This window comes from Cupressus sempervirens, chromosome 4, assembly GCF_028749045.1.
Source record: "Cupressus sempervirens isolate cs-2001-9-10 chromosome 4, ASM2874904v1, whole genome shotgun sequence".
Lineage (NCBI taxonomy): Eukaryota > Viridiplantae > Streptophyta > Pinopsida > Cupressales > Cupressaceae > Cupressus > Cupressus sempervirens.
In genome coordinates, this window is record NC_143121.1 from 215379344 (window position 1) to 215451432 (window position 72089).

The following is a 72089-nucleotide window of genomic DNA, read 5'->3' on the forward strand; positions in this document are numbered from 1 at the left end:
ATCAATCACTTGATTTTCAATAATCTTCCCAAGTTTGAAGACTTCCATCTTTAGATCTTTTTCTCCAAGTTGTTAGACTTCTTCTTGTGAGAACCTTGCTCTGATACCAATTGTTGGAATATTCAAATAGGAAGAATGCTTTTGAGAGGGGGGGGTGGTGAATCAAAAGTATTGTATTTTAACCATTAAAACTTTTTAACTAAAAGTAGATTGTATGCATATGAACATATCAGACAGTTATGAAAAACACATAAGCATCACCACATAACACTTGAGATTTTGGTAACCTAGAAACCCTCTAGAAATAAGAAGGTAAAACTAGGATGGGGATGATATCTACAAAATCACTGCAGTAATAATATTTAACCACTTCTAACGGTCTGCCTTGTTAAAGGCTTTACACTGCATCAATAGTGACCTGATTAAAAGATTTACAAACACTTTACATGAAGTGTCACCCTGTTAAAGGATTTAATCACCTATTTAAAGAATCTACAAAATCATTGTTAAGCTAACCTATCACCATAGTATTTTTCATTCTAATACAATTTCTAGAGAGTATTAGGTACAATAAACCTGATAGCTTGCAATCCTTCATTTGCTGATCTACTTTCTCTAATCTTGATCCTCTGAGATCTGATACTCTTTACTCTAAAATAGTGTTCCTTCCACACCCTTGTACATTCCACTTCACTTCCTAATGAGATTCCATCTTACTTATAAAGACATTCAAAGACTTGGGGTTAGGTATGGATCTACGATCCATATTGAATCTTTGCTTCCCGCTCATTCCTTCAACTTTTCTTATTGGTTGCATGCCTTCTCCATTTTTCTTATTGGCTACATGTAGATTGCATAGAAAATACAAAATATTTGATCTTATTATTTAATCCTTCAAGATCCGTCATATGTCACCCATGAAAATTCTTTACATATGAATCAATGAAGTCACAAACTCATATGTACATTCTGTGTTACTCGGCACTTGCTGATTTCAAATGCTTGGCACTAATAACAAACTAGCTTACTCGGCTCCTGTTGCATTTCTGTATTGTTTGGCATCATTTGTAAGTTGGAACTTAAATATTACTCAGCACTTGTATCATGCTCGATACCTAAAGTCATTCGACACTTGAACTTCACTCGGCACCTAATCTTCACTCAGCACCTGAAGGCTACTCGGCACCTAAAGATCACTCAGCACCTAAAGTCTTTCTTGACTTGACTCATGTTGTGGCTCGATAGACATGGTGTACTCGGCTCCAATATAGAAAGTGGTTAAGTGTATTGGCACTCAATTGTCAAAAACCATTATGAGGTTAACACTTTCTTGAAGTTCAAAGTTTTGATTCACATTTATCTTAGATAAAATGGAAACTAGATTTGCTAGGTTTGACAAACTTAATGGGATCAAATCCACATTGTAGAGTTTCACAGATACGTCACTCCATTTCTATGACATGCAAGATTTTCAAAGGACTCTAAGGTTGGAGCCAATACACCCTATAACTAAGAAGCTCTGAGGAAGTGGGTTAGTGTAAAGAAATTTGGTTTCCCATGGCAATTCAAGCTCCTCAATTAATTATTGAATTCATAAATCACTACAAAGCAGATACCAGAGAAATTTTGCTTCTTGATCATATAGTTCTAATCTCTATTGATAGGTAAACTATGGTATATTGCCTCTGACTTCCAAAATAAGAAGAGTTCTCTGAGTTGATAGTAAGAGGGGCAATGTCTAAGTTCTCCTTGAAGAAAATAGTGTGGAGAAAAGAAATTATGAGGTCCTAGTTCCAAAAGCTGCTAGGCACCAAGAGTAAGGTTCCTAAACTCTATTCAACATTAATCTCAAGCCTGAGATTGTAGACATTCTGGTTCACTTGCACAAATTGAAAGGTGAGGTATAAGCACTTAATTTTGTTGAATAGTATTTCTTTCTCATACAAATTATCTGTTTAGACACATAGTATGTTGTTTGGGCCTATGAGGTAAGAGAGCATCTATCCAGAGCCCTTAGTGCTGCAAAGTTTTACAACACCTTTTACATGTCTTCTTTCCTAATTTATATGTTAGCTTCTCTACAATTTTAGCTAGGCCTTCCTAGAATAGAGAACTTCCCTGATGATGTGAAAAGCTATGAATTCTATCCTTCCTTACAATTGTAGAATAGCTATGCAGAATATGTCAAAGTTAATGATGCAATTACAATGAGAATTTGTAGGGAACTTAAAGGATGCCTAGAGAGGAGGTTTAGCCTAGAGGAAATGGCAGCCATTAGTTAGTTTGGTAGCTATTTTATCCAGTTCTCATCTTTTTCATATTTGCATCTTGCAGCTTTTGATGGATTTCCTTTGAGGCTACCCAAGTATGCGAGCGATATGATCATGCTGATAGAGATCATGAGGCAGGTGATCTAGGTGAATGTGCTAAGTGTAATCTTGAAGAAGAAAGGGTATGAATTCCCTATGAAGGTTTGCACTTATAGTTGTGAGTCTCGCTTTGATGCAAAAAATGTGCTCAAAGCATTTGAGACTAAATATCAATTAGAAGCATATGAGATTGTAAGACGTATGTTCAACCCAAATAGGTATGCAAGAGATGTGTTGTAGATTGGAAGCATAATCAAACATGTTACTACTATTGAAGATTACTGTAGAGATGAGCTATAAAGTAGAGATCGTGCTTTTGCTAGGCTCACGGTGGACCAAATCAAAACATATGGTATCAACTTTGATGTAGAAGGCTTGGAGGATAATGGCCAAAATATGTATAGTGATACATATTTAACTATGTTAAGGGGGATTCCTCTCAATTCTAAGCTGTATGTAGATGTTGAGGAAAATTTGTATATCTTGATGGCCAGGATCATCAAGATAATAGGGAAATGGGTTGAATGGACAACCAAGAGGAGTCAAAGTAAAGGTACAGCCACTCAAGCTTCTCCAGTAGTTGCAACATCTTTTTTTATCTTAGAGTGGTACCCTAGGCATAACAATAGCTGCTACTTAAGGGCCAGCTCAGCCATCAAGTGGAGGTGATCAACCACGAGACAAGAGTGTCTCCATTGCCAAGACTTGTAACGATGGTTCCCTCGTACTCATTGGAACCTATATTGGCACTGAAGAAAAAAAGATGGGAGAGTCGAAGGATAGCATAGCCACCTCAACTCCATTTCCCCATTTTACACCACTTTCATCACCTCATGTTTCTCCAATCCCTTCTCCCCATACTACTCTAGTTCCACTCCTCATCATAGTCTAGTTCCACTAGCAAGTGCTACATTTTTGCAACCAAGTGGCTCTTCAATATATATAGTAGAAATAGGGGATGGAAAAAGAAATAGTAGTGAGTCTACTAAGTCTAATGAAGCAAAAAGATAACTCTAGAAGTGGATAAAGTTCAGAGTTCTTCTAAACTCATGTCCCAGGATCTGAAGAATCCTTTCTCTTCGACTAATGTGATAGCTACTCTAGCTAAGAGAAAGATTTTTAGTATAGAATCACTTGGGACAACCTCCAAGGTGATAGGCACTGACTCTTGGTTGGAAGATACTCTAGAGAGAAAAAGAAACAGGAAAGATGAAGGTACTTCCGCTAAAGATATTGTATCTCTTGCAATCTGCTTTGGATCTACATTGACAAGAGTAAAGAAGCGAAAAACCTTGTCCATACTTGGGCAAGATCTAGAAATAGGTCACTTGATAATGGAGATTTCCAAGCCCAACAAAGGAGAGTAGATTAATGACATGATGACCAAAGATTTTACTCTGCACTTTGTGGATCTTGGAGAAGCAAGGTATGAAACCAAAGTAGTCTTATGGAAGTCAACCAATTAGGTGACTGAGGGGTAGCTAGAAAGTCTAAAGTTATCTAAGGCCAAAATGAAGGCTAAGATAGAAGAATTAAATAAGTTCATTAGATAGCTAGTCACTCCATTAGCAACCATCTCTGGAGTAGCAGTGACTAAAAATTTTACTGTTGCTGAAGTTCAAGCCCTCATCTCTCAACTCCATGAACATAGGCATTTTGGCTAGATCAGTAAAGAATGGATTGAGAAGCTCAAATTAGAAGGAGTTGCTAATGTGGAGTAGATTGGTAATGTTATCTTAATTTTGGAAATAGAAAAAGATAACATCATATCAAATAGCAATACTCTAGCTAGAGAAATGGTAAAGTGTGATGATTGCATCTCCTTCTTAAAGATGATCATCCAAATGAAGGCCAAGGAAGTGGTTGAAGCCAAAATCTTGCCAAAGGAAGATGAACCTCTATTTGAGTGGCTTCAAAGCATATAGTTTAAGATTGAGATGATCCAGTCTGTAGTGAAAGGGCTCAAAGAAATAGAGGATAAAGTGAAGAAGATGCAAGACAAAGGATTTGAACCTATGAAGGGACTACATACAGATTCTCAGACTAGTGTCTAGTGAAAAGAACTTATTGGAATCAATGTCATGAAGGAAAAATTTTCCAAATTTCTAGATAATTTTTTTGATATATCTTCCCGTGGTTAAGACAGGGTTGCTGAACTATAGGCACTTGGCAGATGCATACACATGGCCAAAGAGGAACTGCCAAATCAATTAAATGTTGTGATGGAGTTGGCTAGAGAGAATTCTATATGGCTCTTAAGGTATACCAATATCCACATCCCTAAGCATGAAGAGCTCATCCCAATCATAGTTGCTACCAAGGCCTACAAAGCAAAAGCAAAAAAGGGAAAGAGGTCAAAGTGATTCATATTCTTCCTTTTCTTTTATTTTCTTTTGTAATTATTGAAATGTGGCAAATTTTTCCATTTGTCAATCTTGAAAAGATGAACCGATTAAACTTCCATTATAATGGTCATCTTGAAACTGTATATGTATGAGATTGAAAGATTAATGAAAGGTCATCAAATTTTTGGTGTGAAGTACTTTTTGTTGCAGAGACAATTGAATGCTATTTTATATCAATTATTTTCTATTCTAGTTCTATTAGATTTAGTGTTATATTTTCTCTTTTGTTTGAATTGAAGAGAGGAAAGAACAAGGTTTCATTCCCATGTTTCAAAACAACAGATGAATGTGATAAGTAGTGTTATTGTTCATTCAAAGAGAGATTCGTTCAACACTCTTCATTTGTTAACTACATTTCAAATTCATATTAACTTAGCTCTAACTTAGCTCCATACTAGTTATTACTCAGTTAAGCTTTGGGAATTCATAAGATGTGTGGATTCGTAAACTTGTTTAGAAATTCAAAAATTTAGATTTGCCTAAGTTAGATTCTATTTAGGTCTAGCTTGGTTCTACCTTTTCTATTCTCAGGTCAAGAATATACCCCAAATTAGTTTAGAAGAAAAACATAATTCATTGCAAATCTATTCTTGGGAGCTATACCTACCAATTCAAAGAGAAGCCAATTTATCCACAAGTGGATTTTCAATTGTTTGTAACCAGATATTGTTCTAAGTTTGGGCACTCAAGAGTTATAATTTAAAAGAACAAATCTGTTTACCAAAACTATCCATAATTTCCTTTCATCTTAATGATGGATCACAGAGTGTGAACTGATATGTTAATGATGAAAAGCATGCACAATCGAATCAAGAAACAAAAAGCTTGATTTAGAAATGAATTATTAGAATATAGTAATATTAAGCTATCACTAATTATATCTTCTCAAACACAAACAAAAGATCTCTACAAACATTATTAGTCAAGAGTTCATAATATGATATAAAGCCACCCTAGGGAAACCACCATAATGAAAATGATAACGATACCTACTTGTAAAATTTATAAATTCTAACTCAGAAAGTAAATAGAGCTGATGCTATAAAGATCTATAATTAAATAGTGCAAATTAAACTTTGACTATTACAATTCAGTCAATCATTTATATTTATTTCGTATAAATAAGACATAAATTTTGACAATATCATCCCCAACGAAACTGCGAGGTTAACGTTTACCATGTGAAAATCTGGTACCATGGAAGAACGGAACTTGCGCGGTAACTGCAACCTAGACAAAAGGAAAGCGGCTAAAAGTCTCAATTGAACGCGAAAGAATTAGGAAATTTGAATTTTTCCTCCACAACGAAAGTTGCGCGAACGTAGAGTTCCACACTTGTCAAAGATTGTGCGAATGATATTTGCCGGCCAGCATTTATAAATAGTCGATTCCAACTCATATAGAATTTTAAAAGGAGGAGTTGTTTAATTTTTCTGTCCACTTCCAGAAATGAGCACGTTATGTTGTTTCCTGACCACTTCCATGAAACAAATATGAATTGTTCATTTGTCGCTCTGTTTGGCCAGCCAACTATCATAATAGTCCACGAGGAAGAAATATCCAAATGTCGTGAATAAGTTAAAGTTTTCGCGAGAAAAGTAAACATATCATCTTCCATGAAACTAATATGAACATGGTATGTTCTTTCGTTCCGACTTCCATGAAACTTGGAAATATTGCTCTCTTTTTTAGCCAAATACTAGACTAAATGTCCTCCAGAACGAATGCCCAACTTTCAATAACAACTTTTAAGTTTCAAAAGAAACATACGCTCTGCAGAGGATAGAAAAAAAAAACGTGAAGAAGTTTTATTGCAGAATCAGGCTATGGAGATATTCAACTGCAAGCCAATGTGCGTTAGAGTACATTCTCTGCTAAAGACTCTAAGCCCAGCTATTCAAGAAATTTGTCTGCAGGATTTGCAGTTACCCACAGATAAACAAAATGTAATCCTTCAGAAGTTTTACAAGGCACTGATAATGGGAGCTTCGTGGATAAAAGAATGTGAGAATATCAGCCCATTTAACCTGCCTCTGAATTATAGGTACGCATCTCGTATCATGAAGCTCGAAAAGGAGATCAATGTGTTTATGGGGACAATGCCTGCTCACGTATTACTCCATGTGAGAAGGCTCAAGGGAGATCTTGAAAGTGTTTACCATAAAAGTAATATCCACCGTGCATATACACCTATCATTCTGAAGGATTCGATCTCCAAAGAAGTTTCTATGAATTCAGCAAATGATCTCATTGACTGCACAGAAATGGTGAAGCCCACCTACGCTTCTCATGATGATGTTTCTCATACATCTCAGTTTTACGTGGGATTGAAAAAAACTCTAGTAGATTTGAAGGATATTTTGTTTCAGAAAGAGGTATCTATCGTTGGCTTGCACTGTATTGGGGGAGGTGGCAAAACTACTTTGGCGTTGGCTCTCTCCAATGATCTCCAAGTCAGAGGTAAGTTTCCAATTCTACAACCTCTGGCCAATAATTTTCTTTGCTTTATAAAGAGTTCGAGCGCTTCCTTCTAAAACATTTTAGATATGATTTTAGAGAGATAACATATATTACGGGTGCCTAGATTGATATTTATTTAGAATAAATTTTATGAGACTACCTGATCTTATGATGTGGTGTATAAGTTGAATAATTCTTTTATGTAAGGATTGGAATTACTGAAAACTAGGGTCAACGTATGCCATTTTTTGTAACATAAATGAAAATCAGTCCCCGCCTACAGTACACACTATGCCCCCATCAGAATTTCTGTGCAGCTGGTTGTACAAGATTATTTTCTTCTTTTATTCTTTTTCAAATGCTAATTGCTTAGAATAAATTCGTGCTTAGGGGAGAAAATTCTAATAACAATGTCATCCACTGTAATAGTATTGGTTGATTGGTCATTGATCCTTCTATTTATGAAATTAAGCACATAGTTCTGAATCATTTGGAAAATTATTATTGAAAGGACAAAGAACATGTCTAATACAACATAAAGGATTAAAAACGGTACTGATGTGGGACTTGTTATTGATAGAATACTTTGAAATGGGGTGATAACAATGGATGATCCCATTTCTATTGCTTTACCTTTGAGGATAGGGGTACAATTGTTGATAGTTTATTTTTATTTATTTATTCAAGAAAAAGTGGACTTGCTACTTGATAGTTTTTTTTTTCCAAAAGGATATGGAATGTCTAGGAGTGACAATATTAGTAGAGATATGTTAAAACCATTTTAAAATTACTAAGTTAATGTGATCAAGCATCTATTTTTTAATATTTTGTAAAGGTCATAGTAGAAAATATATAATTTATTATCTATGTTACCTCGAGTTTCCAAGATGGGGGAACAGGGGGATGAGGAAACAAGTTTCTAAGACGGTTTTTTAAAAGCTAAAATAGGGGATGGTAGGGGATGGATATATATAGATAGATAAATAGATAGATAGATAGATATAGATATAGATATAGATATAGATATAGATTTCAAAGTTACATAACATTGTCACATTCATCATAGAAAAATAGTTTAAAATTGTCAATGTCATTCATCAAATCAGCATAGAACTTAGCATCAAATTGAACCATCATTTAAAAATTGGAACATAGGATGACATCAAATAAGAGAATCAATTTGCCATAGATTAGACTTTAGAACCCTTTCTTGTGGGTTTTGGAGGAAAACCAAATTTCTTGCACCAAATCTTCCTAGATGGGTAGCAACCATCTTGTTTGGGTAGTAATCAACTACAATAATTTATTTCTGGGCAATTATTGCTGCTATTAGAGCATTATCAAAGGTGAAAACAATTTGAGTATTTCTCAACCCAGCAGTAATCATTTCCAAATCTCCAATACGAATAACAAAAAGAAGTCTAATTTGCTATCATTTTTAGATATGGTTTGTTGAACAAAAGTTGAAGTTTTAATTTTCAGTCATGGATGCTAAGTTTGTAATCGCTTCCAAAAAAAATCTTTCAACATGGGTTATATTAACATATTTTATTATTTTAATGTGGGGCTAGTGAATGGGTAGAAAATCTCTATTTATTAATTTTTTTAAAAGTTGAATCTTATTTTAAAATCATAAACTTCAAGTAGTCCCCAAGATGGATGGGAAATGGCTACAGAGTCCTTAGGATAGTCAACGCCCTCTAGAAACATGTTGACCATTTTTGAAGTTTGAGGGACAAGTTTCCAATTTTCCTGCTTGGGTGGCGACTACTTGGAAATGCTTCAAGCCATCCCCAAGTCCCCGAAATAGGGACATTTCCAAAACTCAAGGCTTTGGGCTGGAAATGCGTCCCAAAGTAACATTGTTTATTATTTACTTGGGAATAACTACAAGCAAATATGCATCACATAAATAGATAATTGTAATTATTGTAAATAGAATGTTGTAAAAAAATTATCATTTTATTATTTTTAAGATGGTTAGACATATGCCTACTTTTAAATATTTTTGTTAAAAAGGATCTAATGCATTGATATTTGATTTTTTTTTTTTTGGCAAAAGTGAACAATCGACTAAATATATTTATAAATAAAACTAATTCAAGAGATGAACTAGGAAAGAATCAAAAAGAAAACTCAAAATCTTCACTAAATACAAAAGATTAAATCATTGATATATACAAAAATCCTATATCAATGGGATAAAAGTTCTCTATTTACAAGTTGGAGTAGATACTTCCTTTAAGACCAAGATCAAGAAAGATTGAAAGTTATCAAAATTACAAAAAAATTGATAAACTATAAGGATCTCAATCTCACTCCTCAATTGATATATATTTAGAGTTAGCACATGGGGCTGAAGCATCCGCATCATGAACATCATAGCCCTAATCAGAGTTGGTATGGGTTAAGGAGAGAATTCCCAACTAGACCCATGAGTCACACCCAAAGCAGAAGAATATCTAGTAGTATTTTCCACATTCTACCCCAAATCTAGAGCATCATAAGTAGATTGTAGCTAATTCAAACATAGAAGATCATTGGAGAAACAACCCCCTATCACACCATAGACCAAGTGCTAATCCTACAAACTAGTAGCATTCACCTCCTAAGAGCCATCAAACTAATGCTGAGAGTTAGGGGTCAACCGAGATGGACACTAGGAACTCAGTGATGGCAAGAAAAATTTATTTGGAAGCTCCATCAAGTCCAAAACAACATGCCCTTTTTGCTTAACACACTCTTCCAGTTGGAAGCCCAATGCCCTCGTAGCGAGTTGCAGATTGTTCTTCATAAACTAGGGACTCTAGCTTTCAAAACATTTTTTAAGGGCCTCATTAATTGCTATAAAATCATGCATCTGCATGATCTAGGATTGTGAAAATAAACCACCCACTAGAGCATTACCTACCTAGAAGTCATAATGTTTCATTTTAATTGTTAGTTTATGATCTCCTAGGAATTTGTGGTGAACCACCTTGGCAACAAGCATCTCCAAAAGAGAGATAGATTGCAATAAGTCCATTGCACTAGGCAAGAAGACTAACACCATGTTGGATGCGAAGAGGAAATTTCTAGAGGAAGGGGAAAGGATGTCATCCCCAATTAAACGTTTTATCGCACATCAAATAGAAAGAGAATAAACACTAAATGTGACATCCATAAGAATCAATGATGTGCAAAGGAACAACTTGTTCATCCATGTTTGGTGGAACTAGATTTGATAGTTTTTGGGTAGAATTTCTCTATGAAAATGAGAGCACGAATCACATTTGACACAAACCTCCATGAAAGAAAACAACTCCAAGCCACCAACAAAGAAATGTGCTAAAACTAGAGGATTGAAAGGAATAAATAGGATGGGTTAAAAAGGGACTACAAAACTCTATGTGAATGAATTTCCATCAGAAACTAGCATGCACAAAGGATATGGAGGACAAAAAGCCATGTGAAATAAAATATAATTAGATGCCAAAATGACTTCAAGGCCAATGAAATAAATCACACATTCATCCAAAGAACATGAATTATGATTAGAGATCTTGGTGGCTATAACTAAATGAACTCAATTATGGGAGAGCCAAAATAATCATGACACGTGAGCCCGATTAAAGATAATTGGTAATACCATCTATCATTAATTTCAGCTCCTCATATTGATCAATGAATGAGGTTAGTTGAAAAGTGGAGATCATGATGCCATCACACCCAAGATTTGAAAGGTAATCTACAACTTTGTTTCCATCTCGTAGAGCATGCGAAATGCATATGTCTTCAAATTGATATAAAAAAATTCAAATTTGAAGGAGGATATACTTAAGTTTCTAGGAGAATGTCTAGCTTTTAATAAAAGCATTAATTATTGCTTGAGATTCACCTTCAATGTATAGATGTTGAAAATTACCTTTCTTGGCAGGAACTAAACTAGCAAACAAGGCATGAGCTTTTGCTGAATTGTTGGTACCATCGGGTAAAGGGGTAGTTGTAAATGCTAACACTTTCCCATTATAGTCTCAAATAAATTCCCCTAACTTTAATTTACCTAGGTTTCTTCTAGAAGCACCATCAAAGTTGATCTTCACATACCCCAAATTGGGAGGATGCCAATGCACATCAAATAAATTTTATTTATGTTGTGATTTGTTGGTTAGTCCCCATCCCATGGGAATAAAAAGTGTTTTCCAAGAATGAAGGATATTAGCATCCCAAGAAGTAATAATAGGATTAATCATACATTTTCTCAGACTTGCATTAGTTACTTTCACAGTTAAATTTTCAATACCTTTAAGGACCTTAAAGATAGAAGAAAGATCTTTCCTAAATATCTACTTATTTCTTTCCCACTAGATAGCCCATATAACCAATGTTGGGGTACACTTCCATAAAGCTACAAACAAGCCATGAGGATGAATGATCAGTCATGCTTGGAAAATATCCCAAATATTGTTTTAAAGAGGGGCAAAGAAGCTTACTTTGTAAAGAACAAAGGTCAGAAGTAATAGGTGAAAAGACAATGCACAAAAAGATGATCACTTGTTTCAAATTCATCATTGTAGAACACACATTTGAAAGCTATAGAAATATTTAATCTTACTAGTCTATCACTTATAAGAATCCTATGCTTAAAAGAAAGCCATGCAAAACAACCATCTTTTGGAAGTACTACATTATTTCAGCAAAACAACTATGCTCTAGAAGGACTCTTTGCTCAATCAATCCTCTGAATTAGTTTATATCATTCTTTAATAGAATAGTTACCATCCTTGGTAGGGGCCCATAGAAAATTGTCTTCATAATTTGATAGTAAGGCACGTTTCTATTCTAATATAGTACAAAAATAATCTTAGTCTTGATTGGGGTGAGGAAGAAGATCTAGATCCTTCGAAATGACTTTCCTTGACAGGAGACTGATTGCAGAAATAAAGTGATGCACTTGACTTTCCTATAGAGATTCTGAGATTAAAATAAGATTTTGTGTATTGGGCAGTGTGACCAAAGGAAGTTGACCATTCTAGGAATCTCTCCAAAAGCTAACTTTGTCTCCATTATTCACTTCCCAAGTAACATACTTAAGAACAATGTCTCTTGAAGAAACCATAAAATTTCAAACCATAGACCACTTTGGAGGATCAAGCATTTAGAATATTCTTGATGGATCATTATTATCGAAATACTTTTGTTGCATAATTTGACACCAGGTAGTGTGAGACTTAATATACATTTGCTAGAATAGTTTACAACCAAATGAAATGTTCCCTTTTAATAAATTATGAACTCACACACCCCGATAAGGAGGAATATGTGTCATGTATTGTAAAGAAATGAGAAGTATTTTCTTGTCTTCTAACATATTACTTGTCCAAAGAAATCCTCTAATTAATTTTTGAATTTGTAAAATGACTGAGGGTGGAGCTTTAAGAATAGTAATATAGTAATTTTGAATAGCTCCAAGTACTAATTTAATGAGAAGAATTATGCTTGATAGAGATAGCCATCAAGCTTTCCATGCCACAACTCTACTTTTAATTCTTTCAAGGAAAAAAGTCCAATAACTCATCTTATTTGATCCCATGAAGAAAGGTATTCCTTGGTAATTAGAAGGTGAAAAGTCCTTTGAAAATCCCATAATCTGCATAGTTCTATCTAAAATAACTTTGTTAGTATTGAATAGGAAATTTTTTGATTTTTGATAATTAATTTTTTTGCCTAGAAACATCAAAGTATAACTACAAGACGTACTTGATCTACCTAGCCTTTGAAACTTGAGAGCTACCAAATAGTAGTTTATCATCAGTGAATAATGAGTGAGCAATGGATAGAGAAGTTATATTTGAAATTTTGCCCGTATAATTTTTTTTTTCAATAAAGGGATAGTATCTTAAAAATTAAATTAAATCTGATATAGGTTTTGTTCTTACAATTGTTCAATATGATACTAATGACTTGTTCAATTTTTTTATCAACTTGCCTAATCATAATATTCTAAATTTCCATTTTCAGTTAAGGGCCTAATTTTTTGATGCCATGATCTTACACATACTAATGGAATTTTAAAATGTCAATGATAAGCTATAATAGAAAAATTAATCTACATGGCTTTAGAACACCAAAACTTGGAGATACTCATTCCAAGTAATGGGGGGGGGGGGGGGGGGGGGGCAAGAGGAAAAAGATAATAGGACGTTGGAGACATAAATGCATAATAGATTAGTTATCGCTAAATATTATTTGAAAATAACCCTTCCAATCTATAAGTCAAGGAGATTCTTAATCATGAAGGGGTCTAAATAAAAACACAAAATATAAAAAGCCAAGGTGTAATGGTAGAGAAAAGTTTATTTGGTTTAAATAGGGTACAAGGGTTCTACATTTATATTTAGAACTCATAAGAGGAAAACATCTAATGAAATAATTGATCACCTATGTGAATATGAGAATAGTATTATTTATTACGTTGACATTTTAAAGAAATTTCGTTAGTTTTATAAATACATATTTACGTTAGAGATGATGATTTAAACAAGGAGAGTAGTTGAATTAGAATCATAAGTATTATTCTCAAAAAAGTTATGGATGATTTTGAGATGTTGAATGGATAAATTATTGTGGAAAAAATAAATAGAGCCATTAGTTCCTTGACAAATAGAGAATATCCAACATAAAAATTGAATGCATGGAGTAATATAAAATTAATTTTGTTTGGATTGGTGACTTGAAATCATTTATAATTATAAAGAGTCATATAATATAGATCAGTGGAAAATAATATCAATAGTACTAGTGTAGTACTTAGTGTAACCAAGCTCATCCCTAATGATAGTAATACATCTCTTATCAAGAACTAAAGACCTATCAGATCTCTTAATATTTATTATACGATTTTAGCATAGGTACTCACAAAAATATTGGAAGCTACTCTCCCCAAAGTTATTAAGCTCACTTAGACTAGCTTATTGAAAGGTAGACACATATTGGAAAGCCTCTTAACCAACTAGAAATTTGTGCATTAGGAAAAATACTCCACCCAAAAATTTAGTATAGTATTGATTTCCTTTGAGAAAGCATTAGTAACAATAAAATGAAATTTAATATTTATGATACTGTAGAGACTAGAATTTGAAACAATGCTCTATTACATGATGAAAATAATGAAATAAGGTATAAAATGGGTTGAAGTAAATAAATGTAGATCCAATTTTTTTGATCTCTCTATATCTATTAGAAAAAAATGTCCACATGTCTCCACATTGTTGGTTAGTATAGTAGATTTATCATATTTTTTAGAGATGAATCCTTATCCCCCAAAATAAAATGAACTAAAAATAACTAATTTAATGGAAGTTATAAAAATTTATTTTTAAGATGATACAAGTATATTGATTTAATCTTTAGTAAAAGGGTGCAAAATTCACTAATGAGTAAGATGAACTTATTTTGTGAGACATCTAGGAATAAAGTACCTTGCACAAAATATATAATAGTGGGATGAGAGGAAATCCTTCTTTTATTTTATTAAAAAATCTTTATATTGGAGTGAGAAATTTTAAGATAACTTGGAATCATATTTTCAACCTATATTTAATGGAAAAGAAGGAAGAGATTCAACAGATATCGATAGTAAATATGAAAAGTGGAATAATTAGTTTGTAATTTTGATTGGTAGTTTGTAGGTGTGTCAAGAGATTGTATCATCACACACTACATATTATATGTATTTTTATATTTTTAACTTTTATTAGTTTAGCTATATCTTGAAATAGGTTAGAGACTATCTCTAGTATCAAGATAAGGAGAAAAATGAAGAAGCATATTGCTAATTGGCATTTCCACACCATGAGAAAAAATAAAGGTGGTATACATATAAAAGAGATAATAACCCATGAAATAGCATTATCTTCTAAGTAATTTGTTAATGTAATACATGGGGAGGAGACCTATAAAATTCTTGTTGTACATAGTATTAATAGATAACAAAAGTGAAAAGTTTCTTCATTTAGAGGGTTTCATTTGTGTGATCTCATGACTAATTTTTTCCTAATAAAGATTTTAGGGTATAGTATATTTAAGTAATATGGAAATGATGATAAAATAAGAGTAAAATAATTATAAATTATTTGATATAACATGTAAAAAATATATGTGGTGAGATATCAATGTTTTAAATCTATAACATTGGGATGATCCACAAGCTTCATTACAAATACTCTCAACAAGGACTTAGACATTTAGGGGCAGTAATTATTTTTAAGATATTATCAAATATGGAAAGCTAATGGATTGGTAGGAGATCATTTAAAATAAGTTTATTATTAAACTTTTATCTTTCTAGATATTTTGACTTCATGATATTTGATGGAATTGAGAAATTAAGCAGATGGTTGAGATGGCTAGAACTTGTATATGACTATCAAATGGTTGTCATTGATAAAAAAAATAGTATACCTTTGATTCACGAGAGCTATGTTTATAATGGGTTACTAAGCCTCTTGTAGACACTTCTCATAAGTAGTGATAGCAATGGTCACTAAGTAACAAGTGGTGATTACATCACAAAGTGTGGACAATCGGTTTTTTTTTAAAAAAACAATATTTACATCAAATAATGTGAAGCCAATGGTAGATTAAGAAAATAAATATGAATTACCTTGGGATACATAACAATTTAAAATACATATGTTATATGTTTGGACTCTATATGTAATACATTTTAACAAGTCCAATAGATCTATAGGAAAAAAAGAAAAAAAAGATACCCATTATGAATCTAATCCTTGAAATTCATAAACTATTTGAGAAAATAGAAAGGGAAATATTTTTTTGAATGAAGGGTTAGGATTAAGAGGAAAAATATTAAATGAAAACATAAACGGTCTATAAAAGACATATTGAAACAGGATGTTGAAAGGATAAGAAAAACCTAGTGAGGAATATATGTGTAATATAGAAGAATAGAGATCTAGACCTAATAATTACAACCAATAAATCATAGGTCATGTAAACCCTAATAGGCTAGAAGTTGTAAATTGTCTAATAGGGTAGACTCTTAAGAGCATTTTGTAAATCCTTTAACAAGGTAGATCTTAGTAGATTTGATATTGCTTCTCGAAAGGTACAAGATCACTCATAACATGGTGAATCACTAGAAATGGTAATTATATTCTATTAATTTGGAAAACTTATTTAATAGACTAGTGAACATTTGGGGTTACCAACTATATCATGATTTTACCTTCTAAGAAAGCATTTTAGTGAAACTAAAATAACAATGTTAAGTATCCCATGTATATGGTGGATGTTTTGTTGTTATGGTTTATTTTTAATTGCCAATTATATGTTTAATTAGTAGTAAATAGTAGAGAATATTTGTAGAATTTTGCATATATTGTTTCATTACCACGCCCCCACACCCCCCCACCCCCCCCCCCCCCACCCCCACCCCCAACCCCACTCTCCCAATACTTGTGAATCATAACAATTTGTATTAGAGTACTAATACTCTTATAAATAAACCAGCTACCCTTAGGGAAACATCCACATTCCTGGATAGGTGCCAAGTAATAAGAAGATCTTATGGATAATGTTAATATGATTCATGAGCTATAAAGAAAACTTAGAAAATCTATTGTAATGAGAGAAGAGCTTAATATGCAACTAAGCACAAGTTCTCACTACATCAAAAATATGGAGAAATTGTCAAAAGATGTTATTCTATAAGTGTTGATCCCAACCAGTACTAAGAGGGGGTTTAATTTAGTATCAAAAGTTAAACCAATTTCCTTTATAAACATTATAATAAAAATAATAAAAAACACTTAAGCATTAGAGTAATAAAAAATACAATAAAATAAAATCATATAAAGCTATACAAAAAATAATTCATCAAGTGACACATGGATTTTTACATAGAAACCTTTTATGGCTAGTTAAAACCCATGGTGTGAGTAATATGCCCACTAGCCCTTATAATGTATGTAAATTGTTGTCTCATTAAGAGATACAACTCTTTCTTCTAGAAACACATCCTATTAGGAATGTACATATTCTACTATAAGTAAGAACTCTTATGAAGGCTACCCAATTAGATGATTTACAAATTTCACTCTGAGAGCTATATTTTTAAAATATTTACAAAAGCTTAGTAATGAAACTTTTCCTATTAGGAGCTACAACTAGATACAATGTTGAGAAATAAATACAATGTATGATCTAAAGATAGAACTATTAGAAATATTATGAAAAGCTACATAACTAAGAGGGGAGGGGTGAATCAGTAACTTCTAAAACTTTATCCTTGATTAGCAATTAATCCTTATGTATATTCTGATTGCATCCATGGGAAACTAAAAACATGAAAGCATACACAACAGTTTAACACACAATATTTGGTGACCCAGAAACCATCCAAATAGAAAGTAAAACTTGGGTATGGATGATACCCACAAGTTTTAGTACTATAGTATAAAGTTGGCTTGTTAAGGCCTACAATAATCACTTTTGATGATCTACCTTATTAGGAGTAAGAAGGACTGCTAGGTCCACCTTGCAAAAGAATTTACAAACATATAATGAAATATGCACTCGATAATGAAATTTGCATAAGACCATTAGGTCTACCTTCCTAAGGATTTGACTGATCCACCTGTTAGGTTGAAGAAGCAGTTGATCTCTGATCTACAACTTGGTTTATTGAATGAGATTCCTTTGAGTTACAAATCACCTTTCTGTGATAAATAAATCTTTTCTAATCCTTAAAATATTGTAGCCTTTGTAATTCACCCTTCTTCTCTTCTCTAATTATTACATTACTTCTCTCTCTTTTTTTTGGATATATTGGATGTTGATACAATACATTATATATATACCAATTCAATTACATAATTACAAAGTCAGCTACAGTACAAGTTTACACAAATTTTACAAAGTTGGCCAAAGTGTACAAATTCAGGCTTTGGAGACTGACTTAGTGAGGTTCTGATACTTAGCATCTAATGTCAATGCTCAGCATCATCATGCTCTTGGTATATATAGGAACTCGATTCATACTGATCACTTCCAAGTAGTCTTGAAACTTGGTTTACATTGGTGACTCAGCAAATACTGTGAAACTCGGCATATAAAATGGATCACTCAATTCTTACTACATAGCTTGGTTAATGTTATCACCTTGAGCTTGATATAAACTAAGTCACTTGGCTAACACTGAGTAACTTAGTTAGCACTAGACTCACATCATATCAACTATGAACTTGATAAACACTACACAACTCAGTTTAAACTAGTAAACCTGGCATTCATAGAGATGCTTAGTTTACACTATTAATAATCACCTTAGTAGTAACTACTCAGTGCAAACTAAAATCTGTTCAAAGGACTCAATAGCAACTATAGAACTTGGTAACAATTGAAATGCTTAGTTAACACTATTAACTGTATAATATTCTCGATATAAGCTTACAATCTCAATAAGTGTATATCACTAATAACAAACATGACTAGAGTGTCAATAATCTCCCCATTTGGCATTAGTGACAAAAACACTTATTAGTCAAAATTGAATTCAAGAATATCTTTATTCATTACCTTATGTCTCCAACTCGGTAGAGTATACTATTTTTAAGATTTTTCAAAATTAGTTTTGTAAGAAATATATTTCTATTCATAGTAATGCTCCCCCATGCATAATTTATAGTATACTATACATATAATATACAATATATTCTCCAATATTTTTTATTTTTATTTTCTTCCCTTTTCTCTTTTTACATCTTATCCAATCTTCTCCCATTTTATATCTGATATATCTTCTCCCCCTTTTTTACTATAATGCTAAAGATTTATGCTATATGTATTTACAATGCCAAAATGAGACAAGAAATTTGAGTGTACATTTAGGATAAGTGCCAAAGTCTTGTTCCAATTATCTTGCAAGACCTTGCATGTGTGCAATGCAATCTACATTTCTTCTTATAGTTCAATCATGTGGTTTTCAATTGAGAAATTATTGTCATGGATGAGAAATTTTGAATGAGCAATATGCTTTTGCAATGCATCCATGTTAGGTAGAATCATATTCTAAATATGTATGAAATTTGATCTAATTCTTACTTCTTTATGAGTAGTTCTACCTGCATATCTATTAGAAATCTGATCTTTTTGAAGTGAGCAAAGCTAGAACTTAGGTCAAGCTACAATTGATGTGCACTTGCCTTGAGATATTTGTCAATTTTAGACAATCTATCTCTTATTTATTTTGTGAAAATTGATGTATCACATAATTTACCAAAAAGTAAAGATACATTAATGCAAGAGATTTCTAGAGAGCTTAAAATAGTAGATAGCTCTACTTGATAAATGAAAATTTGTTGAGCAATAAGTTCTCAAACTTTTTCTCATTTTTTTGCAATATTTTATCCTGTCCATCCAAATCTTCATTATATTCTAGACTGCCTCCACCAACTAATACAAAATTGGTTGAGAAGTATCAACCTCTATAATTAGAGCCTCTGCTAGAATGTTCTTAGCATCTTCAATGATCTTAAAATCTTTATTTCTTTCTTCTCTTAGCCTTTTCTACTTGGCTTTCTTCTGAAGAAGTTTACCAAAAGTTTGCATCTGATCAGGATTTAGATTTGAGACATCTCATTTAGGAATGAAAATCTCCTAATCAAGATCTATATCCTCCTCCTTTCCTCTACCTTTACCCAAAAATGTTGTCCTCAGTTAAGGCTTGGTCTCAACTATCCTTGCACTTATTACTTTCACACTCACAATGAAAAATATTGTTGAAATAGTAAGACTTATTGCAAAAATGGATATTGCACTCATTGAAATATTGGTGGTAGGAATACCTGTTATGGCCAAAATTGATGTAGAGGGTAGAACTTGCAGCTCGGTAGATGAAGTTCTTGGCACTTTAGTTAATGATGTGCTAAGCAAGACCCTTGCAAAGAGTGATTGAGTGCTTGTGCTTGCAGTGTTGGTCGCAATCAATTCTACTGAGGTTGTCTTTAGGCTTGATGTTATCAATTTTTTGCTAGGAGAATGAGGAAGTGAGGCTATGACCACTACAACAATCTTAACTAGGTTGGTATCCTCAGTATCTTGTGTATCTTCCTTGATAGCCTACTACTCTTGTTCCTCTTCATCATCTATATTATCAAAATGAGTTACCCATTCATCATCTTTCTCTTCATCTTTCTCCTCTTGATCATGATCATCCTCATCACTTACAAAAAAATCACTCAGTTTGTGAAGAATATAGACATTGTTCCATGTGCTTGTAGTTTTCTTCATTTTTTCTTCAAATGTGGGTAGACCTCCTTCTTTATTGGCTTTCTTCTTGGAGGATCTCCTTGTGACATTGCAGTGGATGTCTTGGCAGGATTGGTAATGATTACCTCACCCTTTTTATTCAGTGGCTCCTCTTCCTCTAATTTTTCTTCATCCTCTTCTTTGTCATCCTCATCTTTTCCTTCAGTTAATAGAAGAGTAGCACTAGTTTTTAGTTTGGCAATCCTCTGCTTGCCCTTGTTAACTACCTAAGGAATCATTATCTTCAATTCTATCCTAGCCTTTGCTTCATCATAGGTGCCAAAGTAAGTAACCTTCGGATCAACTAGCTCATTTATCAATGCTTCAATTATATCTTTTGTTTCAACAATATTCACCTGATATCCTAGAAGTTTTACCCATGTAGCTCTTGGGCTTACTACATGAATATACATCTTGACACTATCTACCATGAAAAAAACATCATCTTTATAATCCTCAACTTGTTTCTTAGAGATTTAGAATCTGTCATTCATTTTCTACTTGAATGTATCAAAGTAGTTGTCCATGATATTTGTATAATTCTCTCCCATTTCAAAAATATATTCATTAATTTGATAAAAGACTGGCACATCTTTCCTCCAAACAACAGTACCTTTTGATGGAAAGAATTTCTAAACATAGAAAAATAAACATGTCAAGAGTGAGCCAAAATTACATGGATTTTTCTTTGAAGTCTTGATGCTCTCCATGTTTTTTTTAAATCGGTTCAACAATAACTTGGCAAGGTCAAAAGAAAGGTTATTCTTGACTACCTTGTAAGCCAAGTCGACAGCTTCACATGACACACTTTTCAACTTGCTAGAGTTGTATATCTTGTGTATAATGATGTGAAAGATTAACTTTAGTTCCATGTCAATCATACTGCTTATTTTTATTCCCCTTCCATCCCACTCGACTAGGGCTTTTTTTCCATTTCAATCTGACTTAGGGTTTTGGTCATTTTGGCTTTTGATAAGATGAGGAGGCTAGTGATCTTGTGGGTCATCTTCTTTGTGATCAAAATTGGTTGCTCCAACCACAACTGACCATTATGCACATGACTAAGGATGTATCTTATCCACTTATTTTGAAAATCTTGGCATATGTGGAATATGTGTTAAACCTTTAGCTTCTAGATGTTGGTGTTTAGGTTTCAACACACCATCAACACATAATTCCTTCAAACATTCATCCATCTCTAATGTACCCATATCCTAAATTGCACATTTGAAATGAAAGTGGATGTCATTGATTAAGAGTACCTTAGGAGGGATTTGAGACTCCACTCAAATCTAGGGTTTCCACAATAGTAGGAGTAAGCTTGACATCTAATGCCTTCCATTCCACACCTTGAACCAATATGTCTGAACTTCTTTTTTCCTTGTTGTTGGTAGCTACCATCTTAGCTTAGTAGGGTTTGAGAGAATTCAAAAACTTTTGGTAACAATTTTCTCAAATCTCTTGAATGCTATTGAAGATTGTTCCATGTAAATAGCTCTCAAAAATTAATAGTGAAAATTGACTTCAATTTTACTCCTTTTATCAAATTTCTCCATAAATGTCTGGTATGAATTTTAGATCAAATTGATAGACTATCATCCACTTCACTTACATTGAATACTTGGTGGAGTCTTTCATGACTTGGTAACCACATAAGATTTAGTTACTCCAAACCTTTCTCTGTGGAGTCTATAACCCAACCTTGCTTGGTAAGGAAATTAACTCAATAGTAAATGGTACCTCTTAGTCAATGATCCCTTTCTATCTTCAATGTTGATATGGATCTTTTGTCCCTTCAACTATAACTGATTTAGATGTCTTCTTTAGTAGCCTAGTTTCAATTCTCCTTTAAGAAATCAAGTGGAAATGGTGGAGTCACCCAATTTTTGAATGAATTGATCATCATTGCTCAAACTTTCATTCTTAGTAGACTTTAGAACCCATTTTTGTCTCATTTGTTTTCTAATATTATCAACTTTTGCTTTCTTTTCATCTTCTATTCTTCTAGTATTCATAGAGTTCTTGGCAAGTTCACCAAGTTCTGTATAGATGAAACATATTTTGGTAGTATCTCTTTTCCTAATGTGATTCATTACACAATTCATTCCAATGTGTCAAAATTCTCCATAGTAATGACATCTGCACCAAGTGTTATAGTCCCAACCAAATATAGCTTTCATAATTTGTTCTACTGGATTCAATATCTTAGTTTTGCAGTCTGATGACTTGTGTCCATGCTGTTACATTTGTGACATTTTCCTTCAAATGTTGGTTTTTCTTTGCATTCATTTTCTCTATGACCATGCTAATTACTGTTGGTGTAAATAAGTATTTACTATTTACACTTACTTAAGTTTACTTAAGTTAATGCATATTTTTATTATTTATTTATTAGCCACCTAGGAGTATGTGTACTCTTGTGAGTTGCCATATTGACAACACATGAGTTAGCACACTAATTAAGCACATGGTGTCTACAATGTTGTCATTCTTATCCACTCATCTAGAATATTGGATAAGGCATGTGCTTAGTTGTCATGATGCTTATCTTATCTCCTAGTTCTTTCTAGAGATATTCTAGGTGCTTCTTGAGAGGCCTTTATATATAGGCACTCCTAGTGTGTTTGATCATTCATCATATACTAAACAGAGAAATGTATTAGGACATACTTTGATTAATTTATCATATCCATTTTTGGTCTATAGTTATGCTTGTGTTTGAGTTCTTAGTTCCTAGGTGAATTTTTCCCTAAGGAAAATTCTTACATGGTATCAAAGCTATACTAGATTCTTACATGGTATCAGAGCTCTGGGAGATTCCTCTTCACAAAGCCGTTTGAGACCACAATCTTGCTTCATCACTGCAGCTCGACTCTGGAATATAATAGAAATTGAGAGTGTCCAATGCTAGATCTAACCTCACCATTATGTCTGAAACACTAATTTGGTAAAAATTGGCTATAAACTCGGCTATGTTGGACCAAAGTTAATTGTGAGGCATTTTTTTTGCAAACCGCCACCCAAAGGACTGATTTGCAGAGTTGGTGTGATTATTTTAGATCTCTACATTTAATTTTTAGATCTACATTTTTTTCATATACATCTTTGCTTTTTTTTTTTTAGGATCTACATTATTTTTTGGAAATTTTTTTGGCCATAGGGCCATAGGAGAGATTTTTTGCAAGTAAATATTGAAGCTTGTTGGTGCAAATCAAATATTTGCATCACATTCAAAAGGTTCAAAAACTCCCAAATCAAATTTTGTTTCATCCAAATCAGACATCTAAGGCAAAATCTAGAGCCATTTGATTTTTGGAGGTGCGATGATGATTCAGAAAAAATAACAACATCGATTTTCAAATAGCAATATCTCCCTCATATGGACTCCCTTTTGCGAGCAATTTTTCTATTCTTGGGGTAGAAATTTTTGATCTACACATTGGTGTAGGTGGTTTGACATCTCTATTTCTAAATTTTTCTGCAACTTGCAAATCTCAAATTTGGCCACTTAAAATGCTTAGTATAGGCTCATCTAAACTCCAAATCAAGTTCTATTTCTTTTTTAAGTGTATATTTTTTTGTCTACTTTCCAGATATGAAATTAGATTATAGGTTCTATAGATAGAAATATTTCTTTCAAAAATAGGCCCTAAATTAGGAAGTGGCTACCAAGTGCCTAAATCATTTATTAGGGGGGGTTCTTTGATTTATCTTGATTTTTGGAGGTTCATTGATTGATCTCATGGAGTTTTGTTAGATTTTTCAGTTTGGTATTAGACCATAGTTGACAATAAGGAACTATCACAAATGGAGTACTTTGATAGTTGATCATCTAAGAGAACATCCATAATTGCTTCCTTATCTCTATACATTGCCACCACATTTTAATTGGACATATGTTGTCAACCTTTGTCACTTTCTATCTAAAAGTATGAGTAAGGAATCTTTTGCTCCTCTTAGATTGGTACATTTTCCTTATGATATTTTTTTGTCTATTTGGGAAGCATATGGAGATCCTTGTGATCCTCCACCTCTGGAGGACATTCTACATCCAGTCACTCCAGCTATGGTTTCTTCAACTCAAGATGAGATCACATCTCCAGCTCCTGTTGCTCCTACTGATCCTGTTCTAGACAAAGATGCTTTGAATTCAGTGCAGTAAGACCCTTTATCATCTCCAACTTTTGTTGCTCCTACTAATTATATTTCAGCCATAGATGCTTTAGATTCAGTGCAATAGGACCCTTTATGTCTTCCTACTCTAACTTTAGGCAAAGATTTCTTTCCCACCATTGCAAGTCTATTCATGGAGCCTCACATTGAAGATGTGGGAGACATTCTTGATGACATTCATTTTATTTTTGAGGTGAATACTTCCTCCTTTACCATAGTGACAAATTCATGTACTTCAGCATTGTAGGGTACACATGGTCTTCTAGGTTATGATTTCTTGCCAGAATTTTTAGCTCTATTCTTAAAGTCACACACAACAGATATGGGAGACTTTTATGATGATCTATCACTTCTCTTTGCTAAGTATTCTTCTATAGTTATTGTAAGAGCCCACTCTAACCCTCAAGTCCATTCTCTACATGATCAATCTTTCTAGGTTGGCATGATTGTGGATTCTTCTTTACAACATCTATAGGAGGTCTCTTTCATATTTGAGAAGATAGTTGCTTTTTTGAGATAGGTTCTATGATGTTCCTTGTTCGATCTACACTTCTCTTTAGTATTTTTAGAGGAAGCCATCATTAGCATCAACACAAGAACTTTTGAATGGGTTTTAGAGACACCAGTCATCATAGAGATTTCATCTCCATATAAGGGATGCATCTTCTTTGTACCCTTGCCTTTGTTTCTTCCAAAGGGGAGGAACATCATTCAAAGGTCATGGATCAACTTCTACATTAGAGAATTACTTACTAATTGACACACTACTTTTAAAGGTTGGGGGGGGGACTACCTCATCTCCTTCTTCTCCTTTTTGGGGGGATTTTTTCCTGTTAAGGGAGTTTGGTCCTTCTCCATTTTTTTCTCTTGTACATACTCGATTTATGTCATAATGGGGGGGTCTTGATTACTCCATCCATCCATGCATTCATTTTCATCTCTCTTTTTGGGAGAGGGTTTTTCTTGTGAGGTTTTCCCTCTTTCCCCACTTAATGAGAGATTTTCATTTGCATTTTCATTATGTACATGGATACATAACATGGCCTACTAGTTGGGACTCATTATGCATTTCATCCTAGTTTTCGTAACCTTAAGGGCATTCCTCTAAGTTGCCCTTAAGGGAAGGTGTTGGTGAAAATAAGTATTTACTATTTACACTTACTTAATTTTACTTAGGTTAATGCATATTTTTATTATTTATTTATTCGCCACCTAGGAGTATGTGTACTCTTGTGAGTTGTCATGTTGACAACACAAGAGTCTACACCTCTTTATGCACATGTTGTCTACAACACAAGAGTTAGCACACTAATTAAGCACATGGTGTCTACAACCTTGTCATTCTTATCCACTCATCTAGAATGTTGGATAAGGCATGTGCTTAGTTTTCATGATGCTTATCTTATCTCCTGGTTCTTCCTAGAGATATTCTAGGTGCTTTCTGAGAGGCCTTTATATATAGGTACTCCTAGTGTGTTTGATTATACATCATATAGAAAAAAGAGCAATGTATTAAGACATACTCTAATTAATTGGTCATATCCATTTTTTCTCTACAGTTGTTCTTGTGTTTGAGTTCTTAGTTCCTAGGTGAATTTTTCCCTTACGAAAATTCTTACATGGTATCAGAGCTACACTAGATTCTTACAATTACAATAGTAGCATTTTCCATTAAATTTTGCTTTCCCATTGTTCCAACATTTGTTTAAAGCATGACCTATCTTACCACAGTGACTGCAAGTAGGTTTTTTATTACTTTGAGCTCCTTGCTTGGATGATTCACCTTCTTTTCTATATCCAATTCTTACTTTGCCTTTTTATTTATAATCACTTTGCTCATTTAGTTGATTCATGTCTGCTTGGGATTTCATCATTCCTTCATTGATTTGTCTTTCAATGTTCAGATCATTCTACAATTTTTAATTCTCTAATCTTAGGTTCATGATTTCTTCATTTTCATTGGTGATTTGGTCAATGAAGTCTTTTTGCTAAAGGGATAGGTGTTAAATTTCATTATTCTTTGCTTCCATCTCTTTTCTTATCTTATTTTTCTCTTCTATGACTTCACACAATCTTATTGACTGAATTTCTTGCTCTCTTCTTAGTTTTCTTACTTCTTCTTGAAGAGTACTACTATTTTCCAATAGTTACTTGATTGCTTCAGTAGCTTCATCTCAATTTCTTGAATGAATGTCTTCAATTCTTTCCTCAATGTAGAGTGAATTATTCATCTAGATTGCAAGATATTTTCTTCTATTTAGGGATTGAGAGAGTTTCTCTTTAGCTTTCTTGAGTTGTCCAATAGCCAATTCCAAAGCTAGATTTTCATTGTCAATAGCCTTGTCAAGTCTGAATACCTCCATTGCCTTGGATCTTTGCTCAAGCTGTTAAAATTTTCTCTGAGAACCACAAAGCTATGATACCAATTGTTGGAAATATTATGACAAGCTAAGTTACTAAGAGGTGAGGGGTGAATTAGTAACTTATAAAACTTTATCCTTGATTAGTAAGTAATCCTTATGTATATTCTGATTGGATGCATGAGAAATTAAAAATATGAAAGCATACACAACACTTCAACACACAAAATTTGGTGAACCATAAACCTTCCAAATAGAAAGTAAAATTGGGGCAAGGATGATACCTACAAGCTTTAGTACTATTGTATAAAGTTGGCTTGTTAAGGCTTACAATGATCACTTTTGATGATCTACCCTGTTAGGAGCAATAAGGACTATAGGACCACCTTGCAAGAGGATTCACAAATATACAATGAAGTATGAACTCAATAAAGAGATCTACATAAGACTATTAGGTCTACCTTGTCAAAGGATTTGACTAATCCACCTATTAGGATGAAGTAGTAGCTAATCTTTAATCTACAACTTGGTTTGGTGAATGAGATACCTCTAAGTGTAAAAATCACCTTTCTATGATAGATGAATCTGTGTTGCTCCTTATAATGTTGTAGCCTTTGTAATTCACTCTTTTTCTATTCTCTAATGATTACATTACTTCTCTTTTATTATTATTATATATATTGGATGTGGATACAATACATTATGTATATACCAATCTAATTACATAATTACAAAGTTGACCACAATAGTAGTTTACACAAATAGTACAAAGTTAGCCAAAGTGTAGAAACTCAGGTTCTGAAGACTAACTTAGTGAGGTTCTAATACTCAACATCCACTATCAATGCTCGGCATCGTCATGCACTTGGTAGATGAAGAAGTTTAGTTCATATTGATCAGTTCCAAGTTTTCTTAAAACTTAGTCTACACTGGTGACTTGATGAATACTATGAATCTCAGCATATAAATTGAAGGACTCAATTCTCACTACATAGCTTGGTCAATGCTATCACCTCAAGCTCAGTATAAATTAAGTCACTTGGTTAACACTAAGTAACTCAATTAACACTGGACTTGCATCACATCAACTGTGAACTTGGTAAACACTACACAACTCAATTTGCACTAGTAAATTTAGCATACACTGAGATGCTTAGTTTACACTATTGATCATTACCTTAGTAGTAACTGCTTAGGGCAAACTAAAATATGTTCAAAGGACTCAGTAACAACTGAAATGTTTGGTTAACATTGTTAACTATATTATATTCTCGATATAAGCTTACAATCTAAATAAGTGTATGTCACTAATAATAAACATGACTAGAATGTGAAAAAGAACTATATTTCCTTTTAGATTTCTATTGTGTATCATCAAATATTCTTTGATCTTCCTCTTTTCTCCTTTTACCTCATTAGTATTTATGCATAACTAATGAACTTGGTTCTTTGGAATAACCTATTACTATGTTACTCCTCCCTATAACTACTTTCCTTGAAAGTGTGCATGTTGAACAATAATATTCTCTTACTCTTCTAGTAATCAATTTATCTAAACACTTGATGTTAAGTATCCCGTGTATGTGGTGGACTTTGTATTCTTCTGGTTTATTTTCAATTGCTAGTTATTTGTTTAAATAGCAGTAAATAGTAGAGAATGTTTGTAGAAGTTTTCATGTATTGATTTATCCCACATCCCCCCCACCCCCATCACCCCCCACCCAATCCCCCTCCACCCCCTCTTCTAGTACCTATGAATGATAACAATTTGGTGCTAGTACTCTTAGAAATAAACTAGCTACCCTTAGGGAAAGATCCACATTCTTGGATAGGTGCAAGTATTAGGAAGAGCTTGTGGAGAATTCTAATATGATTCATGGGTTATAAGGAACACTTAGAAAATCTCTTGTAATGAGAGAGGATCTTAATATGAAACTGAGCACAATTCGTGACTACATTGAAAATATGGAGAAATTGTCAAAAGATGTTATTCTATAAGTGTTCATCCCAACCGGTGCTAAGAGGGGGTTTAATTTAGTATCAAAACTTAAACCAATTTCCTTTGTAACCATTATAATCCAAATAAACAACACTTAACTATTAAAGTAATAACAAGTACAATAAAATAAAATTATGTAAAGCTATGCACAAAATAATTCATCAAGTGACACATAGATTTTACATGGAAACCATTTATGTTTAGTAAAAACCCATGGTGGGAGTAATATGCCCACTAGCCCTTATAATGCATGTAAAGGGTTGTCTCATTAAGAGATACAACTCTTTCTTCTAGAAACACATTCTTTTTGGAATGTAAATATTCTACTATAAGTACGAAATCTTATGAAGACTACCTAATTAGATTATTTACAAATTTCACTCTGAGAGCTATATTTTTAAAAAAATTACAAAATTTTAGTAATGAAGCTTTCCCTATTTGGATCTACAACTAGATACAATGTTGAGAAAGAAATACAATGTATGATCTAAATATAGAACTATATTTCCTTGAAGATCTCTACTCTATATCCTCAAATAGTCTTTGATCTACCTATTTTCTCCTTTTACTTCATCAGCATTTATGTGTCACTAATAAACTTGGTTCTTTGGAATAACCTATTACTTTGTTACTCCTCCCTATTACTACTTTCCTTGTGAGTGTGCACTTTGAACAAAAATCTTCTCTTACTCTTCTAGTAATCAATGTTTCTAAACACTTGTATTAGAAACAATCTCTTGTCAGTCTCCCATATCCATTTAAAAATGAAATACAAGCACCATTATGCACTCTATGGGATTAGAGTATAGTTATCCATAGAAAAAATCCTTCTCAATTTTGAATTCTGTGTCCAAGATAGTCACACAAAAAAGTTGTGAAGCCTACTCCTGGTATTGATTAGTAGCCATGCCAATCCTTCTATGAGCTCGTACATTTAGCACATGCCCTTTCTTGCTTCCACTACTTCAACCTTACCTTTTGTCACAAAAAATCACTTTTTATTCATGTCTTTCCATGTTAATGGTGACTCATATCATTATTGATCAACTTTAAAGTAACATCCACACTTTTTTTCCAATGGTGGCTTAGCATATGTGAGCATAAAGTTTTACTACTTCTATCAGTTGTAAGGTTTTATTGTAGCATCTACTTTTCTAATGACTGATTGAAAATTAATGAAAATACCATTTCACTTTACAATCTTTATGTCAATGAAACTTTTGGGGTATAAACTCTCCCCCTTTGGCATCTATGTAAAACAAAATCTTTACCATTATCTTTATGCAATATGGTTATCTTCCTTTTCTCAAAACTTCATTATGTTACTATTCATTAATCTATATTTGTAGAATACATTGCTCTAGTACATGGACTTATAATTTCTTTGTTCAATCTATCCCTTAATATTTTTTACTCTATTTATGTTATGTTTCATTTTATTCTTTGTCTCTATCTCTCTTCTTACCTTAGTTGTGTTCAAATTGTTCTTACTAGGCTTTCTTATTTATTCTCCTTCCTCAAAGTTCTTCATCTCCTCTTTTCAAATTCCTTTTCCTTTACTTCATTTAATCTTTATATTTCTTTATTCTCCTCATTTCATGTTTCTCTTTTGATTGCTTGGTTCTACTCCCCATTTGATGGAATCTCCTTCTATTCATTTCCCATCTCCCCTTTTAGACATTATCATGTTGCCACTCTATTGATTTTATCTCCCCCTTTCACTTTTCTTTTATATTTTTGTCCTCTTCTTTTTCCTTCTTGTGTTGTTGATTTTATATCCCTTTTTTTTTCATCAATGAGAAAGGTTGTTATAGATTTTCAAATACATTCTTGTATTCATTCTATGTGTTGGTAAGATGGGCATCGCATGATGCCTTTAGATTAGTAAGTGCAATTGTCTCACTTCTTATATCTTTCAAGAGTTTTTAAACCCCATTAAGTATACTAATAGGTGCTTTGGAAAATGGTTATTCTATATCAATAATGTGTCCTTGTATAATTCTTATCAGAGGTGGTAGTATGCATTGCACTTCTATCAGTCATGTGACTATGTTCTCTTACATTGTCTTGGTTTGATGAATACGAAGTAATGTTCCATATGCCTTGGAAAAATAGTCAAATACAAATTTATTCACTATATTATATGCACTCTTCAATAACTAGATCTCATGTTTATCTTTTTGTATGGTTTGATCTAATTATAGAAGTGAGATTTTCTCAGGATCTTTTTATACAATCGGTGTTGTGACCATGAGTGTTTCTATCATTTTGTCCTTACTTCCTCTAGAGTTTTATTTTTGAACTCTATCAAATTTTCTAGCTTCACTATTCTTCTTGCTTCTAGTTTCTTCTCAACTAGATCTTAGCCACTACCATGTTCTTCATTAATATTATCAATTAAGGTAGTGAGTTGATATTGATCCTGCAATTATATCTCTAGTAACTACCAATTTTTCTGTCCCTCTATTTCTTCTTTCTTATTGCATTGAACCATCCTCATCTCATTAGAAGTTGTTTATACTCATTGATCTCATCTAGATCCATGTCTTTTACGTTGGGTTACTTCTCAACAATGATAATATCTAGAGTCTTTTCTTCTTCCCTTGTATCTGCATCTTTTCCAAATAATTCTCTTTCATCTTCTAATCTTAAAGATGATGAGGATGATGATGGAGATGTCTTGATATATTTTTTTTTGGACATGTTTTTTTCACTTCTATTACTCTTTTGTCCAAGTGTTTTACTCTCTAATACTCTAGAGTTTAATGGTGTTGTCTCTAATGTCATTGTCTCTTCCTCTTCATGTTTTGGTTCTTCAATTATAGAATCATATTTATCATTCTCCAATGATGTCTTGTATACTTGCAACATTTTTTGAGACTTTTTCTCTTGGGGCTCCTTGTCCTATACCTATAAAAGTTTAGGAAAACTCTCTCTCTCTCTCTCTCTCTCTCTCTCTCTCTCTCTCTCCCCCACCCACCCCCCCCCCTCCCATAGCATTGTTAGCTGAAGATTCAATTATAATAGTTTTGACCTTGGTGGTCTTATCAAATTTTTTTTGAGTTGTATCTTCTTATGCCTTTTCATTCTCTTTAGTAGATTGTATAGGCCAGCTGTGATTAGTGTGACATCATATCGTTGTTTGATATTTAGACCTTGAGTTATAAGTATGCTTTCCTAAGTTGTAGATGTGTCCCTTTTCATGCCTTCCTTCTATGGTTCCATCTCCTTTTGAGGGCTAGGAGTTTCTTCTCTTTACTACTTATTCCTTATTGCCTATGCCAATCTCTAGTCTTTCACTTTATTCCCCAACCCTCTCTTTTGCCTTATCTTCTTCTTTACTTTGTGAACTAGATGCTTCCTGTGGATAATTCTTCTCAAGATATGTCTATCCTTCATGAGCCTCAGCAATCTAATATTTATTTATGCTTTATTTATCTTTGTTGATATGAGTAGTTTGTAATATATTGTACACTTTTTTATACAAAACCTATTCCAATATACTCCTACAAACATTCTTATCTAGGAATCTATCATATTTGGCCTTATTTTCGATAGGAATTCATATAATATTCTTCCAATGTCTTGTATACCCATATTCTTCCTTTCCTTAATTTTTTTCCTTAAACCCTTGGATAGCGAAACTCCAATATCTTCTAGTTTCTCACTAGTTTCTCTCATATTTGTGAGAACAAGACTTATGGATTTATTCTTATTCTCTTTAGAAAACATTAAGAATCTATTCATCAATGTTGAGTAATTTTTTTTTTTTTTTTTAAAGTTGTACAATTTCATTAAACTTCATTACTTATTGTGTAATGACTTTTGGGGTTACATGTCCCCTATAAAAAACTCGGTTTAACCCTTAGCTAAAAACAAAGGTCATTGGAATACAATATCAGTTTTATCTTAATCAAACTCATCTACAATGATGGTAATACATATAGATTATCTAGATCTAGAGACCTATCATATATCTCACTATTTATTACATAATTTTGGTATGGATACTCATAACTATTTTTCAAAATACCATCCCCAAAGTCATTAACCTTAGTTAGGCTAGCTCTTTCAAATGTAGATATATATTGGAAACACTATTCATTAAATAGGAAGCTATGAATTAGACAAATGATTCCAACCAAAAATTTAGTTATATAACATTTATTTTCTTTAACAATGACAAATAATGATAGGTAGGAATTTTTCTCAAATGTTCTATTACAAAAGGGTATCTAGTTGCCTCTATGTTATTTATTGTTGGGGGAAGCATTCATATCTCCAATGATAGAAGGAATTACAATAACTAATTACATGGACCTCAAAAATATTTAATTTGAGGATGATAAAACTATACTCATTAATCTTTAGGAAAAGGTGTTATTTCACTAATGACTAAGACAAATTTATTTTGTGAAGCATCTAGAAATAAATTATCTCTCACCAAAAATATAATTCTTGGATGGGGTAAAATAACCCTATTTATTTTAGTAAATAGTCATTAACATAGGGGTTGGGAAACATAAAGTAAGAGGAATTGGAATTATATTTTAGAGAAACATGGATTTAAACGAAATGTGATGGTGGACTCAGTGAAAAATAGATAATAAACAAGAGAACTATAATAATTAATGTCTCGTCTTGATTGCTAGAATTTAGTTATGTTAAGAAAATATATCTTCACATACTATATAGTAGACATCTTCTTGGATTTTTAACTTTTATCAATTTGACTATGTCCAAAAATAAATAAAAGACTATCTCTAGTATGAAGATATAGAAGAAAAAAGGAGCATGTGGTCAATTATCTTAGAATTCTTATACCATGGAAAAATAAATAAAGGATTTATAATGATAAAAGACCTATTAATTTAGAGATTGGTATTAGCTTCTAAATGATTCTTTGATGAAATAAATGCAAAGAAGACCTAGAAGATCCTTGTTATACATAACATTAGTAGATAAGTTAAGAGAAGTGGGTCTTCATGGATAAGGTTACATTTATGTGATCTCATGGATAGTTTTTCCCTAATCAAGGTTTTAGGCTCCAACATGTTTAAATAAATATGGAAAGCATGATAAAATAAGAGATAACTAATTTCAATTTTCAGGGTTATAGTAGAAGGAAAACATATATGTGGTGGGCTATCGATCTTTTAAATCTAAAACAAAGGGACAATCCACTAGCTAGTTCTTTTGAAGTATTCTTACTAAGGAGTTGGTCATCAAAGGGAATTATGCAATTTTTAAATATTATCAATGATAGAAAGCTAATGGGTGGGGAGGAGATTTCATAGAATCTAGACTAGCTAGATTTGGGATTGGATCCTGAGGGATCTTGTAGAATTGCTTATGTATATGGTTGTAACCTATAAGGCCTTATAGACGAGCATGTTGGATGTAAATATTATGATTGTATAATGAGAATTGACATTATTTTGGATTTAAATATCTGTGTTATTAATTATTCTTCTAATGTATGGTTATTTTCTAGGAACTAGGATATCTCCTTTAGGGATTCTCTCTCTCTCTCTCTCTCTCTCTCTCTCTCTCTCTCTCTCTCTCTCTCTGTCAAAATATATATACAAGAATTATTCATATTGTGTTTGGTTATATGTAGTGCCTAACAAATATTTTTAGCTTTTTATTTATTTTTATTGTTGAGATATTATAGATAATTTGGAAATTTAGAAAGGACAACTTATTTAGTTGTAGATATAGACATCTTACTAAATCTCTATGGATATTCATTATGATAAAATTATCTTGCAAATTTTAGTTATAATGGAGATAAATATGAAAAAATATTGATGACGTCTTATACGATAATATAGTTGGAGTTATGATTTCCATAAGAACCTCTTCTTTATACAACCCATAATTGTGTAATTTGTCCTTCCTAACTTGATCCTTTATACCTCTACCCCTCAAAAATCTAGTGAGGTTATGTCCACTATGGAAAATAAAAGCCTAAATTCCACCATCCTTAAACAAATCAAAATGAAAAAAAATTATCCAAATTTTAGACTTGGATGTTGAAATAAAATGTGGAAGAAGGTCCATGAGGAATAAGAAGAAGATTAAAATTTGGACCCCAAATGTAAGATTGAAATTTCCCCTAGTTTGGACTCCACTGCTAGTGGAAAATGCAAACCACCTCAAATAAATAGAAGAAACAAAGCTCCTGGAGGAAATATGTGAGAGATGAGGAGAAGAAAATTATTAGTGAGGGAAAGGGTGAGGATAGTAGCCACTTAAGCCTCCTTCCTTCTCATGTCTCTGATACTCAAAAAAAAATACCATTGATATGCTAGGTGGTGAGAAGGGGAAGACCCTCACCTCCTCCAAACATGTTATTGAGAAAGGTGGTCATATTCCTTAGAAGAACATCCCTTGGTCCGTATCTACTATTGTTTATAACGATGATCTAGGGTTCATTTATAGGAACCTAAAGAAGATGGAAGAAAGGTAGGAGATCCTGGCATAGAGGTTAGATGAGATCACTAAGTCTTCTATGTGGGGGATGAACTAGGAGATCCTGGCATAGAGCTTAGATGAGATCACTAAGTTTTCTATGTGGGGGATGAACTTAATAACCTCCACCCTTCACTTGGTGCACACAGATAAGGAAGGCCTTACTTTTTTGGTGGGTTGGACACCATAGGCTCACTTTATAGATTCCTATTTTATAATTATCTCAAACTACTAATTGACAAGCTAGAGGGAAAACATAAGAACAAGGGTAATTGGTAGCCACTTTTTGTCTATGTTTCATTTAATATTACAATACTCAACCGATGAGGGTTTTGTTAATGGTTCTTTTAGGGACTCTAGTTATTATGAAGTTTGTATACTTTAAGCTGTATAATGTTTTTAGTTTTCTTTATCTAGTTGGGATGTGATAATATGGGCTTTTTTTTAAATTGAAAAGAGGGTTTGGTTAATTATGGACATGCCTATTAATTAGTTATTTTTAGTGTCATGTACTTAGAGTTAGTCCCCAATTTTTGTTTGCTTTCAATTTGGAAAACATAGTCAGAGTTACAAAAAGGTAAATTTTCATCTAGTAATTCAGTGCAACTTAATAAATTAGATACTAAATATACATCAAAATATATTACAACTAATACAATATTATAAACTTTACATTTGTGTTTTTAAAAATAATTATATTTATTACCTTTTTTATTTCTGATTTTTGTATGTTTTTGACATTTTTAAAATACTTATGTTACAAGACATCATTAGTAAATAATACTTTGGTAGATAAATTTTGAATAAGGAAAATACAATTGCAACAAGATTACCATGTCTTTGATAATGAAACAAAACCATACAACACATAAAAATAAAGAAATATCTAAATCGAATAATGCCAAGATCAAAATTCAATCAATAGATGTACTAATATTAAAAATTAGTGTTATCATTAAACTTTATTTCTCAAATCTCTACTGAAGTTGTGGTTTTAAAATGAGGAGTGAGAGAAATTGATTGAGGGTTTTAGGAGGCTAGGTAGTTACTGAGTGCACCTTAAGTATAGAATGTTTTGTTGAGGATTAAGATGGCATAGATTATTTTCCTTTTGTCTTTCTTGCATATTATTTGGAGGATTCATATCGTTCCTTTGGAGGTATAATATGTGTGGCTTCAAACTCATTTGTTTTTTAGTTCTAGTATGTGCCACATAAATTTATCATAGGATTAATGATTTTTTATTTTTTATTTTCTCTTACAAGGGGTGAGGCCTATCATTGTGATAGTCTCCTTTGGAAAAGATCTTCTCCATATTTATATGACGATGCAAGCTATTTGACCTCTTGATTCTACTTACAAAATATTTTGTGAACTATTGTATTAATCTTATAGGTGTATTAGAGAGAGTGGTGATTAACATGGAGGATTTTTGTAGGGAATTTATATCTTGGCATGGTTCTCCTTGATTTTTTCTTCTAAGATTTTCTTTTTTTTATGTTGGGGCATTTACTTCTTTATTTCGCTTGCTCTTATAGATCTTAAGGTTGATGTTCTATAACTAAATTTTTGTTATTTGATTTTTTCTATAGCAAAAAAAAAAAATGGTATATTTAGATGGATCCAAGGATTTTCTATATGTTTTTTTCTTCTTTATGGTCATTGTGCTTTTCTCTAGCTCTTGTTATATTTTAGGTTTCGTTAGGTTGTGACAAATCCTATTTTTTTCATACGTCCTTTGTTTTTGTAGGGATCATTTTTCTTTTTGAATGATTCATCATTCTAAGGTTCATGCTATACAATTCAATTTTTTTTATGGTGGTTAAGGATTGGTCACTTATTATACTTCCTTTTTTGTCTTTTCTAATCCCTATTAATGTGGTGGGATCCCCTTGAGAAGTAGAGAATTTATTTGTTTGAAATAGCTTAGAAGTTATTTTCAGGCCTCTCTTAGTGGTTCCATTTTATGTTGTTTCTGATGAGCTGACAACCATTCCTATTGAGTTGGGGAGTGGTTCCATTTTATGTTGTTTCTGATGAGCTGACAACCATTCCTATTGAGTTGGGGAGTGAGTTTAGAAGAGAGGTGAGAAAATATTAGTTAGAATTTGTTTTTTTCTGTTCTTATTTGCTTTTTGGAGAAAAATTAAAATAAAATTCAAATGTTCATGGATAACCCCAAAATACTTTATTTCTCCTTTTTTGGTTTTTTATGAGGATTAGTTTATTCCAATTATAGTTTATATCTTATCATAGAAAAATGATCATGTCAATCTTCAAGAGGTTATTAGCGCATATCCAAACATGTTGTCAATGTCAAGAGAATATTTTAAAGTCCTATTCTATAATTTACTTGGTGACTTTCTTGACAACTTCCTTGCAACTATATATTTTTATATTTTGTCTTTTGTTATGTTGTAAATTTAGAGCTATCTCTTGAGTTAATTATTGTATGTATGAACTATACTTTATATCTATTTGTTGTTGATTTGGATTTTTAATCATTTTAAATATTTTTGTAAAGATGTTGGATGTCTTTTTAAAAAGTATACTTTAATAACAAGTAAATAGTTTCTCAACTATATTTTACAAAATAAATTTTAATCATAATCAGGTATTATATTAATTTTTACTTATCTACTTAAATATTGGAAAGAAAACACACATTATTGATAGGGGGGGGGAAATTACAAAATTCATGACAATTTTTTGATATTTTGAAGAACTACCATTAGAAAAGATTAAGAATAGTCATAAGATAGGATAGGAAAGGTCTTTGAAGACCAAAGGTGAAAGCAAATAGCATAGTCTAGGAAAGTAGTTATCATGTTTAAATGATATATTTTGTATAGTTTTAATATTTAATTAACCACACTTCTACACAATATTTATGAGTACTATACCTTATATCTTTTTTAATGATTACTTCCCCCAAGCATATAAATATTTTTAAATTAAATAATGAAAAGATTGATGATAAAAAAATACGTTGTACATTATGATGACAAAGTATATCTATATATTAATTATGCTGAAATATAGCATTTAAAATTATAGAACATTTTAAAATAATATTTAAATTTCAAAATAAAAAATTATTTTACAATTAAATTGTTATGGACTATATCACACAAAGTTAATCCATATTAAAGACACATCTTTAACAACATAGTTACATTATTATCTTCAACATTTTGTTTGAAAAAATAAAAAAAAGTTCATGAATTATCATCATAAAAATATGTCTAAAATAGATAGCATTTTATAGTACAATGGTAACTCTTAGACCTTTCATTGTCAATTTCTAAAACTGAGTCTACTCCTACATAACAAATTATAATAAGAAATTTCATATCTAAAATTAGAATTTTAGTCAAATAAAATTTAGAAAGACTTCAAAAAAATTGGTACATAAATTCAACAAGCTTCCTCCTTCGCATCATATAAGTATGACTCAAAATAGCTTTTATTCAATATTAACATTGAAAGACAAGGAATGCACTGGAACGTATGTCTCTATATAAGCTAGCAGCCTCTAACAAACCTTATACCAATGCAAAGATCTGAGAAACTCATAGACTGCTGTACCATATATACATTGTGTAGAAAGCATGGAAGCTATTTCCTTTTCTTATCATAATATTTGTTTAACAATTAACCTCTACCAAAGAGAATACATAAATAGGCCTTAAGTAAAAAATATAAATCAGCATCTGCAATCTAAAAGGTCGAATATAGAGATAATATTTCTATGTCAACGGCTAGACACTCTCTTAGTTACAGTTAGACCTGAAATTTTTATAGCCAGAGTATTTGTAACATCTTATTTGCTAGATTACTTTTGTCGGGTAGAGGATTCGTCGTGGGATATTGCACAGCAAACATGCAGTGATACAAAGTTCAATATATTGTTTTTCAAAGTTAAAACAAATTGCTTATTTGGCATTGCTATATTCACAACCTGAAATACACTTGTTTTCTTGTCGATATTAGATTTCTTCAAGAACAAGGTGCTCTTCATCACAGTTTCACAATGCCCAAACCTCAAAGAAATACTGGAGACCATGTGGGAAAATCTTTTTGAAAAGAAGAAACCGCAGTTTCAGAATGTGGAGGACGGGCAGAGACAGCTGCAGCAGCAACTTCTTAAACAAGCCAAGCCAATTCTGGTTATATTGGATGATTTTTGGTCCAGATCAACCTTGGACAAATTACTATTCGATGGCAGAGGATACAAGACCCTCATTACAACAAGAGTCATTTCTATTGTCCCAAAGACCCCATTTACTAAATTCTATCAATTACAACTGTTGGAGCAAGTCGACGCACTGTCTCTTTTCTGCTTCTGGGCCTTTGGACAGACATCGATTCCAGGAACCACAGATGCAAATCTAGTTAAGGAGGTAAAGAATTTTTTAAAATAAATTATCGTGTTCTTTAATACTTGAATGAATGTAAGTTTCTACTTTTAAATATTTCAATGTGAGCCAAAATATGTATATAAATTTACAACGGTTTTCACGTGTAGAAACACATGGCTTGATGATATGGGCCTTATTGACACATGGTTAAAGATTAGAGCATCTTCCACATCTACATATTTTATGCAAGCCTCATCAGTTTCATTGTCTGTCAGCTGAAAATCTATATTAACTATATTATAGATCCTGGAATATAGCTACGGATTATTATTGACTTCATATTATCTGCATAAATGTATTTCAATGGTTTCCATATTAATTTATTTCGTTGAAATCAATCACAGGTGCAAGCAAAATGTGGAGGCCTACCACTTGCTCTGAAGGTGATTGGAAGCACTTTGCATGGGGAGCCACCGGTAGCCTGGGAAAGGGCAAAGAGCAGGCTTTCCAAAGGCGAGTCCATATCAGATTATCACAGAGAGGAGTTAATTGAATGCTTGGCGACTAGTATTGATTTCTTGGATGATGAAGCGAGAGAGTGTTTCCTAGACTTAGGGACATTTCCAGAGGACAGGAAAATCTGTGCTGATGCGCTATTAGATATTTGGGTTAATGTTAGGAAACTAGAGTGGCAAGATGCCTTTGTCATCTTATTGGAACTTGCAAGCAGAAACCTTTTGAATTTAATTAGCAATCCAAGGTGAACTTCTCTAATCTGTTATGTATAGATTTTTATTTTCTTTAAAATTTAATTATTGTACTGAATTGTTGCTTGTCCTGAGCAGGAATCAGGCAGCTATCTCTTATGGAAATGCCTCTGAACTGTACGTTTATCAGCATGATGTACTACGAGACTTAGCCTTGCACTTGGGATACAGGGACAGTGCAGTCCATAGCAAAAGATTACTTATGCCTTGGAAAGGGAGTAGTTTGCCTCAGATATGGCAAACGCATACTAGTAAAACATTTGACGCTCAAATTGTCTCTTTTCACACAGGTGTGTTTTTTCAGTACCGTATCACAACATTGTTCAGCACACAATGATTACTCCGTGCAGCTTACTTCTCATTTCATTCAGCCTTCGAAGAAACCTAGATACATATATGTCTAGGCCACCCAAATATATTAAAAACATCTCTGATACATAGTCAACTCAATAGACAATGCAATGTATTCTAGATATCTAAATTTATTGCTGCATTTCTCTAGCTTTTCCATACATAAATTGATGTAACATGACTTTGTCTCATTCTCTATCAAATTGTTTCTGTCGATTTGCATTTTGCATTCTCCCTGGTTAAAAAGCTAACCCGAAAATAAGTATTCAATTCCAAACTTAAATGACCTAATCGGATTACTTGTGTTGCATTCATGCAGGCCCTATGAATGAAACATCATGGGATGAAATGAATTTTCCAGAGGCAGAGGTTATGGTGATAGTATTTTCCGCAAGTGAATACTTTCTTCCCCCATTTCTGAAATCCATGAAAAAACTGAAAATTCTCATGGTATTCAATTATGGTTCTAAAAAGGCCACATTAAAAGGAATTGATGCCTTATCTTCGCTCACTCAGCTAAAAGTTCTTCGTTTGGAGAGATTAACTGCACCACGTATTGAAATACAGAACATGAAGAAGCTCTCTTTAAGCTTATGTGAAGGGTTTGAACGCACTTCAACATTCAACAACACCGAGCTGCAAGATTTCAACCTGGATCACTGCAATGACCTTGAAGTGTTGCCTCCTGGAATCTGCCATATGCAATCTATTCAGATGCTCTCTGTTACAAATTGTCATCTTATTCAAAATTTACCCTCTGAATTTGGGAGTATGAGCTGTCTAAGAGTATTACGGCTCTCGGCACTACCAGGCCTCAGAGAGCTTCCTTCATCAATTGGAAATCTTGCGTGGCTGGAATATCTAGACATTTCAATATGCGAGGGTTTGAAGAAACTTCCAGAAGAAATAGGAGAATTAGGAAAACTGAGAGAATTTGATATGAGAGAGTGTTCACGTTTGAAGAAGCTGCCTAGTACCGTGTGTGGATTACGTTCGTTGAAACATGTTGTCTGTGATGAGGAGATTGCAAAGCAGTGGTTGCGGGCCAAGAGCTTTTCTATTCCCGGGCTCGAAGTAGAGATAGTGGAAGCAGAGTTTAATTTGGATTGGCTTCATGATTAAGTACATTTCCTGAAAACAAAATAATATTCTAGGTGTGGAGTTGCATATCATTGCAGGTCTAGGAGACGTGATATCAGCTAATGTCTTATTTCAATAAAGACGGTTATACTGTGAACCAGTGGCCGCAAAAATAGTTTGTTACACTTATTTTGAAATGAATTTTAAGTCCTCCATTTTGCCTTCGGCAGCGCAATGGAGGGTAGTTATTTCCTATTTATATTTTTTGGTTTTGCAATGTTTGATAACTTTTAAGTTTAATTTTTCTAATAGATTGGAGAATATGTGATTGTTTTTGAAAAAGCACTTTTAAGTATTTATTAGATATGTTTGTGTGCGAAGTTAAAGAGGTGGTCATAAATAAAAATAGAGAAAATATATAATAATTGTTTATTTTGATTAATTTATTCTTTAATAAATTATATTTTATAATTTTGAAAGAATGATAGTTTTTAATGAAATAATAAAATATCAATTAGAAAGACATTAAAAAGGTTATAGAGAAGATAATAAAATGTATTCAAGGGGAGCTGAAGATAAGGTGGAAGAATTAGCATAGCTTCTTCCAAGTTACTATTGTTTCTTTTTGGTTTTTTGCTCTAGTTAGGCTGTTTTTTTTTTAAGTGTTGTTGGTTTTGGTGTTGGCCTTTGCTAAGTTATGCTAGTTGTGGGTTTGGTGTGTCTATTGGTCAACACACTCCTTCAGTTTGGAACTTTTACTTTTTTATCTTTCTGTAAAACACTTAGGATTTCAGGAATTGACCTACATTTATTATTTGATTTTTTTTTAAATTCTAATTGCTAGAGGGTTGTATTCCAAAACTGCCTCTTAATGTAGCAAGATTAAATCTAATTACAAACTAAAATAATTTATGAGATAAAGTATCTATAATGTTTTCCTTGAAGATTAGTTCTTAGATTAGTAAGACTTCTTCAAGCATCTCTACAATGACATCATATTGTTCCCCAGTTGCATCTATGGTCATCTAGCTATCATTTATGTTTGGACAACATGATGGACATCATCTGCACATCAAATGTCTTATAATTCTTATAGAGGCGTAATTTTGAACTGGTAGATTTGGGTCTACCATTAATTATTACATGGCTATCCTTACTTGTATGTGTAATCCATTGAGTTTTGATTTCTTCGTTCCCCAAGCACCTAACATTATTCATCATCTTATTACTCTCTACTATACCTTTCGTAGTCTTCAAAGTGTTGGCCTCCTAAGAATAGATCAAGTGTTTTGTCATCAATGAAATTGCTATCAACATCTAGTCATTTTCCTATAGTGGATTTAATAATCTTAGTTCAACTTAATAGCTATATGTGCATTAAAATTATGTAGAAAATTTTATATCATATTTTGTATGACACTATAATCTATTATCAAGATAGAGAGAGGAAATTAATATTTGTTATTAAAATTACACAAGATTTTGGAATTGATGACTACATTCGAAAAAAACAAATTAACACATTTTATATATTGTACAAATTAGACTTTAAATAACAAAAAAATCTTGAAATAGTCCACCACAAAACTATAAGCAAGTGTCACGTAGTGGCTAGTACTTGCCTTGTTAGAGGAGTAGTATTAATTTTTAATATTATTTTTACTAATATAGAGGTGATGCAAAAGAAAAAAATAGTTAAACCTTAATAAAGTCAATTTAAATGTACAATGACAAAAACCTCGGTGGAAGCTAATAAAAGGACATAAAAAAGAAGTGAACAAGCTTAATTACTTGTTATTTATAAGTGCAGTTTTAGAGTTTATATTACTAATATCAATTTTAGATTAAGATTAAGAATTACATTTTAAATTAAAATGGTTATATAAAATATTGAAGTGATTTTTAAATATTTATACTAATTAGAAGATTCAATAATATTTTTCATATTTTTAATAATAAGAAGATAAATTCTTAATATTAATTTTTCTTATAAATTTTTTGAAGAGAAACTAAAAAGTAGCTTTTAGAAAAAAAAATATTGTCTAAGATTTTTTAATATTCATTTATTTTATATAATTTTCAAATTGATATATATATATATATATATATATATATATATATATATTTTGTTAGTAGGAAAAATTATATCCTATTTAATTTATAGGAGAGCTCCTCAATATATAACCATTCATTATTCATCTATAAAAGCTATAGTCAACTACAAAAGTTTGACTATTAAAAAATATAACTAATGATGTTAAAATGTATTTAATAAATTAGATTATCCAAAAAAAAATGATTTGTAAGTATTCTTCACTCTTTTTGGGTTTTAGATTACAAGGATGATCTCTTCTAACTAGAAATTGAAGTAAATCACTTACTTAGTAATAAGCATTTGTTATATAAAGTGAGTTACCATAAGAAGAAAAAATAATTTTCCTTTAAAATTGTGGACCTTAATACTTTACTAATAAAAAATTATAGACATAAGTTTTATATATTTGTAAAACCTAAAAATTACATTAAATGTCTAAATTTCAATTCATTCAATGAATAATTTCAAATAGCTTTGGGAGCTGAAATCTATAGAGACTACAAAATGCAAATAGTACCAAAAAAAACTATTAAGCGGGAGATGAAAAATAAAATTACATTTTCCAAACACCCACAATACATATGAACCTTACTCGTGTGATAATAAATAGTAAAAAGAAATTGAGATTTAAACCATTTGAATCCATGAAAGGCATGCTAACATTGTTAGTCTTTAATGCTATCATTATGGAACATTTCTAAGACAACAAGTAGAATTAGTTGAATAGATATGATTATACTTCCAATGGTGTACTAGGTCCTTGCAAGAGAAAGTTTTTTATTTTATTTTAAAATAAATAAATATTTTAACATTACTAGGCATTTGTATTGGAATGAAATCTTGAAGTCAATTCATATTTCAAGATGATAATTTGATATGTACCTCTAAACATCATAAGGGAGGAAAACCCAATAAAATTTAATAGAATGACCTAAGAAGGGTAATGTTTCCCATCACCTATATTGTTCCATGTTTTTCTACAAAGAAAACAGTGAGAGAAGCCATTATAATGGAGGTCAAAATGACCACTAGTGACACTATTCTCATCTTGTTAAAATAGATTAATGATAGCATGTTAAAATATTGTCATAAAGTTTTGGATATGAAAAAATAAATTTAAAACAATTTCAAAGATATAGAAAAAAAAATTAGATTTTTTTTAAAATTGAAAAGGGTTGGTATTAGTTTCTAACAATTTGTATTGAGATAAGAATAGTTTTAGATTGGTTGTGCATAATTTATTCAAATAGATAAAATTAGTCACTCCACTTAAACATTATTATCTACCCTATGTTGCGTAAATGTTGCAACATGTCCTTTAAAGTTGGGTGGTTGCAGAAAATTTGTGTATAAGACCCTAATTGTTTTGCCCAATGAAATAACTCTAAATTAGTTTTCTTAATATATAAAAGTAAAAAATGTGCATGTTTATTATAGAAAATATTAGTTATATAATAATATTAAAAAATAACTTATTATGATTTATAGAAATAGGAAATTTTAATCACTAATTACAATAGTACTATTCCTACTTCAAGTACTAATAAAATAAAAGATACCAACCTATTTGAATTAACTTACTTTATGAATAATTACAATTTTGATAACCATGAAAGAATATAAATCTTCTAATAAAATAACTACTAAAATAGATATAATTAACAAATGAAATGAAAATCTTTACAAGTAACTAAAAGAGATATACAAATTGCATTTTAGTACATTAATGGTGGGATCATTTTTTTTCAATAATTAAATGCAATGTTATTTTCTATTATTAACATTTTGGAGACCTTTCCAAAACCCAATGTTTATTTTAAGGGAGCATAGAAAAAATCTTGATTTAGTGGGTTCCTATTATATTAACAAAGTTTCTAGAGAAAATAAGGTTATGGAGCCATTGACAACCATATTATTTTAGTTGTGAGGATTATGCCTATAAATTTTTGAACTTATGTTTTGTCTTGTGATGTCATTCTAGGTTAGTCATTGTTATGGCTTTGGTTATCTCTTGTTTTGAAATGTCATATCATATGCAACTATTTATTAATGTTGGGTTAAAACTCACTCCCAAAATTAAGTTGTAAAAGTGTTTTGAGTTCCCATATAAACCATTTTTTCTCAATAAAGAAAAGTTACATTCAACAACATCTAGAATTATTAGAGAAAAAAATAGTATTAAATAATCTTTTGAAAAGTGATTTGAAAAAATATTTAGTGGTTTTATATGGGTTAGTACTTTTTTGTTAGTTTCTCAAATTTTATTTTCATATAATTAAACCTTAGGTAGGCCCCACTCTAGTGTCTAAGACTTCCATGACTATCATGTTTGATGCAACTAAAATTTACAATAACAGGAAATATCAATTTACATAAAAATTCAAAATTATTAATTTTGATGGACTCTCATTAAAAATAATAGCTTTTTATCATTGTTTTAGGCTTCTTGGAGTAAGCCTAACTCTAGGGGAGTGGATGTAATGCCTACCCATCATTTACTTTTTAGTTCTAATTTCCAAATAGTTTAAACCTTTATTCACTCTATCATGCCTAAAACTTGGGCAAAAAGACACAAACATTTTTTTTTGAAAAGGGTTAAAGAAGTTGTACTTAACACTTAAACAAAAAAATATTTGCAATAAGAGTTAGTCCTAAATTTGGATTGAGTAGGTTGATGAGGTTAGAATGTTTGAGTGTCTAATACAATTGTATTCAAAATTGAACTTATGTAAGAGTTGACTATATAGGTAAAACTATTTGATGATAATGTGACATGATGTTAGGTCCTGTATAAAAAACCTATTTTATCCTTCACAGAAAAAACATGGCAAGGGTTATGATTTTTGTTAGGTTTACAAATATCACTTGATAGGGGAAGAGCAGTAAAAACTTTAATGAAATAAAAATTTCATAATTTTAACTGGTGTAAAGGAAAATAATTCAATTACATAAAGAACACGTTAGGAATCATATTCCTAATCTATGTGTTTAATGATATTATCTATTTATTATAATCCTAACTTATTAATCTTAAGGTCTGATTATGAAAGTGATAGCCCGTAATTCACAAGATTTGCTAAATGTAATCAATTAAAATAGTCACATTTAACAATCCCCTTATCCTTACTAAATAAATAATTTTCAAACATATTTGATTTCCCGTGTTATAATCTAAATAAAAAATTTAAAAATATTAGATAATATAGATAATAATAAATTGAAAATATATATATTAATCTCTACATAGGAAGTAATAACTTCAATTTTAATATATATTCAATTTTATTCAAATTGAAATCATATACAAACAAATTAAATTAAAATTAAATACAACCAAATTTTAATTAAATTGAAATTTACTTTTATATTCAATAAATTTGATTGTAAGTAAATTAATATTAAATATGATACAATTGAATTTCAAAATAATTTCAAACTTAATATTTTTAAATAAATAAATTAATTAATTAATCTAATTTTAAACATAATAAAATTTAATAAAACTAAATTAAATTTTAAGCAAATATAAATCTAATTTTATAACAAATTTTTTTGTTTTTTAGAAACTTTGAAAACCCCTTAAAGGGGTTTAGCTTGGTTGCATGGCAAGTCAATAAAGGTAGTACATGTGAAGTTTTGTGAAGAATGCTATAAAGAACAAATCAGATATTGAGCTATCAGTTTAGTAAGAAAATTTTTTATATCCATACCTTTTGTATACCAATTGTACAATTGTATATGCATGTTTGAGTAGTGGGCTCAGCTTACTACTTTTGTAATTGTAATACAAACTCCTAATAAGCTTAAGGTTTCTAGCAATGCCCAGTCCTCTAACAAGGATAGATACACTATATGGATGTAATAGAATCCAAAGAGGGTCAATATCTTTCACAACATTCTTTTTATTAGTGGAACATTTTGTGGGTAGCCTCCCCACTAGGGTTTTCTCTTGGCCAAGGTTTCCCTAGTTAGCAAAATTTGGTGTTATGTGTTGAATAGTATTACTATTATGTCTACTTTTCATGTTGATCAATAATGAATGCTTAAAGAGTGCTAATAATATCCATAGTTGGGAAAAATTTTGTGGAACACTAATTCAAACACCCCCTTGCAGTATTCCCTATTTGTAATAGATACATAGGATGTACTTCATTATACCAATCATAATTATGTATTTTTTATAAAGTTATGTATTTTTAATTTCATCACGGCTATGGACAATTTAATAAAAATCTATTTTAATTAATACAACTTTCATACATGTGACTCAACATGAGAAACCTTTGAGAAATAAAAAAGTGTAACTGAATTACTTAGGTGTAGTTGACATGTATGTGTTATATTTATTTCATATTTTTATCTTGACATTGCATAAAATTTTAAGAAAAAAAAGTTGTTCAATAAAAATTGGAAAATAGTTGATTAATCTCTCTTGGGTTCTCTAGTGGGGCATTACATGAAGTTAAGGTGGTTAAGTATTTCTTTAGAGTTTTAGAGTAACTCAAACTAATTCTTCCTATCATAGGTAAGGGGGAACCATCCAACCAACTAAGTAACTCAATTCTTATTACCCATTGTATAGATTGTTTAGGAAGGGATAAACATTTGCATGCCCCCCTTAATATTGCATAAGTATTAGATATTTAATGTTTGGAATGTTATATTTAACTTTTATGTAGTAGATTATCATGTTACCTAAGTATTTTACTCAATGACATTTGTAAAGAAATCAATGCCTTTGTTTGTGTATTTCCTTTCAAAACATCCTTGTACTAGAGAAAAGGGGTTATTGTTTTGGATAATATTCCATAAAGGTAGAATTATTAGGATAGATCCTTTTTCCATAGTAAAAAAAGTTTATTATTTAATATAAAGTGTTTGACATGGTTCCAATCCTTCCATGTTGACATTAAAGATATTATAACCAATTAGATTAGTATCAAATTTACCATTCATAGATATGTATCCCTTTCCAAATTTTATGTTTAGTTGGAAAAATATTTTAATATTATTTCTTATATGGTCCTTCTATGAATCCTTCCCTTAAGAGGCCTTGGCTGTCCATTTAACTATGATGATTGTTCAATGATAGTTATTTCCCATTCCATCATACCATAGAAAATCTCCAATCTTCTTTTGGACATATTCTATTTGAGTCAAATTACATATCCAAGAAGAGGCATAAAATATGGTGTATGAGGAAATAATAGAAAACTTTAACTCTTCAGGCTAAGATTGGGTACTTTTTATTTTCCATTTGTTGAGCTTCTAAACTAGACTTTTATCTCAACCCATTCCCACATATAATTTAGGTTAGGGTAAATTGACAATCAGATTCCATTAGGATATCTTATAAGATGGGTAGGTTTTCCCTACACATAAGAGAACCTGTCGGATTATAGATGTTGAGAATCCTCCCAACCCAACATGATAGATTTTTCTAGAGAAATTTTCCTTTTATAGGTAGACAATAAGACCTCCAAGTTGTCCTTAAGTTTTCTTTTTTTCATTTTTTTCGTTGAGTTCAATAAGTAAGCTTGTATCATTAATAATGCTAACAAGTGCTTCTAGTAGGGCACCTCTCACATTAGGAGATAAAGAGTCATCCCTAAAGAGATAGAATTGAGAATCTAAAATAATAAATAATAGGGAAGGTACAAGAGGGAACCCTTACCTTATTGATCCAATGAGATCAAATTGGGATGATATGCTTTTATTAAATTCTACAAATTACATTGCTTCTTTCGTAGGAGTTCTAATCGTCTAAACAAGAGGGGATGAGAGCATAAAATCTAGAGCATCATGATGATGAGCTTCAATTCTATTTTCTTTATATATATATATATATATATATATTCTTACTCATAGTCTAGTAGGGTCACATAGAGTTGCAAGCTAGACTCATTATCCCTATTTAGATATTTGCAGCAAGCAATTAATTTTTTCCATGATATATATTTCTTTCATTAACCTTATTTGTGTAGTATTGATTACATGGCACAAGATCTTACCTACTCTAACATCAAGCATCTTTGCAAGAATTTTGTATGATACATGTTTAATAATGTTATTGCCTCATGTTTTTTTTGAATCTTTTAAAATTAGTTTAATCAACCCTAAATTGAAATTTATCCTAAGAAATTCATAATCAATAGCTTTATAGTACACTTGATACAACTTCTCTTCTATTCATTTAATATTTTTATTTTTTATAATTCCAATCACAATCTATCTAGCTCAATGGTCTTGTCATCACCAATATTGAGTATGACATTATTAATTTCTAGAACTAATATGAGACTACTTTCGAAAATCTCACTCTCTTTAGTGACTTTCTTAGGGATAATTCTTTTAATATTCTTTCTTTTAAGTAAAAGTTCAAACTAAATAAAGTTAACATACAAACACATACCATCAACTACCTATCACCTATAATCTCGCTGCTAATTGACAATTAGAGGGCCCATCAGAATTAGGATTTTGAAAAAATGGCCAATATTTCAAATTTACGTGAACCCATTGATAATCACAAGTGCTTGTTTCAATCCTTTTAATCTGCACCATGATGTTGACGCAATTTCCCCATGATGTTTTTTAGCCATTTTCAACGGAGGCATAGCTGGTTTCAACTTCTCTGTCAAACAATGAAGAAAGATTATCATATACAGTGATTATTACAGGTTTATTCTTTTCCTGAATCTGCCGATTAACTCCGGAAATATGAAGGCGAGCGCTATTGAAAGGGGCTGGAACGGGCCACTAGCATATATACTCTTCGCTCTCACTGTAACAAGTATAGCTCACAGCTGTGGCAAGTGCAATGCTGGCAGGGAAGATACTCTTTCCTTGGGCGCGTCTCTAAGGGAAAATCAGAAATTAATTTCAAAGAATGGAACGTTCGAATTGGGATTCTTCAGCCCAGATGGAAATAATAACTGGTACATTGGCATCTCGTACGGAAAAATAAAAGAGAAGACAATTGTTTGGGTTGCTAACAGAGAAAAACCTGCAAAGAAGAGCCCGGGAGTTTTAAAGTTGTCAAGACAAGGTAATCTGGGAGTTTTTAGCGCAGATCAGAATGTGTTGCTTTGGTCGGCCAATATCTCGAACAAGGCTTCCCGCGCCGTGTTATTAGATTCTGGGAATCTTATAATGGTTACCAATGAAAATAAATCTGATAAGATTGTTTGGCAGAGTTTTGATCATCCCGTTGATACCTGGTTGCCTGGGATGAAGGTCGGTGGAAAGAAAGAGTTAGCCTGTTGGAAGAATTCACTGGATCCATCTCCGGGGCTCTTTTCGAAAGGGATGGATCCATCAGGGATCCAGCAATTTGTGCTAATATGGAACAACTCTGTACAGTATTGGGAGAGCGGGGTTTGGGATGGTCAGGGTTTCAGTCGAATCCCAGAAATGAAATTGAATAGATTCTTCAGTTACAGTGTTGAAAATACCACCTCTGGTTTCTCCATTAGTTATTCATGGACACCGGCAGCGAACGTACTCACACGTTTTGTCCTACAGAAATCCGGAGTACTGCAATTATATGCTTTGTATGATAACACTAGTTGGAGTGTGGTGTGGTCTCAACCGACAGATGAATGCAGGGTATATGGAATTTGTGGTGCCTTCGGAATATGCAACTCCAACAACGTTCAGTTTTGCAGCTGCGTGGAAGGCTTCATACCCAGAGACAATCGCGCCTGGAACTCGCAGGATTGGCCCTCAAGTGGCTGTGTTCGTCAGAGCCCACTAAACTGTTATTCCAATAATGGAAGCTCTGATAGATTTATGCACTATAATGTAACATTGCCTATTGATCAGGCTTTTACATATCCCGCAACCTCGAATCAAGACTGTGAGAAGGCCTGTCTGAAGAACTGCTCCTGCACTGCGTTTACATTCATTCCGCCTTCAGGGCCCTGCCAAATGTGGTCTGGAGATCTGTTAAATATGCGCACTTCTCCATCAAAATCAAATTCAGATGTCTTTATTCGATTAGCCGCCTCTGCAACAACAACGTTTGGTAATAAAAAATCCTCCCTCGGAAGCAAAACAATGGTAAGTGTAATGGGCGCAGTGCTTGGTATTGTTGGTACTCTTACAATTTGTTTATGCCTCTTTTCATTTTTAATGTGGCGTAGACATCGGCTACAATATTTGAAGGAAATGGGTATAGATTCTTCGAATTCCTTTCTTAGAGTGTTTAGTTATAAAGAGTTGAAGATTGCAACTAGGAATTTCAATTCTCAGTTGGGGAGCGGTGGTTTCGGCTCGGTGTTCAAAGGAACCCTAAAAGACGGCACGCTGGTGGCTGTAAAGAAACTGGCCGATGATTCAAGGGAAGATCAGAAGCAATTCCGAGCGGAGATCAGTTCTCTTGGAACAATACAACATGTAAATTTGGTACGGCTTAGAGGATTTTGTGTACAAGGAACTCAGAGATTCCTTGTTTACGATTATATGCCCAATGGGTCATTGAATTCACTACTTTTCAGAAGCAACTCCCAAATCAAACGAAAGATACTCGATTGGAAGACCAGATTTCAGATCGCCCTGGGCACAGCAAGAGGGTTATTTTATCTCCACGAAGAATGCAGAGAGCGCATCATTCATAACGATGTTAAGCCTGAAAATATTCTCCTGGACAATGAATTTTCCCCAAAGTTGGCTGATTTTGGGATGGCCAAGCTGGTGGATAGAGATTTCAGCCGGGTCCTGACAACAATGAGAGGAACGAGGGGTTACTTGGCTCCAGAGTGGCTATCGGGTCTTCCAATCACTCCAAAGGTTGATGTGTACAGTTATGGTAGGACTCTCCTTGAAATCATTTCTGGCCGAAGGAATCTTGACATGAGCGTTTTAGATTTTAAAAAGCGTTATTTTCCGTCATGGGCCACAGCTCAATTTTACCAGGGAAATATAAAAAACATTGTAGAGGAAGGCGTTGAACTTGCAGAGGAGGCGGTTGTAGAAGCCAGAAGAGCCATTGTAGTAGGGTTGTTATGCATCGCAGAGGATGAAAATGTGAGGCCAACAATGGGACAAGTATTGCGGATGTTGGAAGGTAAGATGGAGCTTCCAACTCCGCAGATTCCGAGCGATAGCGACTGCGATGTCATTGCTTGAAATAGTTTCTAAGTGGAAAAGCATGGGAAGCATTATCAAGTTAGGTGTGGATGCATTATCAAGTTAGGTAGGAGCGAGGTTACAACTGTCTTTTTTGAGAGAATCATTTGACTTGCGAGTAAAGTCGAGTCCGAGCCGATCTTCTGTAATTTCCAAAAGCTATAAATTAAACTAGTGATCGTTACACGATGGCTTGTCCCTGTTCCACGCAAACAAAATTATGTAGGTTTTGTCCTTTTTATTGTTCTTCAGCTTTCTTGAGTATTTACATGCGTACAATGTTACATAAAATTTAGATCGCTCGGATTTTTCTATTGCAATAAATATGAGCCTTTTATCTTGTTGAAAACCAAATTGCCGCTCTTCTGAATTGTTTAATATCTACACAAAATTCACACAATCGTCGTCATGCGTTCTCTAACACCTCATATCCTAAATACTGTTGTCTGATTATAGTTTTAATTATTTATGGCACTGGTTGTCATGTTTTGACTAAGCATAGCCTTTAGATTTAAAGTAATTGTGATGTTTTATGTGAGGGATCCTATGTCTTTTCTTTAAAAAAGGTCTGAAATAAGTTCTAAAAGATATTGGTACTAATCTTAAATGCCAATTGGTACAGAAAATGCAAATGCAAATAACTATATTATTAGTCCCCGCCTCTATGGCGGGGACTATAGTTTCACCCTCTTATTTTCAATTAGAATGTGCATTGGAAGTTGCGTTGATCTTCAAAATCTCTTTCTATACTAAGGTCATTTTAAATTTGAGCATTAAACAAAATTTTAGAATTTAATTATCTTGTGGGTTATTGGATGCTCCTTCTTCACTCCGTAGTCTTTTCAATTAGAAGGAAATACATTTGCAATGATGGGAGCGTGGCGTTTTGCAGAGCATAAAGCATGTTAGTCTATTAAAATGGGTGGCACTCTGGATGAGTTTTTGTTCTATTCCCTTATTAGTGTATTAGAACCACCTTCTCATTCTTTTTCACTTACAATCTAGTGTTATGCCGAAGCCAATATTTTCTGGACTCTAAATGCTCAACCATCTCCGCTGCCACAGCAATTTGATAGGAATGTATTTTAGTTCCATTTTTATTTTTTATTTTTTTGTGCACTCTCGCCATTGTCATAGGGCCCTATATTTGGAGACATTCAAAGCCCGTCTCTCCTTCTTAATGGTGATTAAAACTGAATGTCTTCCTTTACTGCAAGACCATTCACATGATTCTATATTATTTCACGCATAATGTGGGGCCTGCAATTGCATTCTATATGGATTTGACGGCTTTGATTCAAGAAAGAGAAGGTTTCTTTTCTCTAGAAGATTAACTTTGTGGATTTCATATTCTTATGTGGGCCACTGCTTTATTGGGAGAAACCTTTGATTTTACTAGAATATTTCCCCTTTTACCTCTGTAATGTAGGTTACTATGTTTACTTTGGAAATAGAAATAAAAAATAATGCAGATATTTATGCCTTTGAAGACTTATTCTCTATAGAAATTTTGTTCTAGTTTTTTACAAGAACATACATATTCTACAGTTTCTTCCTTTAAACATAAAATACATGAAAGACAAACAATTAATTAGCATTCTGCAATCAATTAATGACATCTTCATACATATTTGGTCTTATATGTACCTTTGATGAGGATTTCTTTTTGTGTTGTCATTCTTGGCATTTGCTTTGTACTTAATTGTGGGGTTTCCATTTTCTAGGGCCATGACAAAATTGAAACCCTAGCTCCTTGTATTTCATATTCTGTTTGAGACATGGCCATCATTTTTTCTCTATGGTCATAGCTTCCAATCATGAAAATAAGTCTAATTTGGCCTCTATGTGTTGATCTATTCATAAGGAAATGACCTTAGTGTAAAAGCTTCACACTATTTTGGAAGTGTATATCTTGACATGACATATAGTTCCTTGTTTATTATTTATTGATATGTGGAAAAAATCATACAATAGCAATCTCTGGACTTCCAAAATTACTCATGACACTCTCCATTTCTTCGTGGACATTTGACATTTCCAAAAAATTTCTTCTCAGCTCAAGGTTAGAGGATTGCAGTTTTGATAGTTTGTTTCAACTTTATAGCACAAGTCTAGAATTCCATATTGTTCTAGTCTAGGCATTTTTTTTACATGCAATTTTCTTAGTTTGAAGTCTAATATTCTTTCTATAAATGTATGCAACTTCTATTTTGTTTCTTTCTTTTGTAGCACTTGCAGTCTTTCATAGCCTTTCATCATACACACTTAGTTGTTTTTGCAAATAATTTATTTTTGAAGCTTAATTTTCTATATAGAAATTACCGCAAAATAGAATCTCTCATGTAGAAGTGTTCTCACTCTTTACAAATGCCATACATTATAAAATAATGGCTTTTGGAAATAGTAGAGTTCATGTAATTAAAAGATTAGCTTCAATTTCTTATTGAAATCTCTTATTAATAATTGCATCTTCTATTAGACATTATACATTTAAATAATCAATTTTCTTTAACTCTTTTAATTGTATTTCTACATTTGCAGATCATATCCACGGTGACAAGAAATCTCACAATAAGATTTCACTATCATTCTTATTGAATCATAATATTTTTGAGGATGAAAGTGAGGGTTGTAGGGAAATGCTTGAACATGGGCAGAGGAAAATGATCATAGTATCTTTTTGCACACTTATGGAGTAGAAATCTTAGGTTCTTGAGATTTAGGATTTATTTTTAGTCTAGTATCTTTTGTAGTGGCTTATGAACTAAAAACTTGTTGTATTATGCTTGTAAATTTGTTTGATTTGTTATTCTAAAACCTTAAGATGAGATAACCATAGGGATTTAAAGGATAAACAATTTTTCTACCCTACTTTTATTTTCATCTTTTATGAAAATATTATTTTACATTTAATGAAGTATCAAATTAGATGTGTATACAGTGAAAATATTGTTCTGTGATTCTCAAATCATTTTTCATTGCAATAAAATAACATTTTCTACTACAATAAGTAGTCTAAGCTAAGAAGTTTATGTTCAGTTACTTTACTTGAGATATAGGTAGGACATTGCCAAAGATTATAAAATTTAGTATGTCAAGAACCATTGTAGTCCTCAAAACCACATTCCACACACACTCTTATCAACTACCTTGTTTGTTCTTCCACATTTTGCATATAGGTCTACATTTATTACCAACATATAAATATTTTTAAAATGTGGGGTGCAAAGTGTAGACATCTTACATGAAAATTAACCATAAAGAAGAAGCAACATATTCCTATATGAAAACTAACCTACATGTAATATTTTTTCTACATGTATCTATTACAATTCATTCTCCCATATTGCATGTAAGATATTTCATTCACTTATCATTGAATTGTATAATTTCTACTTAGGCCCAACTCTACAACTATTTGTACCACTCCTCCCTCTTTCAATTCTATCTACTCCTCCCTCTTTCAATTCTATTTGTTCCTCCCTATTTCTTTTATTCAATCCTCATTCAATTCTATTTACTCCCCTCTCCCTCTTTAAGGTAGGGACTCAAGTTTTATAGAGCTCTTGTTTTAAAATGGTTGAATGATGTGAATAGAGTATGAATAATTACAATAATATTTAAATAAGTTTTCAAATTTTACAATAATCAAAATAGAATAGAAATGATAACAATGTCATTTTAGGGACTCAAGCTCTACAAAGCTCTTATTTTAAAATGGTTGAATGATGTGAATAGACTATGAATATTTACAATAATATTTAAAATATGTTTTCAATTTTTACAACAAGCAAAATAGAATAGAAATAATAAAAATGTCATTTCATTCATATTTCTTGTAGTAGCATCATCTTATTGGAATTTCATATGGGTGTTTAAATATTTTAATTTTTCATTATAATATTTTTAATTGTGTTCTTTATATATTGGATATTATTGAAAATATATATCAATTGACTACATTAAAATGGTGGTGAATGCCTACTTGAGAATTGAAGATTCACATTTTTATCTTCCTTCAATCTGCTTTACATAATTACATTATAGAAGAGAGCACTATAAGATTTGGTGCAACAATTCATTTTCAAACTTTCTTGACTTTTTTCTTACATATGTTAGATTTTATTACATCTTTAATTTAATTTGACTTTTTTAAGGAAAAAATGGCAAGCTACTATAATATTTATATAAAAATATGATTCAAAATAGGTCAACTAGGAAAGAATCAACAAGAAAACCTAGCATCATCCCTTTTAATTACACTAGTATAGTTTCCATAGTTACATTTATGAGCAACATTAAGAGTGTATCATGAATACATTAAGGAGTATCAACTATCTCCCATGAATATGCTTCCAATTAATAAAATTGTCTGTGAAAACAAAATATCATCACATTTGATGCTCAAATTTACACATTATCAAACAAAAAACAAAAGTCCAAAATTCATTTCACTATTCACTCCTCTATATCATCATAGCCACGAAGCCCCCTATATACCTTAGCATTCATATCCACCATATCTTGGGTTCATCCATATTCTATGTCACCCTACATTCTTGAATTCCTGCATTTTGTAGATGCCTTGTCCCAGCCACAAGCACCCTAAGACATGATGGGGTCCCATCCAAAACACTCCACCTCTAATAATTTTGGGGACAATCCAGACCCAACTTGTACTGCATTAAGCAATGATAGTATTTTGGATGTAGCTAGATAATCCCAAGCATTCCATTTGTTCTCCTGAGCAACCCAACAATTTGATGTCACCATATTTGGACCTTGACTATGAAGCATATTGGAAAATATTTGAAAATCTAAAAGATCACACCCAACTTTCTTTACTCTTTCCTCTAATTGAAAACCTAGTACACAAGAAGTGGTCTACAACACAACTTTCATTTGGGAAGAGTTGCGCTTATCAATTGCCTTTTTTAGGGCTTCAAACATAATGAGACATTGTGAAAAGTGAATGATATATGTCCTTCAAATTTTCTACAACCTGTACTTCCAATCACATGTATTAGTGACCAAATATTACACATGAGAGAGTGGCGATGCTCGAATTGAATCCCTTATTGATTAATTATTTCAGCAAGCACTATCTATTCCAAATTGTGCTCAAATTAATGATGCAAACAATAACAAGTAGTCTTGTCTACTTCAAATAATCTTTTAAGATTACCATACTTTTCAATCATAGGAAATGGATGTAATTATGAGAATATCAACCCATCACAATCCAAATTTGAGAGATAATCTGCTACTTGGTTACCTTCCTAAAATGTATGATAAATGAAACATCTTGACATTCATCTAGAAGCCCCCAAACTTGATTGAAGATATACTTTAATTTCTATGAATATTCTCTATTATATGTACAAGCATCTATAATGACTGACGAGTCTCCTTTAATGTGCAACATTTGATAACTACCTTGCTTAGCTAGAATGGGGCCAACAAGTAGAGCTTGAACTTCTACCATGTTATTAGTACTAGTAGGTAGAGGGGATGTTGTAATAGCCACTACTATTCCATGAGAATCTTGGATACATTCCCCCAGACCAAAATTTCTTGGGTTTCCTCTAGATGCCTCATTGAAACTCAATTTCCAAAATCCCTTAGATGGAGATCTCTAATAAACCTCCATTCAAAACATAGAAGAGGATGTTATGTTATTGATTGTCCAACCATTGGGAATGATTAGCTACCTCCAATCTTGAATTACTTTAGAATCCCATGAAGTAATAATAGGATTAAATTTGTAATTTCTTAGACCCATGTTAGTCACTTTTGATATTGCTCTCTCAATTGCCTCTTGAATTTTGTCTATTGTAGAGACCTCTTTTCTAAAAATGTGCTTGTTTTATTCCCACCATATAGCCCACACAACTAATGTTGGGGTGCACTTCCAAAGATTTGCAAATAATGAGTTTGGATAAAGGGCTAGCCAAGCTTGAAACAAGCCCCATATATTATTTTGGAGTGGAGTACTATAATTTAACTTATTTATATGTACTACAAGTTAAAGATTAAAAAAGAAATATCACATATTTAAACCTTTTTTTTATAATATTCTCTATGACTTCTTTAATTTTAACTCCTTCAACAATATTAAACATTAAATAACATAAGGAAATAATATTTCCTTATTTACAAAACTTATTTATAGAGCAACTTGTATCAAAGGAATTTTGTATAGCCTATATTTATTGGATCTATTAGTTGTTAAGAATTGTGTCTCAACCTCACAAGATTTTTTCCAGAAAAATCTAGAATTTGTTTGTGGTAGTTTTCCACATGTTTATGAGTTGGAAAAAGGTGTATGAGTTGTTAAAAATGTGTCTTTTCCCTAATGCAATATAGGAAGGCTATTTTTAGAGTATAAACAACTTATTATATGACTTCTAGGGGGTCTAAACTAAGGACAAAGTTATGGACAAAAATGCTATTATTGGAGTTACAAATGGCAAGTGGATAACATGTGACATGGTTGTTTTGCCCATGATTTTGTAAGACCACAAATGGTTTCCAAGTTTTAAATAATTATAAAAGGAGGTCTTGGACAACTGTTTGTATCATTGAGTTATTTTTGCAAGATTGGGTGCTAGAACGAGTCTCTCTGAGTCCAAGTCCAAGTTCGAGTTATGGTGATGTGCTCCTGTAAAAACTTGCATTGCAAGAGTATTATAATTTTCTTGATTTGAGAATACATTGTGTGGGTTTTGGAGCATGGGGTTTTTATCCTGGAAGGGTTTCGCCATAGTAATCATTGTGTTATGTTTTTATTGTTATTTTGATTATGTTATTATTCATTTTTTGAGATCTCTGCAATAGTTAGTTGAATACGCATAATTGTCCTCTCAAGATTAGCATAGGAAGTGATTTTGCACAACTTTTCTTCCTTATTAGTGGTATCAAAGCTTGATCAATTTTGGTTCTATTTGTTGGGTACAAGGTTTTTTGAGCTAATAAAGGTTTGAATGGGAGCTTGTGCAAAAAATTTCATTTTTGTGTTGCAAGATTACAAAGATGGCAAACATATCAAGGGGATTGATGTAGAGAAGTTTTCTAGCACAAACTTTGAGAGTTGGAAGATGAAGATGGAAGATCTATTGATTGATTGGGATCTATGGAATGTGATTGATGAGAATAAGAAGAGGCTTGATGATCTAACTTCAACCACACAGTATGATGTAATCAACATAAAAGCTAAAGGTATCATTAGATTGTGCCTTACAGACTTGATTTTGATTAATATCCATGAAGAACCTACTATGAAGAAGTTCTAGAAGAAGCTAAGTGACATATATCAAGAAAAATCACTTGTGACCAAGATTTTCTTGAGGAAGAAGTTGTATTCCTTGAGAATGGAAGAAGGTGGATAAGGTTCTGAGCATCTTAAAAGTTTTAATATGTTGGTGACTTAGTTAAACTCAATTGGGGAGTTGATGGATGAAGAAGAAAGGTGGAAAATATTTCTATGCTCCTTTCTAGACTCATGAGACAGCCTTATCATGGTCATAGGGATCAGTTTTGTTGTCTTGAAGATGGAGGATGTTTTTGGTTCTCTACTTTCAGAGGAGATGAGAAGGAAGGTCTCTCTGAATGCTAAAGAGGCTTTGAGTGTTTGAGGAAGGCCAAAAGAAAGAGGCAAGAATGAAAAGAAACATGGTTGTTCTAAGTCCAAGAATAAGGGGAGATCAAAATCTCTTGGTAAATCTAAAGCAATCTGCTAGAATTGTGGGAAACCTAGACACTTCCAAAAGAACTACAAAGAGGAAAAGAAAAAGAAGAAGAAGCAAGATTATGACTTTTAGTCTGAGAAGGAAGATGGAGATGTTTTCATCACAACCTTGGCCACTCATGTAGGTGACAATGCATGGTTGATAAACTCAAGTGCATCTTTTCACATGAATCCTAAATGAAATTGGTTTAGTAAGTATGAAAACTTTGATGGTGGTAAGGTGTATTGGGTGATAACTTAGTTCTTTATATTGTTGGTCCTAGAAGTATTTTTGTGAAATTCTCTAATGAAAGAATTAGATGATTTGATGGTGTCTTACATATCCTAAGATTAGCAAGGAATTTATTATCTATTAGCAAACTAATAGAAGAAATTGGGAGTGCATAGAGCTAGATCTGACCTCACCATTGCATCTGGAGCACCGATTTGATGAAGATTGATTATAAATTTTCCCATATTGGGTGAAAGTTGATTGTGAGGCAAAAAAAATTTTGCAAATCAAAACCTAGATGCCCCGATTTGCAGTTTGGGTATGATCAATTTCAGATCTATTTAATTATTGTTTAGATCTGAATCATTTTAATTCTCTATTTTTCAATTTTATTTTCAGATTTATTTGCCCAATCGGGTCTACAGGCAGAGAAAAAATTTTCTCAAACCAGGTAGTGACACCCCAGCTCGGCTCTATATTTGGTGGATTATATCATTAATTTCACAGGGCACAATTCATTATTCCTACGCAACGAAAAAATTAGAGTTGTACTACACACATAACCCCCTGTACATATAATTCCTCATTATAGTGACAACTAGCAAATTACCCAAGGGAATAAGACTTCACGGTGACCCATAATCCAGATCCAACGGCCTTTTGTTCCTATCACTACGAGTTGCGCTTGCAGAGTATTCTAAACCCACGAATGTGGTATATATAACAAACATTTCAATGACTGCTAAAACAAAATTTGGCTTAGTCTAGTAGGTTTTGGTAGTCGACATTGTTAAAAGGGAAATCTGGCAACTGTAGATCTGCCCACAAACAGTGCCACACAGTACCTTTCTGTTTGCCCTAACAGCTACAGTGCCAACAACCCCTGCCACATCATAACACACAATTAGGTCCACCTGGATACCCATGCACACGACTCCCTGCTCACCACTTGGCGCATTAACAACAACCCAATCATCACTGCACGGTTAGCACCACGCATCATGCAATCAGTAGCCAACTCGACAGGACATGTCATATTTTTGCCCCCAGTTTATACAATTTGTATGACTATGATGTCATCATGACATCATGTTGACATCCTCATAAGCCTAGGAGATGTTGACATCATTCGTTCCTAATCTTGAATTTGATGCCCGTCTGGACGTCATTTTAGAGAAAAATTGAGCTACTGTGACAGTTGTATGACCGTCAAATTTAACCCTATAATTCACTAATGCAACCCCTCTCCAAATTCATTTTGGTTTTTGCAATCCAACTTCGGGAGGCCATAACTCACACATCCAGATTCCAAATCAAGTGCAATTTTTTAAAAAATTGGGTAGAATTTTCTAAGCTTTTTACTGGTGTAGCTATTTTCTAGTTTTGGTGCATGGATTGTTCTGAAATTGCATTTTTTGGCAATTGTACTGGATGATCCTGCATTTTGCAACTTCAAATGCTCTGTACAGGCACATTTGGAGTTGAAAAAAGGTTCTATTTTTTTTGAAAGTGCGTATTTTTTTGTCTACTTTCCAGATCTACCATCAAATTGTGTTGTTGTGTTGAGAAAATTGTCACTTTCAGCAATAGGGCCTTTCTTTGCTTTGTATTACTTCAAAATTGTAGCACATTGTAAAGTTTCAGATTTGTACTCCATATAGAAGTTGTAACAAGCAAAATTAGAAGTCCATAAAGGCTAAAATTGGCAAGTGGCCCATTGTAATTGCACTACTAATAAAGTGCCCAAAGCATCTATTTTGGGGGGGTTTCTTGATTTAGTGAAAAAGAGAGGTGTTCTTGGTGTTGTGTTCTCTCTTTTCTACACTTTTCTTTTATTTTCTGCATTATGGGCAACTTTAAGTTTCCTAAATTAACTCCTCATAACTATGCTTCATGGTCAATCAAAATGTTGTATCACTTAATGCATAATGGAGTTTCACAATATGTGGATGGTACTCTTCCTAAACCAGTAGATGATAAAACATTAGAAAGTGAAATTTCACCTTGGGTAGCAATGGATAGGAAAGCGCTAGGTGATATATGTTTGGGGGTAGATGATAAGATCATGTATCAAATCAAGAAGTGTACTACATCCAAGGAAGCTTGGGATATCCTCGAAAGCCTTTATGGTAAAGTGTCTCAAGAAGGTGTGTTCAAAATTGAAGATGAGCTTGTTTCCTTAGATCCTAAGTCGTATGACTCAATACAAGATTTCATCATCAAGGTGAATGAGTTAAGGACAAAGCGTACTAATTATGGGAGTTCTATCAAAGATGATAGATCGATCTATCTCATACATAATAAGTTGTCATCAGAGTATTCCACATTTGTATCTTGTTTTAACACCTCAAAGAAAACCTTAGGGTCTGCCTACAAGAAAGTCACTTTTGATGAATATGCTAAACTATTGGATGATGAAGAAAAGAAATTGAAATCAATGGGGATTCTCAAAACACCTCAGTCTAAAGCATTAGTGGCCAATAATGAGGGTTCTCAACATTTAGCTAGTCAATCTTCAAGTAAAGGAAAGCATAAGAAGAAGTGGAAGAAAGATAAATCTGAGAATGCAGAAAAGACAACACCACAATCCAATCAACAAGGCATGTCCTCAAATTCCAACAAGAAAGGGGACAACAATAAGGAGAAGAAGAAGTGTGCTTATTGCAAGAAATTGGGTCATCAAGAGCATGAGTGTTATCTCAAAAAGATTGATGAATTGACCAACATCATGAAGAAACATAATGTTCCATTGCCTAATGCTTATAAGGAGAAAGGGTCGTCTTTAGATTCAGAGGGCAAAGGGCAAGCACTCATGGCTAATTCAAACTCTTCAAAGGAATGGATATTTGACTTAGGTGCCTCTTATCACATGAGTTCTTCAAAGGAGGATTTTTCTTCATTGAATCACTCAAAGGTACCACAAATCTTCATGGGGAATGATAGCAAAATGGAAGTTGAAGGAAAAGGAAACGTGGAGATGGAAAATGGACAGTTTCAAGAGGTTCTCTATGTTCCAAACCTAATTTCAAATCTCCTTTCAATCTACCAAATCACTCACCTCGAAGATAGACATAGAGTTGAGTTCCTTCCTAACTCAGTAAAAGTGCATAGTCTCAAAGATGATTCCTTGGTTGCAGTGGGGAAAGTGAATGATAACAAGAGGTTATACTCTTTCTCCCATTTTGTGCCCAAGTCTCCTTCAAAGGCCTTGTTATCTCAATCAAATTCAAACATGCAATTATGGCATGAGCGGTATGGCCATCTTGACTACCACTACCTTCAACAACTTTGCATATACCAAATGGTCAAAGGTCTACCTCAAATCAACTTTTCTAAGGGTGAGTGTTCAACAAATTCAGTGGATATGCATCCAGAGGGGAAGTTACACAGAGGGAATTCTTCTAGAGCAACTGGTGTTCTTCAGATGGTTCACATGGTATTATCAGGTCCTTTTGCATTCAGACAAGGTCGCTACATACTCACCTTAGTTGATAACTTTTCAAGGTTCACTTGGGTCTACTTTTTGCATAACAAGAATGAAGTGTTGGACAAGTTTCTAGACTTCAAGACTCATGTAGAACGGAAATCCAAAAAGGCCATCAAAGTACTCTGCATGGACAATGGAAACATGGATGTGAATAGAATAATTAGGGACTTTTGTAAACATGAGGGAATTGATCTTCAAAATCCACCATCATTCAGTCCACATAAGATAGATGTTGTAGCTTTGAGGATGCAAGTTGCATGATTCATGCCAAGTCTCTAGATCCATCATTAGAAGTTGAAGCAATCTCTAGTGCCACTCACATTACTAATCGTTCTCCTATCCAACCTTAGATGGAAAAACTCCTTTTGAGGCATGGTGTGGCAGAAAACCTATTGTGAGACACTTTAGAGTCTTCAGTTGTCCTACATGGGCAAAGAAATATTCCAGGGGATGCAAAGCACAATCATCTCAGCCTTGTACATTCATTGGTTATGAAGATGGTGTGAAGGCATATAGACTTCTAGATCTTCAGACACATCAGATATTTGTGGAGAAGAAAGTACATTTTGAGGAAAGTTTACCCAGCTTGTCCTCTACTCCTCTTCAGACATCATACAGTGTGGAAACTGATAGTGATTTCAGCGATAGTGCTTCAATAGATCTAGATACATGGAGTTCTATCGACAGTTGCAGTGAGAGGTCACTTCATCAGTTCAGTCCGCATGCATACATTGCCACAATGATAGGTCCAGAACAATAGGGTACATTCAGTCTTCTAGATACAGGTTCAATGATAGATTTGGGGGACAATATTGATGATCTGCCTCTTCTTCTTGATGCAAAATTACCTTCTTCAATTGTCACGAGGGTTCCATCAGACTCTTTTGTTCATTCTCTACATGATCAATCCTCACAAGTTGAAGTGATTGTGGATACTTATGATCAATAGTTGCAACAGGGTTCTTCATCAGTTGTAGAGACAAACAATTCTTTGGGATAGGTTCTTTAGCCAATTGAGCAGGTTTCAGAGACATCACTTACCCATGGGATTCTTTCCACACATAGCGGAAGCATCTCATTTGTACCCTTGGCATTGTTTCTTCCTAAGGGGAGGAACACCATTCTGTAGTCTTGGATCATCTTCTTCATTGGAGCAGTCACTGTTTGGCATTCTTCTTTGGGGGGGGGGGGAGCCTATCCTATCTCTTTTCCTCTTCTCATCATTCTCTTATGTATATACTGGATGTATGTCATAATGGGGGGGTCTTGATTACTCCATCCATCCATGCATCTCTATTTATCTCTCTTTTGGGGGGAGGGTTTTTCCCATGAGGTTTTCCCTCTTTCCTCGCTTTATGGGAGATTGTGTATCATTATGTACATGGGTACCAAACATGGCCTAGTAGTCAGGACCCATATTGCATTTCATCCTAGATTGCGTAAGCTTTAGGGCATTCCCCTAAGTTGCACTTAAGGGGGGGTGTTGGTGTAAATAAGTATTTACTTATTACACTTACTTAAGTTTACTTAGGTTATTGCATTATTCAATTATTTTGCATTATTTCATTATTTTTTTAGGTGAGACACTTAGGAGTTTGTGTACTCTCATGAGTTATGCAACTCTAATTATGCACATGGTGTCTACAACACAGGAGTATGCATCATTCACTGAGTTCTTATGTTAACAAAATAGTTATCCGCACTCCTCATTTAGCACATGTTGTCTACACCACTGATTTGCGTGCTACACCATTGTAGGCTTATCCTCACATCATCGCACTTAATCCCGTGCTTAATGGAGGATAATCCATATCTAGTGGACATGTCCCTAGTTGTATGACATATCATGATGCTGACTTCTATGCATTCTAGAAGCTCCCTTGAGGCCTTTATATTCAGGCACTCCTAGTGTACTCTCAAGCAATTATTGAATTAATATCATCATTATGATCATACTATATCTATTTTGGTCTACTGTGTGCTTGTGTTGAGTTCTTTAGTTCTTGGGTGAATTCTGGCCTAACCCAAATTCTTACAATTTATAAGTCTACTAAATACATAACTCAACCTATATAGAGTGATTTGGTCATAGTAATTACCAACCAACTCTGTCACCTAAATGACTAAAGTATTTGATGCTAATAGACAACAAAACTAAAGAGATCAACAAAACTATAGCATACACTTCTTAGATTTTTTGTGAAATTAATGCTAGATATTGCATATAAAGGAAAAAATCATCGACATATATTGAAAGTGATAATTTAAACCCAATCTATTTGTAATTAAGTACATGCTTACTTGTCATTTATGTCATGCACCAATTTTTTTTAAAATAAATAATGTGGAGCTCACTCAAATCATGTATTCATTGTGTTCAAGTCCCACAATACTTTTGAATGGTTGTTGATTTTTTCCTATAGTATGATTAATTCCCAAAACTATTATCCTAGAAGCATAATTAATACTTTGTATAATTAAGTATGAAAGAAAAAAGTTTAATCTTCCTAAATTTGACCCAACATACCATGTTCTATAGAGAAATCAAAAACAAAACATATGCTTTAAAAAAGTGAACCCTAAATAGAGGCAGAGACAAACACCTCACACTACAAAGTTTTACCATTTCCTACCATGTTTTATTTTGAATAATTGCAATGAGCATTAGACGTGCTAGGAATTTATGTTGAGCTCCTTGGAAGCATATTTAATTTTTATCCCATTTCATATTGTCCTACTTATCTTCTAGCTTGTTACCTCCTATATAAGTGTGAGTAATTAAAAAACATCAAATTTGTCTAAGTAATAACCATACTTGTTGCATAATATAACAAAGCTTCCAATTTTGGCATTATCTTTTTTCAGTGGCCTCAAGTAGGAGTTAAGAATCACCTTCATTGTGAATATTAGGGATATAAAGAAACTGAGGTAAAATTAGTTTGCAAAAAAAAGGTTGACCCTCTTCTATATATTATTTATACATTTTTAAAGGGGTATTGTTTGTGGCAATAACCTTATCCACTAAATCTTGACCACTTTCCCCTTCACTCCTTCCACTAAGATATTGGTTTACCTCTCAAGGCACCATCAAAATTAAGTTTGATAAATGAAATATAGGAACATCTCAATTGAAATGTTGTGTATCAATACTACTTTTGGGATTTTTTATAAAAATACCCAAGGAAAGATTTGAAAGAGGGGAGCAATCTTTCAAAACCAGATTATACCATTCAAAAAATAAGGAAGATCAAGTTTTTAATTTTTTATTGAATATTAGAATGGCTTCCGAAGCTGACCACTCAATCACTCTATGAACATGTTGAATGGTATTATTCTTCTTTCTTAAAATCATTGTATTCCTTTCCCACCATAATGAATAAATGGTTACTATAAGTGCTACTCACCATGTAGCAACAAAATATGGATCCTTGTAGAGGAGTAACTAAACTTTATAGAGGTCTGAATAGAATTTGGTAAATGCATATAAATTATAGTTTTGTAAGGATAAATTTACAAAATTCTTGAGTAAAATTGAAATGAAGAAAAAGATGGTTAGTATTCTTATAGCATATTGACATAAAATATAGCTAAAAATGATCATATATATATGCAAATTTTGTAACTTGTCACTAGTAAGGACCCAATTCTTGTGCACCATCTAGGTGAATCTCCTATCCTTAGGGGAAACAAGCTGCTCCAACAAAAGAAAAAAACCCTTTTGGAGGTCTCTTGCTAGTGAGACAAAATTTTTATAGCCAGTAGAAAGAGGATACCAAGATAAGTATTGGAAAGCTCAGCTTCTTGGAAACCAAGATGGTGTAAACTCTCACTTTAGCAGGTTAAGTATTAAACACAAACACTCTTAAATTTCAAGGATTGATCTAATGCTTAGACACCAAGGAGTAGTGGTCAAGCACCATCTTGGAAACCAAGATGGTGTAAACTCTCACTTTAGCAGGTTAAGTATTAAACACAAACACTCTTAAATTTCAAGGATTGATCTAATGCTTAGACACCAAGGAGTAGTGGTCAAGCACCAACTTAATTTGTCTAATTTCACTAATTGTAACCTTCCCAAACAATAGTGTATCATCTATAAATAAAGAGTGTCTTGTTTATTTATTTATTTATATTGATTTATACTAAAATTAGGAAGGGCAAAATTAATATTTTCTTCTTAGATAAATATATGTAAAAATATTTGATATTTTATTTTTGAAAAAATATATCTAAAAATATTTAATATTTTAACTATCAGATTTCTCATTCTTGTTTTGTTGTACAAAATGTCAGTTTTGTAAAAGAAGAAGAAAAAAAAATTAATTTTAAATTCTGATTTATAAACTAGATTATTATTTTAAACTTTCAACATGTTAACAAAAGTTTCACACCTCTACAATCTTGTCCTGCAAATATTAGTATAATACAAATAAAGTGAAATTAAATATATTAAAGTTATAATCCAACTCTATTGAATAGAGCTTTTAGAGAAGAAATATTATGGAAATTTAAATATCACACTGACTTTTTCTAAGCTAAAAATATTAAATAATGAAAGTTGAATTATTTTTGCAAGCTTAATTTCTTCCTTAATATATGACGTTTCCATCAAACATTAGATCTGTAACTCAGTTTATGTTACACGGCGGATAAAAAGTAATTTACTTCAACACTTGTGCTCAGTTTATGTTATCTGCGTAGTTTGAAAGCAACCAAGAAATTCAGAAGCAGCCGACATGCTGATGAGTTTTCTTCCATTATTTGACTTCATTGTGTCTACCGATCTGACATTTTCTCAATAATATCGGGCGGAATGAAACTTGTTGCAATTGCTAAGAAAAGGGGAATTTATATGTATGAAAACAACCCAAAGAGAGAAAAATGGAGGGCACGATGGATAACTTATTCTAATGCAAGCCGTCACTTCACTGTACAAATGTACGTGACTATTAGTCAATATTGGGAGGCGCAAGGAATCTCGTAGCACTAAAGAATTACTTTTTTATCAATTTCAAATCTACTTTCGGCTTTTGTGAGAATGTACGATCAGAAACAACATACAAAATCGTGGTGTGGACGATGGATTGTCCCTCACAAATTGTCAATGATATCAAGAGGAAGCATTTTCCTTCAAATTAATTCGAAACGGGTAATCATTTAATTTCGAATATGGAAGCAGTCAGTTTTGGGAAATATTTTGAGTGGCTTTAGAAGATTTGTATTAGGCGATCATTTTGATGTGAAGCCTGCACATTGTATGTGTGATTGATGATTCTGCCATTCTTTCGAATCATTGCTAAAGTATTGGCATTTGGCCATATTCTCCATGTATGTGCTTGGTGAATTTATAAAAGGAGAAACAACATTAATTACATTGCAACGGAAAACATCAAAAATGGTAATCCCAACTAATTTTAATATCTCTTTATTCATCACCTTCACTTGGCTTGCATTCAAAACTCCTCTATGTTCTGTTCAAGCATGCGAGATATGTTCTTCAGCTGTCGTCAAGTCCTTTGGGCCTCCATTACCTGCAAAGGAAACTGAAATTAAGGATAAATTAATTGCATAATCCTCTGCCATATTTTCCCCGCATTTCGAGAAACCAAAGGATTTAGTATAGTTAGTTTTAGTTTTCTCTCTATTTTTTATATGGGTAAAACCAATGTCCTCCTTTTTACTATTCTAAGCAGTTTCAAAAGTTCTTATAATATCAGATGTAATATTTTATAATGACAATATATGCTAGTTAGCTAGATGACTTTAGAATTTTTCCTATTCCATTGTATCTTATTATTTTTTATATCCTCAATATTCTCTCTTAAACTGCTAGAATTTTATACAATTCAACTTTGTTCAACATAAGAAAAAGGGCACACAATACAATGGGGGCAGAGCTTACACTAGCAACACTTAGAAAGATTAATTGACATAATTAAATATTAACAATCATTAACAACTTTTTTCAAGTATGCATCTGAAAACATCAAAGCATCCATTAGTCTTTTTTTAATGATAAGGAAATTAGGTAAAAAATGAGCACAACACATTCATACAAGGAATCATATATGTTTTGTGGGCATTTTGTGTAGGAATTTAAATCATGGTGAGAAGAGAGGCTTTGATCGTGCACTTTAATCATCCCATAGTTTTTTTGTTGATATCAAGTGATGCGATTGTTGCAATCTTGAAAAATAACATTCACCATATATACAAGAATAATCTATAGTTCTCATTAGAGCTTTTCTTGAAAGTTAATGCAAGCTCTAGGCTTGGGCTTAGATTGCTGAATAATATTCACAACATTATTGATATCACTCTACATATCATTAGCATCCATACAATCAAGTTTTAGGCTCATCAACAGTTGTCCTAAATAAGAAGGCAATTGATTAATTCAAATGTTTGAGCATTTTATACAAAAGGCTTATTGTTTCCTTGCCTTCTTCTCAAAGTATGCAAATTCTTCCACCACAAGGTTGCATGCAACTTCAACTTAGATGCAAATATGTATACATTTTCATCAATAAGTTCCATTTCAAATTATTTGTCTAATTCGTGTACATACTCTAGAAATGAAATTTCATTGAGTTTTCCTTTTCATTTAGAAATATCAACTCTTATCTTGTAACATTATCTCCATGAAGCTTCAATAAGCCTCTCTATTTGCAGAATGCTCCCTAGCTCACATGGACTCCCTTTTGGGTCACTATTGAACTCTTTGATAAGTTTCCCTTTTCCTTGTCTTGTAATAAATTTTATCAATGAAACTGACAATAAATAAAAATGGATACTTTTATCCACCTCAAAATAATAATAATCACTAAAATGAAAAAGATGCTCAAACTTACAAAAATAAATTATAAGGTGAATTAAGGAGTGAACTAGAAAAAGAAGACCAGCTTAAGCAAATAGTCATACTTTTCAATCTATTTCAAGAAAGATTAACATGAACCTAAAAATCCAATATCATAAATCACTCTGAAAAAACACCAAACAATCTACCCTTGCCACCAAGAGAGAAAGGAGAAAAGTTAAAATTGAATTTAACCAAAAGGAGAACTACAAGACAAAAAAAAATGAAAGACTCTACAAGGAAAAGAATAAGGAGACACATAATGGAATTCACATTAATTCAAGGATGATAGTATTAGCCCCTTCCATTAAGGTAGGAGACAACATTTTTTTATTTTCTTTTCACTATTAGTTTAAGTCTCAAGAATAATGCAAAGTCTATTGACCCTATGGCAAGACATATTGTCAATCAGTGAAAAAACACTTAAATCATCTAGAAAGGTCAGTTAACACTA

The 72089-nt window shown here is 32.6% G+C and overlaps 1 protein-coding gene and 1 pseudogene across 2 annotated transcripts; both read left to right on the forward strand.

Moving 5' to 3' along the window:
- The first annotated feature begins 6511 nt into the window (after positions 1-6511).
- Positions 6512-42369, forward strand: LOC149560759 (putative disease resistance protein At4g33300). The gene is made up of 5 exons (XM_089823660.1): positions 6512-7234; positions 39545-39954; positions 40317-40672; positions 40758-40969; positions 41350-42369. The coding sequence occupies exons 1-5, from the start codon at positions 6601-6603 to the stop codon at positions 42150-42152; spliced, it is 2415 nt and encodes an 804-aa protein (XP_089679786.1). The 5' UTR covers positions 6512-6600; the 3' UTR covers positions 42153-42369.
- Positions 42370-50755: 8386 nt separating this feature from the next.
- Positions 50756-53520, forward strand: LOC149560760 (G-type lectin S-receptor-like serine/threonine-protein kinase At2g19130 pseudogene; annotated as a pseudogene). The gene has a single exon (XR_016363721.1). The product of XR_016363721.1 is annotated as a G-type lectin S-receptor-like serine/threonine-protein kinase At2g19130 pseudogene (transcript).
- The last annotated feature ends 18569 nt before the right edge of the window (positions 53521-72089 follow it).

Coding starts and splice junctions, on each gene's coding strand:
- LOC149560759 (XM_089823660.1), top strand. CDS start 6,601: ATGGAGATATTCAACTGCAAGCCAATGTGCGTTAGAGTACATTCTCTG. Junction 7,235..39,544: donor CAATGATCTCCAAGTCAGAG/GTAAGTTTCCAA, acceptor TGTCGATATTAG/ATTTCTTCAAGAACAAGGTG. Junction 39,955..40,316: donor ATGCAAATCTAGTTAAGGAG/GTAAAGAATTTT, acceptor AATCAATCACAG/GTGCAAGCAAAATGTGGAGG.